Here is a 69,357-nt window from a genome sequence, read left to right as displayed (position 1 = left end):
AATCTGTGATGTCAGTGTTGTCTTTCATATTGCAGTAAGCTGGATATTATATGATTTGACTGATTGGCTTAGTTTAAAAGAGGGTATCGTCTAATGAAAGCCATTTTTTTTATGTTGGGATTGTATTGTGTTATTAGCTACCTATTCTGATGTCTGATACAATGATTAACACAGACAAGACAAGGGATTTTCCCCTCCTGTTATTGATTTAAATGGTTGATTTGTCTGTCTTAGATTAAGCTTGCCATCCATTGTTTTTTATTCAGATTTGGGATGTCTGCCTGTCTGGCATATACCACTTTGTTAGGTGGGGAATATAATACAACTTTTTAAGCTCCTTGTGTTCCCTTGATCTTCTGCATAACTTTAGAGTTTAGAATGATTCTTGATGGAAGGATCCATGCTGTACACCACAATCAGCTAGAGCTTTTTGTACCACTATTGCATTTATTTCAGCAAGAAAAATCTATAAGCATGAACTTTTTGCATCACCTAAACCCATGATGGCCAAACTGTCTTTGAGGATCCTTCTTCCACCCAATTATCTTCGTCAACGTCATTTTTTATCCACGTTTGCATGATACCATTTTTCCTTGTGCCACTAGAAGAAAACAGGTTTATGTGTTACGCACTAAGGAAGAGTAACGGAACAACAGCACTAGTACTTTAAAGTCCTTTTTTGGTTTGGTGGTATCCTGTTGGAGGGTAGTTCCAGAAAGCAATTTGAAATTAAATGAAATTTTTTAAGGTGCATGGAAAGTACAACAGTAAATTGAATCAAAAGTGAATCTTCTAGTTTAGCAAGGGCATTAGTGCATTTTCTATCTTTTTTCTCAGTTAATAAAGCATAATGTATTGAATGAGGCCACCGTCCGAAACATCCATTTAGAGCTATTTCTATCTTTTTCTCAGTTTAATAGCTACTCATAACTTTAGATGACACTACTCCCCTAAGAGTAAGTTCCAGTTGCATGCCCTACAACTTCCTGATTCTGTACATTAGTATATCATCTCTTCATTAGTTTTTTTTTTCATTAAGGAAGCCCACACTCCTCAGCCACAGAGATGCTGAACAGCGCCTCTCTTCATTAGTTACTTCAAGATCTTTTCCCATCCAATAATGTCCGTCCACGTCACTGTTTATTGTATAATATTTACCTTTTGTCATGCTAGTATGCCACAATAGAAGAAAATGAGGTTGATGTGTTACGCACGGAGGGGCAACAGAACAGTAGTGTTAAGATTTTGAAGTCCTTTTCGTTTAGTGGTGTCTTGTTGGATGGCAATTCCAGAAAGCACTTCAAGTTAATGTAAAAGTACATTAAAGTGGTCGCGAGACATGCTTGAACACTAGGATTCATACAGGTGTAGGCTGCATGGAGAGGACAACAGCAAATTGATTCAAGAGTGATGTGCCCTGTTTTTAGTAAGGGCACTAGTGCAATATCTATCCTTTCTTCAATTGATAAAGCATAACGCACCCAATAAAACCACCACCTGGAATAGTCATTAAGTATGTGGCTTTGTTAAATAGTCATATTCATAATTCATAACTTTGGATGGCACTATTCCTTTATAGTAGTTTCCAGTTTCATACCCCCACCATTTCCTGTTTCTATATCCTAGTTTATCATCTCTTCATTAGTTATTACAAACATATCAAGATCTGCTTCAGCAGTTTCTATTTGTACTTCGTAATAACATGTAAAAACACCACTTATAGATTCTTGTGTTCGTCATGGATGACTGAATATATACCTGTATATTTCTCTCAGGCTGGTTTTGGGATGGCAACAGTTGGTTACATGTGCATAATGTTCTCAGTGACAACACCGCTGGGAATACTTCTTGGAATGGCAGTCTTCCATATGACTGGTTATGACGATAGCAGTCCAAATGCCTTAATAATGGAAGGGATTCTTGGTTCACTTTCTGCCGGAGTCCTTATTTATATGGCTCTTGTTGATCTCATTTCTCTTGATTTTTTCCATAACAAGATGATGGCAGCATCCCTAAAACTGAAGAAGGCATCGTACATTGCATTGGTGCTTGGATCTGCTTCTATGTCAATATTAGCTCTCTGGGCATAGGTCATAATCAAGTTAGTAGATGAACCGTATGTATGCTCTTCGGAGAAATGCGATCTTCGTAGAAACGTGATGTTGCTCCTCTTATATCATGTGTAGGAAGGAATGGATACTTGGGTCTTATAAATTAGCCCTTTGAGCAATCCTAAATAAATGTGAGATTATAAATTATTTTAGAAGTACTTAAGAAATTAACAATATCTATATATATATATTGAAAACTTGTTTCTTAATATTAATTCCTTACTCACCGGAAGGAGTTGCCTTATTGAAGACAAAACGAGGCTCATAAAGCCACATCGTCAACAAAATTTAAATCATAAATCGCTTGATCCTCTTGCTTATAAATGCGACCATCAGATGCTGTGGCAGCCAAATCCACGTTCAGTAATTGAATCGGTTGAAAAGACATTGCATGTCTCTTCCCAAGAAAACAAACCTCCCCTACATGTACATAATTGCATGTCTGCACTTTGGATGGCTTTTTTCTAAGGAGATTTGACAAGCCTGAGAAGCTGCTGCCTGATGACTCCGCTATTTAGAGAAGTTGCCTTTTTGGCAACTCTGATTTTTTTAAAATGCAAAACCTTTGATTTTCCCCCCTTAAAAGTTGTTTTCTTGAAAAAAAAACCCTTCAAAATTTTGACTTTTTGCAAAAAAAACCTCTCAAAAATAAAAAAAAAATCAAAAAATAAAAATAATCTAAAAAAACTAGAAATAATTGTAAGACCTTCTGTGATTTTTTTAAAAAATAATATCCTTTGCATCATATTTTATGGAGAGAAAGTTTAGAAAAAAAAGAAAAATGTGCAGCTTATTTATTAACTTATGTTATTTTAACTTTGCTATGTCTACTATTATTTTTTCTACATAAATAATTGTTTAAGTAAACGAAAGTGGTTTCACTAATTTTAGGTGTTCTAGATTAGTTATGAATTAATCTATCTGCAACATATTTACTCAATCCTGCATGTTACAATAACTATTTCAAGATTTCATGTATTTTTAGAAGATATAGGATCATGTAAGAAGACTAAAAAAATTAGTTTCATAATTTTTGGATTAGTAAATAATTAACTATGCATTTAACTCGAATTAATAAATGAGTTGCATGTTTTTTTTTAAACTTTCTCTCCATGAAATATGATGTAAAGGATATTATTTTTTAAAACAAATTTCACAAAAGGTCTTAGAATTGTCTCTAGTTTTTTTTAGATTTTTTAGATTTATTTTATTTATTTTTTGAATTTTAGAGGTGTTTTTTAACAAAATCAAATTTTTGGAGGTTTTTTTTGGCAAAAAAATAACTTTTGGAAGGGAATCAAAATCTAAGTGATTTTTGAGGGGTTTTGCATTTTCCCCCTTATTTTTTGAGATTATCTGTTTTTAGTGTGCAATTACTAGTATGGTTTTGAATCGTATCATGAGTTGTGTGTCCGCTTGAATGAGCGCGGATGGTATCGATTTTATTTTATTTTTTACATTTTTTAAGATAGAAACATTATGGTATTTGTAATTTTTATATAAAAATAAAATACGACAAAAAAAATTGATTGCATTCTCTTCCTCCAAACTAGCAAAACTAATTGCACAATTGATATCACTAAATCTAACAAAATACTGGTCAAGGGTAGTACCAATGATTATGGTTCTAAAGCAGCGACAATAGAATCACGCAATGCATCCATATCAGTTTCATCGTCCGGGCTGAAGAAGAGGCTGGAACGGGCGTTGATTCTTCGCTGGCAGAGCAGATCGCTGTGACTATGGCAAGCAAAGCTCGGTTTCCGCAGCAACAACGGGCCTTCATCTTCGCCGACGGCTCCACCCAAATCAGAAGACGAGCAGGATTCACTGATCACGTCGTCGCGTCCTTCGGAACCTGTTTCGGCGACGATTCAACGACGGGGACGCCAGGGGAGGGGCCGAGGATGGCTTATGAGGCCCTGGAAAGGACCTCTTCCAAGAACCCAGCCTCCTGTCGTGGTGGCCTTCGGCGATTTTCTTCCAGGCGCCATACGTGCACCGGCTGAAGCGGCTCAGGAACCGAAGGTTGTGACGCAAGTGATGTCGCCTCTGGCGAGCGAGCCCTGGCCGAACTTGGAACGCAATACCTCATATGATGGGATCGGGATCCTCTGCAGCCAAATAGGAAAGATCTGCATGAGGCGATGGGCGATCCTTCCACCATGCTCTCTTCTGGTGCCCTAGCGGCCATGGGCGAGGAGCTCGAGCTCCCAACCCCTACGGCGGTGAAGGAGGCAGAGATAACGTCGCTGTTGCAGCAGATATTCGGCGAGCTGCGCGCCAGTGAGCGCTGCCTCCACCTCCAGCAAGCTTGCAATGGCTTCCTCGACAGCGTCCTCTGCTTCGTCGACCTCTACTCCATCTCGGGAGGCAGCTTTCGACATCCCCATCGGCACCACCGAGCACGCCCCAGCTACGCACGCAAGGTGTTCGATGGTTTGCTCCGACGTCAACACCGGCGCCGACCACGCTGCGACCGCGTCTCCGCCCGTGATGGGTGTTCCAAGGATGTTCCAGCATGTGTGGAGTCTAGGAGAGTCCTCTCGCCAAGGCTGTTGGCCGACGTGAAGCTCGACACACTTGTGCCCACCAACTGTTCGACGATATGCTTGAGTGTTGGCTTCGTTTACTCTGACACTGCAACCTCGTCGCCTGCAGATGTCATCACCATCTTTGACCTTGGCGTGGCTACAGCTGCTCCGAGGTCTTTCGCCATCCCAATTACCCCCGCCAAACACCTGCTAGCGACGTACACAAGGTGTTTGACGTTTGGTTGTGACCTGGATGCCGTGTTTAGATGTCTGCGACCACTCCCTGGACATTGCTAATGGTTCTATCGCGATCCATGTGGAGCCACCCATGGATAAGAGCTGCACATTCATCTTCTACCCTGGTGTCATATTCCTGCCCGTTGACACCATAGACACCATGTACTTGCAAGGTACTGAGCTTCAGCTCCCTTGTTACCAACGTGTACCCAGTTGCTTTTTTTGTTCACCAAGTGATGGCGAAGGGTTTGACAAATGGTCAGTCAAGGGTATGCCAGTGCTATGGTGGTCACTTTGGCTGTTATCTAGGTGACTGGTTCCTAAAGGCAATGAGCATGAGTTGAGGTCACTTCCTTAGCCATCCTTCATATATGAGCAAGTTGGATTGCTGTTGCAACAAACACTACATGCCAGTATAGTGGTGATTGAAGGTCAGTATCCATGTTCTTTACAGCAAGTCAAACTAAAGAATTGGCGGCCACTTGCAGTACATGTTGTAGAAAGGGTTCTTGAAATTATATTGCCAATGCCAGGAGATTGTTGCTTGAAACTATGTTGGCAATGTCAGGGAGATTGCTTGGGCTAAAACCTTGGGCTAATTAGCAGGGGTATTTGAGCAGCACAAGCAAGGTAGGATTTGTACTTGGTGTGGCTAATCAAGTTAAGCTGAACACTTCGCAATATTTAGTGCGGACATGTACAATTGCACTGGTTTTCATGACTATACACTAGTGAAGCCGATTGCGCTGATTCCATGGCCACCACCCCAAAAGGTACTCATATTTTGGTTGTTGTTTAATTGGTTGCTATTCATGAGCTCTGGAACACCAAGGGAAATTTATAGAGAGCTCCCTGAATTAGTCAGGCAGAAATATATTATGCAGCAAAAGAATGTATGCTTCAGTTCCTCTTTGGACTGTAGTTCATACACATTCAAGTCAAATATGAGCAGCTTAGGTGCATGGATTTTGTTTCAACCATGGCCACTACCAAATGAACCAGGTTACACCATATTTTTGTATTTCAGTGTCTTCTTTGAATGGTTAATGGTGGTGGCAGATTATTGGGATAATATGTTTACATTATTGGTGCTTGCATTTAACCAATTTATAGAACTTGCCTGGTTACTATGCTGGGAGTATGGAGCCTTCTTGAGTTTTTGTTCAGTGTCACTGAGAGTTCTTACGCACAATCGAAGTGTTCATGTGGTGTTGCTATGTGATAGAAAAATCTGTCATCAATTATTCTTTACACCGGCACAATGCAAATCAATGGTCATAACTCCTGCTCAAGTTTATATGGAGGTGTGGAAGCCATTTGTAGCGTTCTGGAACTACTTGGTACATGTATGGTTGCTTAATACTCTAATCATTGGAGCTGCTGATAACAAGAAATAATCAATGAGTTGGAAACTTGCAGGTTGCTCTCCCAAACTTTGTGCAGAATTGTTCGATCTTGTACAGCGATGCATCTGCTTGGGTCTTTCTACAGTGGCAGAACTCTTTGCTCTTAATGGTGTTGTTATACGGTGCAATCACGAGCTGTGCTGGAAATTGAGGTCAGCTAGAACCTTCGTATCACCAACTATTTCTCTGAATGAGTGCATCTTTAGTGCTTCTGGGCTATGTGCAAAACATTCAGTAGTTCTCAGGATCTAGACATTCATCGCAATGTGCAAGTGAGGGACATCTGCAGCATTAAAAAAAATTGGTTGTTCGTTTAATTATCGAACTGAAGGATTGCAAGTGCCATGGGATTCTGATGCATTCAAATCCGCAATGATGGTGGCTCAAGCTTTCTCTGTTCCCAACTGCCTTGAGGGCAAGCCAATTCTAAGCATCGTTCATACTCTTTCTATTACAGAAGATGCTCATGCTTTCTCGGTATTCTCTGAACATAAAGAAACTAATGCACGATGGGAAAGGCTTCATCAGTTAATATATTCATCCGAGCCATATTATTGCTTCATTGCACTACTTGTGGAAAGGGCTCACTATAAGCATTCTCCTATATCTCGATGGCTTCGAGGATCAGTTTGTGGTTTACCGGGGGCTGCTGCTATGCTATATGCTCCACCTGAAAGTACTGCTTATCAATTTCAGAACTCTAAAACTCGATCCTCTTGCGGACCTACTTGGGGATGCTGATCATGGGAGAATTGATTCTAGCATGCAAGAGTTGGCGATAGAGATTAACTGGAAGGTGCCATGGACTTATGCTTAGCGGTTTTGCTTCATCGGCTTGGGGGCAAACCGAATTTGAAGAGGGGAGGAATGTCACGAACATGAGCTACCTGAGAGTTAGGCCGCAGGACCATGGTGTGGTTCCCTGAGCTGGGCCTTGGCGATCCAAGTCTGCAGCAATACAAAGGAGGGCACAAATGATGGAAGGGGAAGGGACAGAACCGAACCATCTCCTACCTCAGGCTCTTCTCCTCCCTGGACCTCCATACTCCTGCTATTCTACCCCAGACTCTATGCTTTCCCGATTTAAACTGACTCTCCCTTCTAATTGTATCAGCAACTTGTATCCTGGTGTGATGGCAATGCAATCCTGTTGGAATTTCGTGCTGATTTGGGTGTTGATCGGGTAGGATGGTAACAGGTGATTTCGGTCCAATAGAATGGCAATTTTTCGACCAAAGGAAGAGATTGGAAAGACATATTCGGAGGAATCTGGGAAAGGCATGCTATCAATCGGACTTGCAATCTTTCCTTGTAAGGCACCGGGTTTTTTTCTTCCTCTCAGCGCCAAGATCAGAGTATCTCGCTGCCACTTTCTCTCAACCGTTCCTTCGCACAGGTAGCCATGGCCGGCCATGGAGATGGCTCTGCCTCATGCCATTTGGGCGACGCTACCAAGGGCACGCAACAGGGCCAATCAAGCAACGCAGGGCCGTTCTTTCATGGCACTGGGCGGGCACCTGCTCAACAGCCACCGGCACTGGCGGACGAGCCACCGGCTCAGTGGCAAAACTCCAGGGGCTCGAGCCCCCCGTCTCGCATATTTTCCTCGTAGAAGCCTTCAAAGAAGGCTGGATATTAGGGGACTATTCTAAAAAAACAGGCACCAGCGCTGATGTTCCACTCATTGTCCTCTGCAAATGTTGCCAGCGTCCTCGGCTCTGCTCCTGGTGGCACCTTCATTTTCGGTGCGTCGAGTCGGGCACCCGTCGGTGGGTTTCAACACAAGATACGTCCGGCCGGACAGGGCATGGTCGAAAGCCGCCGCACACTCCCTTTATGTCGTCTTCGAGCAATGCAACATGGGTGGCCACAACTGTGGTTCCGCCGTCATCATTGCCGGCCAACGAAGCCACTGATGGCATAGCCAAAGTCAAAACGTCGTATTATTTCCGGTGCAAGAGCAAGGTTCACACTTCAGAGCATTGCGAGGCCTTTCTATACTGTGAGATTTGCATCAAGAAAGATCATTTACCCTCTAGATGCCCACTCATCCGACTACCCAAACCAAGTGCGATGCTGTTTAGGTTTGGTGGCGATAAGCTGGGCTTCTTTCAAATCACCAAATCATGTCATAAAGGTGTCGAGCCTCAGTCGACTCTAAGCGTTGTTGTCTCTGTCTCAGGAGGTCTCGTTTCAACTTAGATAATTCAAAATGAATTGAGAGAATTAATTCGCTCAGACTAGAACTGGGAGGCAATCCCTAAAGGGACAAACACCATTCTTGTGGCTTTCCCTTCTCTGGAGGAGCTTCACAAGATGGTCAAATTCGAATTGCGTCTCAAATCTTGTGGGGTAACTCTCTCCTTTGGAGAAGGCTGCCATCTCACATCCCATCTCCCCACTGTGATCTTGACAATGTCGGGGTGCATGTCTATGGAATACCACCTACGTACCGTCAGCACTGCGCTTGGCTCTTCGTAGGAAATTAACACGAAATACCTTTGGAGGTGTGGTATAGTTCTATGCAAGTGACTATGAGGAATACAAGAACGTTGCTGATCAAAACGGACATTCTATGCAAGTTTGAGGTCACGTTCTCCCAGAAGATCCGAGTTTTGTCGTGGATGACAGCCCAAGTCAATTCCCAATGCAAGGGGATTTTAACGAGGACGATGATGACCTACTCGATGACGATGACATTAACAATGGGCAAGACAATCAGTCCAAAACGATGAAAAAAACGATTTGGCAAACCCTGATGGTAAAAAACTGAATTTAGATCTTATGCAGGTGGACAAGACCTCACGGACGTGCTCGTGCCTGCATCCCCAGGCTCCTGTGATTCCTTTGGCAAGTCTGGTGGGATGTGGGGAACCGCCTGCACTGCCTCTTTTGCCATCGTGAGACACGCTGGGCAGAATTGCCGTCACCCCTTTCAATCCAAGATGGTGCTATTCTTCTGCCGCGCCCCACAGCGGCGCGAGTTGATCAACCGAGCATGTCGCCGTCTCCAAGCAGGCTGCGCAGGCCTGCACTTCGCTTTCTGCCGGGCGGCTACCTGGTGAGTTGGGAGCTCAAATCAAGGTCTATTCGCGCAGGGCTTCAGCATAGGAATCGCTGGCTGCTACTAAAGATCTTTAATTTTTGACAGTGTCTCGGTTTTCATTGGAATCCATATAAAGACCCACTTTAAAGCAAGACCGGTAAAGATGTGAGAGCTAAGGATAGAACCCGTTCCCCTTGAACTTACCAACCGAGCATTTGCTCGTTCGCAGGCTGCTACTAAAGATCTAGCCGGTTTCACGGCTAAAGCTGATTTGCTTGCATCGTCCGCTTCTGTGACTGGATCTCCCAGTTCTGGCCGGTTCAAGGGAGCCATACCAGTGACGATGCAGTCTGCAGAAAAAGACGCGGCGACGGGGCCTCACGAGGGGGCTGTTGCTACCGGAGAGCCAGGTTCTGACGAACAGGACACCCGGTGTCCCAGTCCGCCTAAGATCTCTCCTGATCACCGGCTCGACTTCCTTAAAAAAAAATAACACGTGTAATATCATGAGTTTGAATAAAGTGCAACAAATAATATACTAAAAGTATAAGATATACGAATCAATGCAATACTAAACATTCTAAACGAAATCCAGAAAATAACAGTCATCCGGAGTATCCGGACTGGTTCGGAGTATCCGGGCTTGGACCCTTCGGGAGAGGCGCTCTGTTACTGCCTTTTATTTATTTGACTGATCCGGAGTATCCGGGTGAATTCGGAGTATCCGGGTCATCCTCCGGGAAAGACTTTCGGTTAGCATTATTTTAATTTGACTCGGAACCTCCTGGTTGGTCCGGACTATTCGGGATATACCGGACACTCCGAGTGAGGCTCCGAGCGGAGCTCTCGGCTACGCGATCACATAACTACCCGGAGTCTCCAGGCTTGTCCGGATAATCTGAGCTATATAAATTTGATTTTTTTCACAATTTTTTCACTTGGGTGTTTTGACTCATTTTACAAATTTGTGCTACACAAATATGTACATGCCCTATCCAAAAGATCCTAAACTAAACTCACACCCTAAACCCTAACCAATTTTGAACACAATTCATAGGACAAAATCTGTTGAACCCGGAGTATCCGAGTTATACAGAAAAGATGTTCTCGAGTGGATTTTTGGTCGATTCGAGTTGCGATCTTTTTCAAGCCTAAAGGGAACATGTTAGGGATAGTCTAAGGATACTAGAACTTGTTCATCAACTAACAACACGACTCTAGAACTCAGGTTCGACCAAAACTCCATTTTTGCTCCAAAAAGCTCAAGAATGCCAAGAACTTCAAGAATTACTCGATTCCTTCATGAAAACGAAAATGGTTTGGATGGATGAGTAGCTTATGATCTAGAGAATGCAATGGTACCGCATGCATACCTTGAATCCTCCATTTGAGCTCAGATTTTAGAGGAAAAGAGAGAGTGAGTGCTTGAGCTTGAGTGAGAGGGGGAGAGAGGAGGAGCTGCTGCAGCAGCAGCTGGGGGAAAACGTGGGGAGTGAGTAGAGGAGAGAGAGAGAGAGCAGGTGGGCTGCTGCCCACTTGAGAGAGGGAGTGGGTGAGGAGTGGGGCCTACATGTTAAAGAGAATAGGTATTTTCAATGCATTTTCTATTATTTTCTCCCTCAATCTTCTTCTTATCCAAATGATTATTAATGAAGTGCATCAGTGCTCCGGATTACCATTATGCAACACAATGCTTAAGAAGCATAGTTTTGCTTAAATGCGTTATTAAGAAATTAGGACGTGACAAAATCGGAGCTTCTTCGGAGTGGATTGATCCGCGAGGAAGCTCCCCTATACTAAGGTGAGGCATCCCCGACCGATTCTCCGTCATTCTCAAGCTCGAGTTGATCCCCGTGTCGTTTAGACCCAAGTTTAACCCTAGACTAGAACCAATCCAAGGAGTTTTTCAAGTTTGGCTCGGTTAATGTTGTCCAAACTATCCTAGAAACACCCCCCCTAATCCCCTAGAGTGTTTTGATGCCCTTCATAGTTGAAGGCCTCGCTGAAGCCTTCGCCGGCGACCCCTCCAAGTTGTTGTCGGTATCATATGCACACTTTTCTATCGTTTGATTATTTATGCAATGCATTTTTGATTCATTTAGATAGAGTTACACCGACGGTATGTGTTGCACTGGTAGGAGCATCGTGTGCTGGTTACTATGGCGACAACATGTTTATAGCAAGTGTCTCGAGAGCTTTTTAGCCGGTTTGGATGGCAGTCTAAGATATGCATTGAAGCTAATCTCAATAATCATGTCTAAGAGTTTCATAAAGCTAATCTCAATAATCATGTCTAAGAGTTTTCATTGTAGCTTGTTGGTTTCTTTTTTGGCTTTGCCACTTTGTTTTTATGTATTTAGCTATGTACATCTTAGCTATGCAGAGACCAAGAGAACACTCTTGTGTTGTATCACCTCGATGTAACATTAAGAGTTAATAAAGATTCCCCTTTAAAAAAACATGTTCATCTTGGTAATATATGATTTAAGCCTGAAATGGGCTAGACATTAATATTTGTATGATCAAGGCATGGGTTATGAATGTGAGTTCGCAAGTATTTTATATTTTAATGGCATCCATTACTTAATAGAGTAATACAAACATTAGTATTAATAAATGATATATCTTTCTAATGCACAATTAAAACCGAAACAACGTGCGGGAACTAGTCAACCCAAAGTGAGCTGATTTATGCCGAACTGTTCTGTTGTTTTGATTTTGGGCATATTTTTGGTGGATTTGGATTGTGGGAATTAACGAACTGAGCAATCTAGGGTTGTTTGCCATTTTGTTTCAGGCAGGTGTAGTTTCTTCATGTGGTTGGACTACTTGACTTCGATTGGGATGCTTGGTGTCGAGTGTCGACAGCAGCAGCCCTGGATATGATTCCGGGTCCCCCTGATGGCACTTCTGAGCTGAAGAAATGATTTGATAACACGCATGAAACAGCAAATTGAAGGCATGAAGAATGGATTTGGTGCTTTGAAAGATGTGGAAGTCAAGATCACAAAGATGATCAAGATGGCCAGTGCTTGGTATCGTAAAATTGCGCGATTATTGTGCTCGTTTTCCTGCGTGTGTAGTTGTTATGCTATTCAAATAGTGTTGCACAAGATTAAGTTGGACCGGGTGGAATGCGCACTTCGCCGAAACATGCATTGATGGAGGCGCATCCAGCTCGAGCCTTAGGCGGGTGGAGACATTTTTCTTTTCTGTTTTTTTGGTAAAATTAGGTAAATACTATTGTAAAAGTGCTTATATAGAAAAAATATCATGAGCTGTGAGATAATATATGAGTTCATAACCTATATGTCATCCTCACACCGATAGTATTTTTTAATTTTTATGATAGTATCTAGCAAATTGCACTTTTTTTAACAACTGACAATCCGAGTGAAGACATTAGGCGTGTGGAGCAGCTAGTTCTCTATAACAAATGATTTATGCGCCCTTAAAATGTTGTTATCTTAGCATTCTGTTAATCAGACCATATCAACAAAATAATACATGGATAACAAACATTTCAGCCATCCATTCAACCATTTTTTACCATGTACTCAAAAGTCTCAAATGCCGCTGTTCTGGGCTGTAGCTCTCCAGGGGCCACGTCGGCAGCCGTTCTGCAGATGGGGCATGTCAAGCTCAACCCCAAGCCACGTGTCCATCGCTCGATGTGGAACACGTGGCGGCACGAGGGGAGCAGGACACCCTCCTCCTCCTCCTCCCAACTGAGCACATGCCGAGGCTGATGATCTCGAGCTTGTAGCCGTTCGACGAGCGTGCATTGATGCCGAGAGAAGTTTTGGCACAGTGTTGACTGTTGAGCAGCATGCCACTATGCGATCAAGGTAGGTTTCTGGAGCAAGAAAACTACTGGTGCGTACCTTGTGTCCTCACATTCAAAAGTTTGGCAGGTCATGTGTACAAGTCTCACCAAACAGGTCTCAACAAACAGGTCCTCACATCAGCCACAGGAGCACAAGGAACAACTGAACAAGCCTGGGAGTTGTTACTTTCAGGTATGTCTGTATTCCTTATTAGCACTTAGCAGCACTAATAACCATGCTACTTATACAGTTCCTTTTCAATAATATGTTTCTTTTACAGTGATCAATATGTATTTTTAGTGCTCAGTAGAAGTTTTACACCGTCAGGCGAAAGATGGAAGTGGGTAACTATACTGAAGCGATTGTGTAGCAATATCACTGTACTGAGCCTGTGGAACAAATGGCAGTTGGACACCATTTTGCAAGATAAAGATGACCACTGGAAACTGACACTGGAATTAACATTCCTTTTCTGTTGCTCTTATTCCCACATCATCAGAATAGACAAGGTGGATGTCTATTTTGTTTGTTGTAGCTTCATCTGTAAGGGGAAAAATCAGAGACGCGATTTCGCCAATGCAGCAGGTTTGAAGCTCGCAATCCCAGTGATCTCTCTGCCAGTCACCAGGCTGTTAATGTCGTAGGTGCCTTCGTACGAGAAAATCGGCTCCAAATCACAAAATGCCTGCAAAGATAAGGATTGTTATGCAGACATTCTTCAAAACAGTTATAAATTGAATTGCATGTTCATAAAGTGTTATGACAAGCAAGCAGCTTTCAGGAAATCTTATAGATAATCTTATATTCTTTTTCTAATTATTTTGTCATGTTTCGATGATCCAAGGAAGAAATGAGTAAATGCTGGGTCCCTGTTACCTTCGCAACCAGGAAATCAGCCAAAATACCATTGCCGCCCAATAGCTCTCGGCCAAGAGAAACTACCTCCCTAGCCTTCTTGGAGGTCCACGCCTGCATTCAACTCTTATCCATAGAATGCATAAGAAGCTACCGATGATTATGAAGAGACCGTGGCTAACAATATTACAATTTACGAACCTTGCCTAAACTGGCATGGCCTAGTGTCATTTTGCCTGATTCATACAGCTTGCATAGGCGCCAGCCAACGAGAAGCATGGCCTGAATGTTGCCGAGCATCCGAACAAGCTTTTCTTGGTTGAGCTGAAAAGCTGCCAGTGGAGCTCCAAATTGCTTCCGTTCCTTCAAATACCTATTCAATGACACATAGTGGAAATCAAATACGTATTGAGCAGAATACACTAAAAATCGATGTGGTAAGGTGATTCACACCGATGGCACATGTCAAATACTCCCATAGATATGCCGATTGGCTGCCACGCTACCATAACGCGGGAAATGGCAAGTACCTGTATCAGCAGTTAAAAGTTTGAGTAAATCAAAATCAGATTACCCCACAAAACAGGGATGAGAGGAGGTAGTAAGAGATGTATCCAGTACCTTGTTTACATCCTGAAATGAATTGATGCCTATTAATCTGTCTTCCTCAGAGACAAATACTTTATTTAGAACTATATCACCATTTTGAACCATTCTGAGTCCAATTTTGTTTTCAATTTTTGTGGCTTTCAGACCAGGAGCTCCTTTCTTCACAATAAATCTAGAGAAGTGTATCAGATTAAGTATCAGAGAACAGGGCAATTATTGCATTGATCGGCCTAGATATAACTTCATATTGACGTATGGGCAAGGGCGGACCCAGCCCAAAAACTAAGCGGGGGCATGCTAGTGACTGGGCCTTTGCAGCTTCACGAAAAAAGCCCTAGTCCACTGAAAACAAGAATTTGAGTGGACATTTACTGGGTCCGCCCCTACACATAGGGGAACAATAAAAACAATGCTAGAAACACTAGTTCCACAAAAAAGAAAAAAAGAGGATTACCCATTAAGTTGGTTTGTATCTGCATTCCTAGCTAAAATGATGAGCACATCTGCAAAAGTGCTGTTACCTATCCAGCGTTTTTGGCCATCTAAATGCCAACCACCAGGTACCTTCCAAAATATAAACCAACATGATAAGGTAGTGTGGAAAGGTCGAATTATTCATCGTCACTTAAACTTACAATGATAATCATGCTTCCAAATTAATTAAACCTTGGTTGCTGAAGTCCTTAAGGAGCTTGCATCACTTCCATGATCTGGCTCTGTCAATGCCTGCAAAAGCAGACAACGCTCTCAGGAATGCAAATATCAAATAGCATGTTCAATACTGAAGTGGTGACCGCATAACCACAAAGGACTAAAAATAAAAATTGGATAATATAACTCACCCAGCAACCAACAGTTTTTAACTGAGCAAGAGATGGTAAGTACTTCTGCTTTTGAGCCTCTGATCCACAAAGGGCTACTCTTCACAAAATATCCAAAAGTAAAGAGCTGAGTACAACTTCTTGGCCAAGATCCAATGGAACATAAAGTATAACATGTTCTGGAAAAATGCCAGCTTTACCAATCGTGGACATTGCCAAACAGGAGTGCACTAGAATAAATGTGGAGCAGCTCGCATCAACCCGTGCAACTTCTGCTATCGAAATAGCACTACCAGTAAGCGAGAGTCCTGGGCACCCATATCCCTGAATTTTCAAAATACCAATTTGAAAAAAAGAAAAATCAAATTTCAATGAAATGTTGTGCACGAGGGTGAGACCTGAAATTCCATATTAGAGCACAAATAGAAGTTGTGTAGTTCGTACCTTTATTGTACCTCCAGCTAAGAGAAGAGTTGAAAGTTTGGGAATTGCGTGAAAGGGGAATTCTGCCTTCTCCCAATACTGCAGAAGCAAAATGACACAATGTAAGCCTATGACAAGATGAGGCGGTATATAGATTTGTAGCACATCAGCAAGTCAGTCCAAGGGAGAATAAACAACCAAACGTCACAATAGAAAATATCTACTAGACTACTACAAGATTTCAGCACAAAAGACATGTTTCACTGAAAAGCTACTCCATAATACATGTTTTGTGAGAAAATCAGAAAGATTGGCGAATGCCTTTAGCAATAACATACTTCAGTCATAATGGGCGCGATTTCTTTTTCCATAATACCTCGGACCTTCCTCCGTAGTGCCTTCTCTTCATCAGTCAGCAAATCATCAAACTGGTAGTAGTCCGATACTGCAAGCAAAAATCAACGGGCACACAAGTTGATAAGAGGCTGAAATAGCAATCATAATTCACATGATGTAGATTATGATGCAGAAATCCACGCTCCTAAGGAATACAATACAGTGTTGACTAATATAACTGCCAGCAGAAATTAAATTAGACAGTAAGCCTAAGCAAGAGTTTGCGAAACAAGACTCAAGTACTCTCCGACAACAACATAAGAAACAAGTACGCATCAGTTGCCCCCACAAACTGCCCAATAATTATCCAACCAGAGATACTCATTGCCACGACGAAAAGAAAAACAAGGCAAATGAATATAATTATTGCAAGCAACCCATCCAACCACCCATCGGTTCAATATGTCATTTTGAAATCACAAAGGAGCATTAAAGGACTGCTTTTAGTTCTCATACAAGGTCACCAAAAGTCAGATCTTTCAAAATAATTCATTTTCTTTCATACTTAATTCCGAAGCCAATCAAACCCCACTATGTTTAACCATACGGGGAAAAAATAAAAAAATACACTCCACCAAAACTAAACTAAACCCAAATCCAAAACACAGTTCCAGCCTCCGATGCCGAACGAAACACTCATATTCTCTCTCTAACAGCTCTAGGAGACTAGGACACACCCATGCGCAGCCAATTTGTACCCAACCAAGGAACCGAAGACTACAGATAACTAGAAAAAGATGAATAGAAACTACACCCTCCTCTCCAAACGAGATCATGAGCAAGAAATTGCACCCAATTCCTCTCTCCAACGGAAAACAAGAAGTATTTGCAGCTTAAAGACTCGTAATTAAGTAAATCAAACTATGTTGACCTTTCAGGTTTCAGTGAAAAGAATAGTAACTGCGGGAGGAACGGAGCGAGCCAGCGAGGGGTCTCACCGGCGGGAGGGAAGAGGGACGCCGGCGTAGCCTGCGGGAACGCGAGCGCCACGTCCAGCGGCGGCAGCCCGACCTTGTCGTCGGCCCCGCCACCGCCACCTGCACGAGCGCAACGGACCAATCACTAACCATCCACCTCGAAATTAAACCAACCGCGCGAGGCGGCACCGGATAGATCCCGCCGCTCGAGAGCTCGGTCCGCCACCCACCTCCCAAGCTCCTCATTGCCGCGCCGCGCTGCGCTCGACTGCTCCCTGCTGATTCGGCGAGCTCCCGATCGAGGTGGAGGAGGAGGAGACCGGCACGCAATGCCTTTACGTGCGTGCGGGAAATCATTGTCGGCACGGTTCAGGTGTGCGGGCCCACGTGTCATTGGAGGTGAGCCACGGGGTGGCGTAGCAGGAGGTGAGCCACGAGAGGGTCTTCCGCAGTCACTGACAGGACGGGACGCTCCTCGCGCCGAAATGTTTTATCCCACCTATCAGTGATGTACCGTCACGTGGTACGGCGGTGGGTCCCAAGTGGCAGTGGGTAGGATGGGTCGAAGCAATAGGGCGGGTGGGCTGTCGAGCTGCGATGCATATCCGATCCGTTGACACGTCACGTACAGTTTGGATGGATTGTTTTAAATAATAATATTAATGGAAATTTGCAAAAATAAGTATTGTTTTTAAACTTTGCCCACAAATTACTTTTTTATATATTAAGTTTGGATAGTTAAAAATATACGGATAGATTTATCGCAAAAATATTTTTATAATAATATATTTTTGTTATGTTTTATCAACATATTACAACAAAAAGTAATAGTCAAAATTGTATTTTGGATACCGTGTTAATGTCTAAAATGATGTTTATTTTGGACTGAGAGGAGTAGTATTCTACTAGATTCAGATGATTTTCCTAGAAATTTTGGCTTCAGTTCAGAATTTGTTTTCGGTTTTATCCAAATAGGTGTACCTGGGGAATGTTCAAAGGAGTCAAAAAAAATTATTTCTTTGTTTGGGGAATGGCAAAATCTCACATTCCTGTCATCACAGTGTCAATTGGGAACAATTTACCATTCCAACGAAATAACAATTGTCACTTTCTGCTATTTTCTTGAATCCAAGTTACAGAGATGGCTCAGTTTTGCATGATACTGTCATCTCATCCACGTCATAAAAAATCTTATGTGCTCTTACGAGCCTAAAGAAAGCTATTACTAAGAAGTATAAAGGGAACGAATCCAGAGTTCAAAATTTGAATGTCAATTTTCTCCGGATCAACTCGAGGATGCGATCTATAATTGGCAATTGTCATTTGTCATTGAGATATTTAGCCACCGGATTCACGTCCCATGTAAGCTTTTCGATCTTCCATAGGGTGCACCAACCTTAGCTGGGCTAGAGATGGAAGAATGGGGACATAGATTTCTTGCAACAGCGACTTTATAATCCTATTATATTTCTAGCTTCTGCTACTCTTTTTTTTTAAGGCCTTACTTTCCTTAGAGCACGTATGTTCGATGCATTGCCACAATCACCACAATCTTGTTATCACTGTGCTGCATAGACCGCCATACCCTGTTTGATGTACCTAAGAGAATTCTACAAGAAAAAAGTCTCATAATTTTAGTTGAAAGGTTACAAACCTCACCTTTCGCCATGTCTTCATACGAAAAACTAAATATTCTGCCTCCTTATTGTCGGTCCGCTGGTCGGATTGCTACCATGCAGTTCTTTAAATGGCAATACAAGTTTAGATGCATGAAACTGAAGCGAAGAGAGGCAGTCCAACGCAGGGTTATCTCTTCCTGATCAAGCTATCTGTAGTAAATCCTTCTTTACAGACTTTGTTACATTCGGTTTTAAAACCAAACCGAATGTAGCTATGTGTATATCAGGATCAAATTACATACATATAGTGACGTCATAAGTGAATAACAAAAATAATATCATTTACTTAAACATACATTCATTCTTACAGAAAGGGATCAACGATGCAGCGGAGCTAAACATAGTTTTCAATCTTCAGAGCGACACCATAGACAATCGGCGGATAACACACCCTAGAATGTGCCATTTTCTGCGAGGTCTTCAAAATCTTCTCCGACTGAGCAACATTGTTTGGATATAGCAAGTATAAGTACATGAAATACTAAGCAAGTGTGAGAAAGTATGACATAGGGCCAATATCACGAATGGCTTAACTCATAGGTTTATTTGCATAAATATCATTTTAGTAGTAAAATAATTATAAAAGCAACATATTTATTATGTGAAAAATCTTTTAAAACTTGATCCAAGGTTCCAACCACCTTGCTCCTCAACTAAGGTTCCATCCACCCCTATCCAAAACTTGAATCACAATTCCCATAACTGTGATCTACTAGATCCAACCCAAAACTAACCCAAGAACATCCGACTAATCATGTGAGCAGTCAATGCCGCTCATGAATGTGAGCACGGCTGATATATCAGCTTTCACTCTACAGATGTTGTACACTTTATCCACAATTCATAATTTCCATTATGCCCGTGTTGATCAAATACTTACACACTTCCGAGGCATGCGGCCATGAAACTACTACAAAGTCTTTACAATACATCTCTCAGCACGTGTCTATCCGTTGAGGTTTCACCGTCGTATATAAGTGGAGTACACCCTCTACCCCAGAAGTCCCCTCTTGCATCTTACGCTTTCAAGAAGTACATCATTCCTTTCCCGCACCACCAAATGATCTACATCATGCTAAGAGGATAGCGAATTACTCGGTTAGGCCCGTCCAATATCAGGCTTGTGGTTGTACTATTTTCATGGGTGGTCGCTCTACGAATCGATTCGTAACATGGTTTGGGAAAGACCGTCATCATTCATCATATGGTAATAACAAAATGTCCGACAAAGCCAACAATCTTGCCTGGAACACATCCACATGCCAACCAACATGCCAAGCTTGTCTAGACCCTACTTTTCATGTCTTGGCATTTTTACCAAACATCATCATTATTAATCAAAACACACTTTGCCTAAGCTATCCATAAGTAAGCACATTCTACTCATAATATGATAACTGAAACTACGGTTACAAGAAATATTAGAGAAATGCTAGTAAACCTTAACCGTAGAATATCATATTTGACCAGCATGCAATTTGTAAAATAAAACTTTATAAAAATAAGTGCAATATATTTAAGTACACTTGCCTTCTCTAAAGTGTTGCTCGAAATCACTGAAGTCTTATTCTTAGATGTCGTCGAACGTTCCCAGGACAAACTTCTCTCTTCTTACGCTCGAACAAAACAAGCAACATTAAGAACAAGCATTAAACAAAGCTAACACAATAAACAAACACTAAGACTGGCTAGAGCACGATTTTAAGAAGATTTAGGCACAAGAACTGCCCAATTCAGAGCAACCGCACAAAACCTATGACTAAACAAATTTTAAACTTGTATTTTTTTTTTTAAATAGTAAAGATTTTTCTATCACTGTTGGATCCTACCATCCAGGCAAATCACCATATTTGTTCAGCTAACCATCTCTTTCATTGACGATCATCTTTGTAAAATCTCCCAACACTTACTCTACAAATGATAAAATAAGACAATTGATTGTCTATTTGTCGATGACCTACCGAGAGGGAATATGTGGAGCCGATAAATAATTTTCACACCCTCCGTAAATATAAAAAATAAGTGGTGTTTTGGGTACATGCAATCAACCTTAAAAATAGGAGTGTAAGCATTATACCAACTGTAGCACAGATACTCCCTAGAGCATGAAGCAACTTGCAACCTAATGGATACAAGCCCCTGTCACATTTTAGCCCACGTCAAGCCAATGGTTGAAGATTATTGTGTCAAGATTGCTATCATATCTAGCTCTTCTCATCCTATATCTTCTATTTAATTTTTTGAAATGAACTGGCAGAATAGTTGCCTATTGTATTAGTTAAGAAGAAAGATCGCTAGGTTAAAATGCTCGGTTAATTAAGGAAAAACTAAGCAAAAACTACTAGACACAATAGACAAACTACCTAACTAAACTAGACCTAGAGCACCGCAGAGACAACCCCGACTCTTACCATCTACCTAGCTAGACTAGGCCTGAGATGGTCGACAACGCTCCAAAACAAAAGGAAAGTTGAACTGGCGAGGAGGGTTTATCCTAAATGACACCTCTAAGAAGAGCACAATGCTAAAGATGTTGTCGTCGACCAATCTAAAACATCATAAATGGGTTTTTACCTAGAGACCCTCTCGGCATCAGCAAGGAATACCACAACACCGCCTCCAAGAAGATAATGATGCCCAAGGGCATCACTGACTCTGGCATCGGTAGGACACTAAACTAGGCTTTCGTCTGGTGTTCCTAAACCCGTATTGCTGCCAAACTAAGGAATGCCAGTCCTTAACCCAAGGCTCACTCACACATTAGGTCTGGAGATGGCCTAGACATTGCGATGGATCACCATCACATGAAGCTTAAGAGAGAAGAATCTAGCATAGGCATGATGAACCAGAAGTTGCCTGCGGTCGAGACTAACCATGGTGAGTAGGCAATGGTAGGATTTCTGACCATCGACAACAAAACGCCAAGACGAGAAGAGGCAACCCCTTAGCTTGGTAGCAAGATGGGTGACTCGAGAGCAACAGGGCATTGTCCTCGACTCAACACGCAAGGGGCTATTGCGCTGATGTCGTCCAAGATGGAGCTCACCAACAAGGCTCATGGAGATGAAGCATGACACCAACAGCCACCCAAGCACGTAGACGCTCAGATCCAAAGAAAATAGGTGGCGGCACACAGATCTAGCTGCCACATTGCCACGCTATCGCGCCCCATGTCTCCAGGTTGCTGCGACGTAGGACGCGCTACTGGAGGCGAACGGCCGCCGCCCACCTGGAAAGCGCAGGATCTTGTGGATATGGGCCGCCACATGTGCACCAATGCAGCAGCTCGCACGTGCACGTGCTTGAGCACGAGATTAGGGGATGGTGGAAGAAAGCCCTATTAAGAGTTGAGAAACAACTCAGGAAGGAGTTTGATGGAACTGCGATCTATTTTTGGTGGAATATTTGAGAAGAGTGAAATAGGAGGCTTCTAAGGAGATCAATCAAATATTTGGGAAGAGCGAATAGGAGTCTTCCAAGGAGGTCAATCAAACACAATGCAAGTGGCAGCAAGGATAAAGGAGGATATCGGTCAAAGAAGAAGGGCCTTTACCCAGGCATGAACTCAGCAACTTTTACTCTATTTTGTCTCATTATTAGCATAGTTAGCCGTTGCGGCATTTAAACTATAAAATGTGTTGATCCCTCGGTCGTTTCGCTATAGCCATGACCCTCTAGTCGCTCTCGATGGGGCAGGTTTCCTAAAGATAGTCGCGTTAGTCGCCACTTTACCTTCCTATACTTAAAGTTTTGTTTTTTCTTTACCCTACTAATATAAAATCATCTATCCTCATGCTGTCTTTTCAAGAGAAAAAATTGTTGCCGCGCTATACTCATATCTGTCTATTTTTCCTCAGCTTGGACACACCATGGCATGACAAGAAGCCACCGCATTGTTGTAATATATGTAGCAACTGTTGGTTCGGTAGTTTTGGTCAGTTAGTATCATCGGAATGCTTCTTTGGTGGCGGCATAGGCGTAATCAACGACATATCCTTTTTAATGTAAAGGGTATACATTTTATCATATTAACCAACACATGGTCCTTTTTAATCAATGTTGTTGTAATATGTCTCCTAGCTACATAAACAACATGCACGGATAAATGGTCAATAAACAACATGCACGGATAATTGGTTAAGATCATTACCTTTGATACTCCTTTTTAGCCTTGCTGTTAACATGAGATGTCTTTCTTTTACCTTTCTAGAATTTGCCTACTGATTGTTTATGACGCACCGAAGGGATGCAGGCCAACCATAGCAAGACTACAAGCTTCATATAAATGTTGTTTATATGATGGATGTATTCTGGTTATTGCTATTTTTTTTAACAAACGTCGTGAGATTGTGCCTATGACATTGATAAAGAAGAGTTTTTACATCGCACAGTTCTGGAGACTACACGAAGGTTAAAAGGGAAAAAATACACCGAAAAAGCTACTCTCCTCCCAAAATTTGCGCCAAACTTCGCAGTCCTGCAAGAGGGTTATTGCTATATGCAATGTAATAAGGATTTCAAAGAGGATCGAGTAGGACAGATGTTGTAGCTCTTCAGCATCGTCCTGGGAGGTACGCACTGTTTCAGTTTTTTTTCTTCTTCTCTTGGTCCTTAGTTGAACTAATTGTAGTGAACAGCTTGAGCTTGTTTTCGATAATGGAAATAGGAGGGGTTTTCTCTTCCATCTGTTGAGAAAACGTGTTCTTGTAGGCAAAATGTACAATGTGTTAATAGTAGGTTGGTCTTTGCAGATCCACTTGCATCCCTAGAAACAGTAGATGCGATAGGTGGGGTCATGGGAATGATGCAACGCTATTGGGGTGATACTCAGTGACAGAGATTGGATTAAAAATCAGAGGTGGTCAATTTAAAAGTCTAACTAGTGAATTAACCTAAATACTAGTACTTTACTAGGTAATTATACCAATATTAGGGGGCCAATGCTCCCTGCGCCCTAATGAAGCTCTGATACTGCTCTTAGAAAGGGAGCTTGAAATGTGTCTCAGAGGTGATCTTTTGAAATGTTTCTTGTGAGAATAATAATTTTGAATTACTTAATAACTTTTGATGCAACTTGAGATTTCATCATCCGATAAAGCAGTGCGAGTTTATTCTGGCTAAAAAAGAGCCGGATTCCCATAGTATGTCGTACTTTTCAAGTTTTGGGAAGAATAATGTTCTGGTTTCTTGTGATATTTTTGCATCCACGATTTGCATCAATATGTGTTATTCCCTTCAAGTGGCATGAAAAGTGACCGATCTCCGATCTACTAGAAACCTTTTTCTTTTTTTCTCTCTACCACTTGTATTCTATATTCTAGGATAAAGAATCAATTCATAAGCTTTCACCATCAGCCCTTGTAAAATACCAGAACCTATTGGACATGTCACCAAAACTAATTCCGAAAGTAATTTTTTTTTAAAAATGTCTTTCTTCAAAAAATCTTTTTGAAATCCTACTTTTGTTTCCCTTATAAGAGGGAGAGCGGTTACTTTTATTTAATTTTCCCTTAAAAATTATGCTTCTTGTGTAACAAATAGAACATTCTTCTCCTCAGTCATTTCATTTGTTTCATTTTGGGTAACAATTTTGGGAAAGTGACTTTCGATATGGTTAAGAATAATACGTTGTTTTTTGTCTTCATGAATCCTGGAGCTTTTGCTTATATTGTATGACTTGGTTCTCGTATCGGAACCAATTCAAGACGGTTCATCTTATCTCACTTTCTCTGGAATCAGAGACATTTATAGATGGATAAGCTTTTCAATTACATGGTTGATGCTAAAAAACCTGTACATTACTCCACCAGTCTCTTTTGAGGCGTATACTGACTTAACATAGGTATTAAGTAGATTATAGGATTACGAGAAATGTGGAGGAAAATGAGCATAACATCATGTGTGGAGATTTACTCACAAATGCAAGAGAGACATGAAAGAATCGTGAAACAAGGCTGAAAAATTATGCGCCTTTTGAGATAAGCAAAGTATTTTCTTATAGGAGCAATAACAAAGCTCCGCAATCACTTTAAGCCTGCTATGAAAGGCAGTAAGGCACGATTCAAATCCATTGGAAATCATTTTTTTTACTTTGGATCCAATAGATCTCGTACGGGTTCTGAAAAAAACACACACTAGAATTCAGAAAATTTCACAACAAGTGTTGTGATCGGGGTTCAAAATGCATCGGTAATCGCTTGATTGTCGTTTATGGCCTACAGAGTAACATGTAGAATTGGTCAGTAACCACATGATATTCGCGGTTACTTACCAATTCATTGCGGTTCGCATTCAGAAATCGATCGATTTTCGGTTGAGTTTAAATTCAAAAGTAAAAAAAAATTAAAAATTTGACGAAATTTTCCTGGTGTATATCGAATTACACCTACTATACGGTTACATTGAATTTCAAAAATATCGCTGGAGGTGGTTTTTGGATGTGAAACGAATTTGTAAACCCTGTCTATGGCCAAACATAGCAGAGAGAGTTGAAAAACAAAACAGAGAGAGTTGAAAAACAAAACAGAGAGAGTTGGGAAAAAAACAGAGCATAGAGCATGGCCAGGCCTGGTGCATGGGTGGCGGAGGAGCCGCCGACGCACAGACGCCGAGGCCCCGTCGCTGATAGGTGGGGCCCGCACTTTATCTCCGAACTCCGAGGCGGCGAGGCCTCCAACTCCACAGCACCACTCCCATCGCTCTCCCGATCCCACTGGCCCCAATCCAAACCGCCTCCCTCCATTAAAGCCTCCACCCCCAGCCCACCACCGCCTCAATTCCACACACACACACACACACACACAGGCTCACTCACTTGTGCAAGTAGTGCCGCTAGCCATGGGGACGTCGGGCTCGAAGGGCATCGACGGCGTCGGCGGCGTTGTGGGCGGCGGCGCGGCGGCGGGGGCTGGCGGCGGGGACGGGGACGGGGGCGCGGGGGAGGCGTGGCACGGCGGGGCGCAGCTGTACGTGTCGCTCAAGATGGAGAACGCGCGGATCAGCGGCGACCTCGTCCCGCACGTCTGCGGCTCCGAGCCCATCATCGGCTCCTGGGACCCCTCCCGCGCCGTGCGTCTCCCAGATGCTTGGCTTCGCTGCTCGTTGCTTTCCCTCCTGGTTCGTGTTGCGGCTCAGTGACATGACTTCGGTTTTGTTTTTTTTTTTTTGGCTTTGCAGCTTGCGATGGAGAGGGAGCTGGCGTCCATGTGGGAGCTCAGCTTCGTCGTGCCGCCGGACCATGGTACGTGCCTCGTGGCTATTCTCCTGTTCTGTGTTAGTACTGAGTTGTCATGGATTTCACTTGGGTATCGATGTCCCTTTCATAGTTTTTCTCCCCCTTCTTGTTTGACCCTTTTTTTGAGTTCCTGCTGGATTTTTCTTGTCTTGGGTTTTGGTAAAGAATTGGGTTTTATCACCTTTTCTTCCCCAGACTGACGTACCGAATGCCATTAGTTCTTTCAGTGGAATAGAATTGCTTGACTCAATTGAAGTTTAGAACAGGAAGTGTCAAAATCGATCATTAAAAACTCTGAAGCAAATTGCTGGATGCATTGTTTGAATAATTTTTTGACACGTGGATTTTGCTCCAGAAACACTGGACTTCAAATTCTTGCTGAAGCCCAAAGACGCAGCGACCCTGTGCATCATCGAGGAAGGGCCGACGCGGCTTCTCACGGGTGGCATGCTTGAGGGTGATGTGAGGGTTGCACTGTTCAAGCTCAATGGAGACGATGAGGTGCTCGAGTTCAGGGTGTTCAACAAGGCGGACATCGTGTCTCCTCTTGATCTTGCCGCGAGCTGGAGGGTGTACAAGGAGAACTTTCAGCCTTCCAGAGTCCGGGGCATCCCTGATATCAGTATCAATGTCACACCCACTCATGCGATAGAGGTGAGAGCATTTAAGTTTGATACCTTTGTGCTTCCCTGTGATGGATGCATTTGGTTGCAAAGTTCTGTGTGATCTTTCTATGACATGCATAACTGCTTTATCAATATCTTAGGTTCTCTAAAGTCAAAAAAATCAGGCAAGTAAAAAAACATTACTGCTTTAGATGTTCTCTCACCTACAAAAGGAATATTTCCCAATCACTTTCTTATCCTTTTCTACTAGCCATTCAAACACTTGCATGATTGTTGTTGTAACACCCTGGGGACCGCCACAATCCCGGAGCGCTACTAACCTACCTATGGGCTCGTCGAACAAGAAAATTTCGGCAGCACCTCCCATGTAAACGGATATAACGGAAGCAAACAAACACAAACGATTATATATAGATATTACCTACACACTAACATAATCAAACATCCTAGCAAATGAGGAACATTCCTCGAACATGCATCCACATCACGACAAGACCATCATACAGCGAAACAGCTAAGAGTCACTAATTAGTACCACAACAAGACTAAACATAAATTGGAGCTGATTGTGCAAACAACGTGCTGCTACCCATCCCGTATGCTATAATAAAGGCAAAAATCCAAAATTAGACAGCATACGCGACCGTATTTGCCGAAATAGACAACATGTCAGCGTATTTACAATTTTAGCATCTGTATTCGGCACATCGTGTGCCGAATATACACGGGCCCTGCCATATTCGGCACATGGTGTGCCGAATATGGCCTGTAGCGTAGTACGTGGGTCCGCGCCAGGGACGATGGCGCGGACGTTGGACGTGTCCGCACCATCATGACTGCCGCGGATGTTAGACGTGTCCGCGCCATCATGACTGGCGTAGACACGGCCTACATCCGAGCCATTGTTGCGCTGCTTTCAGCGCGTCACCTGCCGTCTGCTACAAAATGAGGAGCGAGCAGCAGAGCGCAAGGCAAGGAGCAAAGCGCGAGGCGAGGAGGAGCAGCAGCGCGAGAATTATGAAATGTACATTTAATTACCAAGGGAGAATTATGAAATGTACATTTACATTAGCAAATAATTTCAAATTTTGTTCAAAGTTGGCAATTACATGAAATGACAACACGCCGGTATCAAATGACAGTTAAATTAGCAAATAATTTCAAATTTTGTTAAAAGTTGGTAATTACATGAAATGAAAATACGTCGGCATCAAATGGCAATTAAATTAGCAAATAATTTTAAATTTTGATGAAAGTTGGTAATTAAATGAAATGACAACACAGCATCAAACGACATAACTGATCTCGCTCTGCTGCTCCTCCTCACCTCGCGCTCTGCTCCTTGCCTTGCGCTCTGCTGCTCGCTCCTCATTTTGTAGCAGGTGGCAGGCGACGCGCTGAAAGCATCGCAATAATGGCTCGGATGTAGGCCGTGTCCGCGCCAGTCATGATGGCGAGGACACGTCTGCGCCATCATCCCTGGCGCGGACCCACGTACGACGCTACAGCCCATATTCGGCACACCGTGTGCCGAATACGGATACTAAAATTGTAAATACACTGACATGTTGTCTATTTCGGCAAATACGGTCACGTATGTTGTCTAATTTTGGATTTTTGCCTTTATCATAGCAGTACCATCCAAAACGGTATTAAAGACTTCCTCGCGATATAAGAACGACATCGATGCAATTAAAGTAAAGACATCCACGTGCATGCATATGACATGCTCTTCCTCATAACTGCATGCTGATAGCCAAGCTAATTTGTATTATGGTTTCTCACAGGTTTATGTTTCATGTCTTTCTACAGGATGGATCTGCGGCTAGTTTGGAACTTGACTTGGAGCATTATGTTGTTCCAGCGCCAACTGCACCACCAGTTGAATATGCAGCAAACCTTGCTGCGACTCCAGCATCCTTGATTCAAACTGGAGCATTGTGGACAAATGATATGCTTCTTAGTGATGGGATTCAGAGTCCAAGTAGTGTTTCTGCAGATTTTGAAGATCATAGTAACCACAAGAAGGTAGGATGTAATCTGGAAAAGTTGGTGTTAAATATTGGTTCCACCAAAGAATTCTATTGGTTTTTTTATAAGAGGACATATATTTCGGTCTGATACATCAATTACTGAGGGCATACATTTTTCTTGAAATTCTCTTTTGCCATTCTCTTACTTATCTGGCCAATTTTCAAGTTCTATACCTGAAATTTATCCTCCTACCAACTCGGAAGTCAGAACTAATCTGCTCTTGGTTATTATTTCATGCAATGAATTATAATTTGTTCTGACTTGCATATATTTGACACCGGTATGGCTGTATCACATGCTTTTGTGAATCAAGTAGTTATTTCTTTCTTTGAATCAGCATTGTTGAACTGAATACAGGTTTTATTAAAGTCAATCATATTCGGGTTTTTTAAAATCATAATCTGTATTGAAAATTAATTTGTTTCTTTTGTAGAATATTGAGACCTTAGTAGCAGATTCTTCTAAGAAAATACAATCTTCTGGACTCATAGAGTCAAAATCAGTTGGTACCTTTACACCACTGCAAAAGCAAGACGGACAAAAGGGAGTTTTCGTTGACAGGGGTGTTGGCTCTCCAAAGCTTCCGAAATCAGCCAGTGCATGTTCCCTGGCATCTGGGCTTAGTTTTGGATCAGCAAAGGTCAGAATTGTTTCTCTCCTTAACTAGTATTAGTAGTAGGTAAAAACGGATAGATAATAGGCATGAATCTGCATAAGCTTAATGATATTGAATTAATAGACATAATATTTAGATATAAATCCACATAACTCTCTGCTAGAACTAACTAAATGAGTATTGATGTGGTTTGAGAAATGTTCCATAGAATGTAGTTTGTAGTTTTCTTCTTGACTATTGTTGTGCAGACCATGCCAGAAGCAGCAGGAGCTGTTGCAGCTGGAGCTGTTGCTGATCGGTTACATGGGTCAAAGGAGGACCGGAAACTGGCTATTGTTTTGGTAAACTATTGGAGATGTATGATAATTTAAGACTTGCAGTGTTTAATGTTTATTTGTGATCCTTTGATCAACAAGACAAGCTAAGATATCCTTCATAGTGTTTAAATGAATTTAAACAGAGGGGTTTCTCTATGGAAATCTAAATTTTACATATCTTGAGCAGTACTGCTAGTGGTGTTGTAGTGGTTTAGTAAGTGGTGGCAAACCAGACCATCAATACACTTTAAAATTTGTGTTTTTCAGTGTTAGGTAGAGGATTGAAGCATTGCCCTTTTAAACATATAAGTGAACAAATAATTAAGTGGTCTTACATGATGTAGTACATTTTTAAAAAATATATAACTGAGTATTCGGGGAAGTAAGAATCTGCATCTCCTCTAATTTCAACCCCAAAATACCATTAAAAAAAACTCAACCACGGAGAGAAGACATCCCCTGACTTTGTCTTAAGAGAGGGGAGTACCAAACCCTTTAGGGAGATAATCATATGACCTGCGAGCACCCAGGTTCGAGCTCGGGTAGGTGGCCTCTCAACTAGAGGCTCTACCAACCAAGCTATTGCTGCTGCTGAGCATAATTGTCATATTGTGTTAAAATTCACTTTTTTGCTTGGACATGTTCCTAAATTTTTATTCAGTGCTTGTTTCGGAAGGTTGGATCTCCTACTGAATATATCTACGCACAATTTAGGTTGGCCTACCAGCTCGTGGTAAAACCTTCACTGCAGTTAAGCTTACAAGGTACCTTCGTTGGTTAGGTCATGAAACCAGACATTTCAATGTTGGAAAGGTAATTATATTCTTACTCTGATTAACTGTCTCAGCACAGTGAGTGTACATACTTTTATTGCTTGACAAATTAACTGACCTTTTCTTTTTCTTGAAAATATATATGCAGTATCGCCGTCTGAAGCATGGAGCAAATCAGGTACTAAGATCTGTGGTTTGTTGCAATTCTGTTATTGGAGTAGATGCCATATATGTTTTGTTAAGTATTATCATGGGAGAATTTCATTCCAAATTTCCTGTATTCTTTTGTTTTTAGCAACATCACTAGATATTTTTGTGTATAAAGACTGATCATATCACGGTTATCTTATGTTCACTTTATTTCATGATTCACAATATACTCGGTGTGCATTCTAAAGGAGTAACTTTAGCACACCTTCAGCATGAGGCTGGGATGTCTATAGGGTTGGAGGTCACCATGTTGATACTAACTGTCAACCAAATTAATGTTGTTTTCATATTGGTTCACCCAGTCAGTGCATAGACTTCTGATTTTATGTATTTTTAAGGGTATGCCACTCCCCTTAGCTGACTTTCTAGATTTGCCACTCCTATATCTTATTGACATGTGGTTCCAAGATCCATGCCATTGGCACATGGAGTGGCATATCCTGACACTCGGTTTAGGGGAGTGGCAAATCCTCAAAGTCCTTCATTTTATTTGTACTTCATTCTATGCTCATTATTGTATATTTGCCTACATCTCTGGCTCTGATTCTTGTCCTCTTGTATATTTCTGATAAGGCTAGTTTGCATACATGTGTTGTACTTGTACATCTTGTTGCATTTTGGAATGCAGTTATTTGGGCCTATGTCAAGAAAACTACATTGCTGTTGTAGAGTGATCTAACAATTTTGTTGTTTTATTGACTCAGTCTGCAGATTTTTTCCGTGATGATAATCCTGAAGGTATTGAGGCACGTAATGAGGTTAGCATGCTTTATTAACTATTGTACATTTTCTTACTAAGTATTTTTAAATCCTACTCCCACATTGTCTAAAACGGACCTTAATAGGGTTACCGTGGTAATTTTGAATTACAAATTGATCCTTATGCTCATTTTAGCTAGCATGTCATTTATTTATCAATGGAGTTGAATTATAATGGCTTACTACTATATAAAAACTTCTTATAGGTACTCAGTACAATATGTCCCCTGCCTCTTTTCTCAACATAATCACATTTTGTTAGGAACTTGGGGTTTGCTTCTAGATTCTTCTCATGAAGGTTCCAACAAGAACATAAAAAATGTCAAATGTGATTTTGTGACAACCAACCCTTAGAAGGCGACTATTAACATTTAAACAGTATCTTTGTTTCAGTATATTACTAGTAACTTGCTACATTATCCTTCTGTCCTACATGTTGCCAGGTGGCTGCTTTAGCAATGGAGGACATGATAGATTGGATGCATGGAGGAGGTCAGGTAAGCTGGTGTTGCACAGCTTGCATGAAATGTAATATTCGTTCTGACCAGGTCCAGTTGTGTTTAGGTTGGTATCTTTGATGCAACAAACAGCACAAGAAAACGAAGACATATGCTAATGAAGATGGCTGAAGGTAACTGTAAGGTAATTGATAAGATTCGTATTTACATTGGATCTGATTCTTTTATCTTTGCTTCAGCATATCTAGCTAAAGATGCTTCATATCTATGAAAGTCAGCCGACAATATTGGTGTACTGCTGAAGTTTGTTGATTAATTAAATTCATGTGCTCTGGTGCATTTGGTACATTTCTATCTTGCATTTGTATTCTTGAACTTCTCTTCCTAATTGAATTCACTTTCTGCAGATTATATTTCTGGAGACAATATGTAATGATCCGAACATAATTGATAGAAATATACGTCTGAAGATACAACAAAGTCCTGACTATGCTGACCAGTGAGAACCCCCCAAATTCGCCCTTTCATAGATAGAGGTAAGTTTGCAGCCTGAATCCTGTGGGAATTTTGCAGGCCAGATTATGAAGCTGGACTGCGGGACTTCAAGGAACGCTTGATGAATTATGAAAAGGTTCAACTATTTGTGTTCTGTTGAAGTGTTGCCTACTAAGTAAAATTCGTAAGTTCTGCTAACTATTTAGTCCTGAATCAAGTAGCATTCCTTATGTAGGTCTACGAGCCAGTGGGGGAAGGTTCTTACATTAAAATGATTGACATGGTAAAAGGGCAGGGTGGTCAGTTACAGGTAAGCTCTTCCGTACCTTTGCACATTCTACAGTACATGAATCTACACTAGGAAGGTTGACATGCCTAGGTGCCAGAAGGATCGATATTCAATGGTATGGGTACATGTTCCATGTAATTGAATACCTTCGGAAATACTTGAGCATGCATCAGTTGTTCTGTAAAATGGGCACATAGTAGGATTAATTATTTACACCAAATGAAATTGAGTTTTTTCATCATATGTTTTCAGTTTTTGAAACTAGACATGCTATGTCTTGTTTAATGCTTCTTTATTGGAAAGTTCTTAACTTTTTTGACCTTGTACCCAGGTAAATAATATCAGCGGTTATCTCCCTGGGCGGATTGTCTTTTTCTTGGTATGTACTTCTAGGTTCACACAATAAATAGTTACTTGCACTTTCTGAATATGAGTAATATCCGCATGGTCTAAGAAATGCACATATTTCTAGTTTGGTTCAAGCTTATTTGCAAGAGTGTACTCACAATCAATTGGTGACACATCTTCTGGCATTATGCAACTGCAGGTGAACTCTCATCTTAAACCGCGGCCTATTTTGCTTACCAGGCATGGTGAGAGTTTACATAATGTTAGAGGAAGAGTTGGTGGTGATAGTGTCCTGAGGTTTGCTTTCTCTAAGTTTTAGTATGATGCCTTCAGATGCTACTTTCTGCACTGATATTGCCATTTTAAGTCCTGCAAGTAAAATGTTAAATTTTATGGATAATTTTCATTTAGAAGTTCAGTTATTGCACTCATCAAGTAAGTACCATGCAAATGTGTTGATCTTATATGTATGATCTTACTGTATTGAGCTAACAAATTCCTCTTTAAACTGCCCGATAATTGTGCACAGTGAAGATGGAGAGCTTTATGCGAAGAAGCTAGCGAACTTTATTGAAAAGCGGCTCAAATCTGAGAAAACTGCAACTGTATGTAATTGTATGGATTTGAAAGATCAATTTAATCATCAGAAAATGAGCAGATAGAGTAAGAGGTTTTTAATTTGTGATTATCCAATTATTTAGATATGGACCAGCACTCTTCAGAGAACAATTTTGACAGCAAGTCCAATTGTTGGATTCCCAAAGGTAATTGGTTAGAGAGTTTAGGAGTCTTCTAATTACAGACCTCTTGCAAGGTAGCCACATTGACATTGCTTGACTCTTGCTGTTGTAGATACAATGGCGCGCACTTGATGAGATCAATTCTGGAGTTTGTGATGGGATGACGTATGAAGAAATAAAGAAAATTATGCCTGAGGAATATGAGTATGTAAAATAATCTTTTCATTGACTACTTGTGCATGGTAGGTCCTTACTAGTACTTCATATGAGATGTCAGATCAATGTATTAATTATCGTTCTATAGATTTATAGTTTTCCGTATTGTACAAATTTAGAAAAAAACGAACTAGCAGCATTATTTTTGAGACTTGTTAGTTGCAAATTTGATAGTATAGTACAGTACATGTACAAGGCACAGAGTACTCGATTATTTCTTTTACTTACAGATTGGCCAGCCCATATTTATTGAATAATGCATCTGAAAACACCACTATGATGTTTTTCTAATGCTTGTTGCAACCAGGTCACGCAAGAAGGACAAGCTTAGATATCGCTACCCTCGTGGAGAATCTTACCTCGATGTGATTCAGAGGTTAAGCAATAATGCATAATCATTCAGACAAAATATGATAGGTTTACTAGACTTTTCTGTACATCAAACTATGACAAATTTGAGTTCTATTATCACTAAAGCTTAACTGCTGATGCCGTAATAACCCACAGGTTGGAACCCGTCATCATCGAGCTAGAACGCCAACGTGCACCGGTGGTCGTCATATCCCACCAGGTAAGTTGCTAATGTTTATGAAATTGTTTATGTTCAGAAAAGCTGATCTTTGAACTATTTGTCCTGTTGATAGGCCGTATTGCGAGCACTGTACGCATATTTCGCCGACAGGCCTTTGAGAGAAGTTCCAGACATAGAGGTGACATATTTGATCTTTTTCTTCTTCCTTAGTGATGTATTAATAATGCACTGAAAACTTGCAAAATGTTGCCAAATCGAACTAATACCACTTGTTCTTATTTAGATGCCACTGCATACCATAATCGAGATACAAATGGGCGTCACTGGTGTTGAAGAGAAGAGGTACAAGCTCATGGACTGAGATACATATAAAGGTTCTCAGTAGAACAGCAGCTTGGCTGTTTCGGATAGTCATACAGCGAATACAGATAACACAAAATACTTGAGTATAGTTACCCATTTTCATCTTTCTCCGGACGGTGTATAACTAACTCCGGGGTAAATCATTGTACGTAAAAGAAACATATTACTAATAAGGAACTGTAAAAAACATACTTACTGCTACTAAATAAGGAATGCAGATATATACCTTCAAAGTAACAATTCCAATGCTTGTTTTGAACTTTTATATGACCAACCAAATTGGTAGGTCCTGTGGCTGATGTCAGAACCAATGAACCATCATTGACTGGCTATATTGGATTTGTACATGACCTGCCAAACTCTGAACTGTCATGTCCTCATGTGCCCATGTGAGGACACAAGACAGGCAGTTTTCTTGCTCCAGGAACTCGGCTCACATAATGGCGTGCCGCTCAACGGTGTGCCAAAACTTCCCCTGATTCCATGCGGCATCTATGGACGCTCTCACTTGGAAGATTTGCAAAAATGCACTTTAGTTGATTGTGTTTTGATAAAATGTTATCCTGGTCTATATATATGTCATGGACACAGTTAGTCCTATATTATACTAGTGAGAGAGGAGTGATATTTCTTCGAAGTACTGATCAACTGGAGTGAATTTTGACAATTTCTCCTCTCACTTTGCCTGTCTGCACACTGCGTGCTTCTCCAACTGCTACCTGCCAAATATATATAGCTCCGTCGTCGATGGTCAGTGGTCATCAGATCGCCGCCGTGTGTGCATGATTGAACGCATCGGCCATGTGGTTTGCTCGTTGCGACGCCAACGTCCTTCTGGCCGCGGTGACCGCGCTGTCGGCGGCGATCGCCTTCGTCGCCGCGCTCCACCTCTACATGCGATGCCTCCTGCAGCGGCGCCGGCGCGGCCCTGCCGCCGTCGCCGTCAACGCCCACGCGCTGCACCGCCCGCCGGACGGCTACGAGCTCGAGATCGTCAGCGTCGCCGCCGGCGTGTGCGGCCAGGACGCCGGGCTGGACGCCAAGGCGCTGCGCGCGCTGCCGGTGTTCACGTGGGAGTCCACGGGGGAGGGTGTCTCCGCGGCGGAGCAGTGCGCGGTGTGCCTCGGGGAGATGGAGCACGGCGAGCTGGGGAGGCTGCTCCCGGCGTGCCGCCACGTGTTCCACGTCGAGTGCATCGACACGTGGCTCGGGGTGAGCTCGACGTGCCCGGTCTGCAGGAAGTCGGCGGCGGTGGCGGCTCCGGCTGCCGACGTGGTACCCGGTGAGCCAGAGCCCAGAGCTCCTGAATGTTACTGTTAAAATGGGTGGTTAGAGCTGCTGAGTGTTGGCCATGGAAAATGGTTAAAATGGGTTGCTGATGAATTTGTTTGGCCCCTATGATTCACTCTAATATATTCTATGTATTGATATGTATAGCTTCTTGTAATTTCTGTTGTTTTTAAGGTAATAAGATGAAGCTTAACACATCGTGACCGGAAATTTTGCGTGATTATGACGAACAGCCTGAGCTCTCTCCTACCACCACACTTACAAATTGAATCACGTGATTTGCATCGCAAGATTGCGCGTGCCGCCACTCGACGGTCTGTCCCTTCTTCGTCGCTCGCCGCCGTCGTGCCGGACGGGACGGAAGCACGGCACGGCGGCAGTCGGGTCGCCCCGGCCTTTCGCTAAGTTTTGGGTTGTCCTAGTTGAGCCTTAAATTTTGCGGGCGAGCATTTGGGCCTTCACCTTTGCCTCTGCGCGTAAGCAAAACAATACGTGCATTTAGAGGTGCAAATTAATTGATTTAGTATATCCACCTATTCTTTTTAATTCAACCAATAACACTATTTTTAATTAAATTTGTTTTAAAAAACTAGTATTATTGATTAAACTAAAGATGACAGTTGGTGCCTTTAGGTTAATTAATTTGTGCCTCAATATACGCCAGTGGCAGTGTGTGCTATAGATGGCCCGCTCATATCAAACCGAATTTTATCGAGCAAATGGCACATTGACATGTTATCTTTCTTTTTTTAGAATAGAGGGTTTTATTGGTTAAGGCATAATGTCATTACATAGGAAATAGAGGGAGTGATAGATTACGATGAGATGATACTCTTTACTATCATACTTACATTCTTAAGTTCTTTTTTTTAATATCGGTTCCCTTTCTCGGAGGCTTCGTTAGAGTCTTTTGACGGGGTGTGCGACGCACGGGGCTTGAACCCTAGCGGGCGCGGCCGAACCGAGTGGCTTTGCTTAGGATAAAATGATTGATTCTGGACAGTAAAATGCATGATATGTAACTATATTGAGTGTGCGTTTGAATCACAGGTTTATGGAGTGGGCGTTTGGATCACAGGTTTTTCAAAAGAATTTTGGAGGAACCAGCAATCCTTTGGTTTGGGCTACTGTAGCAGCGTTTGGAATGGAGGATTCGTCTGTTACTTTTCAGGGGGAAAGTTTTTAGCAGCATGTTACTTTTGCAGGAAAGAAGACATCTATCATGAGCTCTTGTTTTTTTTTCTTTCTTCGTGTAAGACCATCTTCAATAGCTACCTCAAATTTTCATCCTCAAAATACTATTACAGCATCCTTTATCACTATTATAGCATCCCCATCCTTAACACTGTAGCAGTACTGTATCAATGGATACAGACTCTGTTGTAGACGAATTTCCAGTGCTACAGTACACCGCAAAGTACTGTAGCACTGGAATTTTTAGATTTGCAGATCCTGTTGGAGATGGACTAAGCCCGAGAAACAAAGCTGCGGTTGGTAAGTTCATCGTTAGATTCGAGGACATGCTGAGGAGCGTCGCCCGCCCCGTCCGAACCGCCACCATCGCTGCCCAAGGACACATCACTCTCCCGAGCAGCATGCCACCCTCCCGAGCTGCACACTGCACACCTCCTGTCACTTCGCTTGTTGTAGTGCAGAGTCGTGGCGGAGCCAGAATTTTAAATAATGTGTATTCGAAGTTATTAAAAAAATGTGCAATTTTAATGTAAATATTAGTCGATGCATCGCACTATAGCAGGAAAGAATTTTTTTCGTAAATCTTAGGTTTTAGCATGAGAAGCTATTTTGATTCAATCAAGAATAGTACACCATGTGATGGGTGTGCAGTAGCATGAAGGAAATATTTCGTACTCACTGATTGTTCAATACTAAACGCACTAGTTAATACATAAGAAACATTTACAATTTGATCTAATTCATCAGGCTAAGATAATAGTTAGAACATCAAATTCACAGAAATAATTTTCAAAAGTCAACCATAACATTTATATTATCGTTCTACACCATCAGAAATAACATCAAAATAAGTGAGATTGGAAATTATTTGCTTTCAAAAAAAGGAAATAGAGAATTGTAAAATTAAGAACTTATCGTGCTGGTGTAGATTTGGGGAATGGCAGAATGGACATGAGGGATGAGGCGGTGCTGGATTTTCGGTGTTCGATGGCGAGATGCTGTTGCATCACGGGCATGAGGCTCTAGCACTGGCATGGGCAATGGGGTGCGCCTGTGCATGATCGCTGGGGTGGTCGACGGTGCCTCTCACCAAGAAAGTTGCTATGTTGGCTGCTTGCTGGGTTGTAGAGGCTTGGCATGTTAGCGACTACTTGCTCTCAAATTTGATCTCTTCAGTTTGACTAATGGGCTGAAAAAGTGAAAAAATGGAAAATAGGGCTAGGAATGGAGTGCTCTGAGTTAGGCATAGGGTGAGCACTTCCCGTATGGGAGGGTTTTTTTTATCTGTTAAAAATCAGAAAAATAGAAAAAATAAAGAAAAAAAAATCAGTTTTTTAAAATAAAAAATAATAGAAAAATAAAAACAATTAAAATAATTAAAAATCATAAAAATTAGGACACATGAATACATTTAACACGTCCTATCCTATAACACATTTTACTTTTAGAAAGAAATTAGAATAAAAATGACCAATAAGTGAGTCTATTGTTAACAGATAATATAACGTAATATATCACTAGACCACATACAACACGTCTTATATGTTAACAAATAGTCTATTGCTAGAATAGAGAGCGGAAGCGTTGTGGCCAAGGGTGAGAGAGCGACAGGAGCGAGAGTGGGAGCAAGAGAGCCGGCGCGTGATTGTGTCGAGCTATTTTTGTCAGACAGACAAATTACTGACGTAACACTGAATGGTATGGTAGGTAATTTTAACAAAATTGTCACAATTACTAAAATACCGAATTACGTGGATCGATGGATTAAGTTTATATTACCTCTCACCTCTATATGGTATGAATCACCTTAAAAGAGCTCTATTTTCTTCACTCATCTCTTCTTTATGTGTAACCAGTGGTCACAGTTAACAGATTACTTTCTCATTCTTGTTATGTTTAGAGTAAAATAGACTCATTCGTTGCATGTGGTCTAGTGACATACTACACTATACTATATGTTAGTAATAGACTCACTCGTCGGTCCTTCTTATTCTAATTTCTTTCTAAAAGTAAAATGTTTTATATAATAGGACGTGTTGCATGTGGTCTAGCGACATATTCATGCGTCCTATTTTTTTTTCTAATTTTCTAATTTTAATTATTTTCTAGTTTTTCTATTATTTTTATTTTAAAAACTCTAATTTTTTTCTTGATTTTTCCTATTTTTCTATTTTAGTTTTTCATAGTTTTCCTATTTTTTCTCTATTTTTCTATTTTTTACTGTTTTTGCCATGCAATCACCATATGGCATGCCACGTCAACCACCTTTGCCATACAGGCATCACGTGGCATGTCACGTCAACGTTAAAATCCCCTCGGAGCCAGTATAGACCTGATTGACATAATTTGACAATACTAATTATCTAGAAATACATTTTCAAAAATTATGAACCTAAATAACATCTCAGAACAAATTCAAAAACCGCCAGTGTATTTACATCTTTTAAAAACACAACTATATCCCAATGCCTTTTCTCTGCTTCCCTCTCTTCCTCCGTTTTCCACGCCTGCCCTAAAATTCTAAATCGTACCACCACAAGGAAAATACACCCACGTGCCACGGATCAGTGGGCCCGTCGTCCTCCGCCACACCCAATCCCGCACCTGCGACCTATAAATTGCCCCGCCTCCCTTGCCCTTTCCCCCGAGAAGAAGCCACCGCAACAGGAGCAATTCCTTTGCAACTAGAGGGCGGGGCGGGGCGGGGCGGGGCGGTTGCGTGCTCGCGAGAAGAAGCCCAGGCCCTCTTACTTCGCCGGGAGGAGGCGAGCGACGCCGCGACGATTCGAGCCGCAGATCGGCCGCCCGCCAAGGTAAACCTCGCCGATTCGGCCCCCAACCCTGCTTAATTCCCGTCGAACTCATATGCGTCCGATTCGGTCTTTGAGTTGGGTTGTTTGATCGGGTTTCTTTTTTTTTTGGGCTGGGAAGTCGATTTCTGGGGGTTGATTGGTAGGCTGTGGAGGTGCAATCCTCGTGGGTGGATGGGTGCCGATGGACTCCGGATGGATTAGCGGTTCGGTTGGGGGTTCGCGGCCAAATTAATGGGGGATTTGGGGCTGGGGTTGCTTGTCGTCGTCTTAATCAGCGCGGATGGGTGTGATTCTGAGCGGCACGGTTTGGCGATTCTGCGCAGCGATCGGGCTGAGCTTGGTTTAGGCTGGGAATCGCGGTCTCTATAGATTAGAAGTGCCCTTAATCCCGTAATCGGTGGTAACTTCAGTTCGTTTGTTTGTCATTCTATGGTCGTGGCGCCGTATCTCGCTGAGTAAGATGGTTCCAACCAGCAGCATGCTGCTATCATCTTTGATTGCTTGATGGCCGTTTTGCATTCTCATGCCTCCTCGGCATCATCTATTTGTACTGTTGCGTCTCTAATGCCCTTTCAGTGAAATGATTGTTATTCAGCTATCCAGTCCATTCTTATGCTTCAGCATTCAGCTTCTTTCGACAGGTCGCTGGTGCGATTTTGAGTGCTACAGTTTGTCTTAGATTGGACCGAGATCTTAAGATACTGTGATTTAGACTGGGAAGCGAAGTCTCTGTAAATGAGAAATGTTCCTAATCCAATCTCTGTACCGAAGCTTGTTTTGTCTTATGGTCGTGGCCTACTGGCCCATTGATTGCCTAGCGACCAATCTGCATAATTGCAATTTGGCCATCTCCTAGTTTTCATCTGTTTCAACCATTGCATATTTTATACCCTTTCAGTAAATTGACAATTCTCCCTGTGCAACACTATGATTCAGCTTCTACTTATAGGTTTCTTCCTGGCAGATGCTTCTGACTGTATGGATGACTATTTGTGGTCTGTCTGTTTGAAGAATCAGTTTTCCCTGTCACAGTTTACTTCTTATCCTTTAGTTCAGGAACTCCGTACATATTTGACCTACCAGTGAAAACACTTGGAGATTTTCTTTTTAACCATCTTGAAGCATATCACAGATGATACTTTTGAGCTCCAGAGCTTATAGTCCGGGGACTATTCTGTGCATCTTCCTGTTCCGTCTATTAGCAAGGTATCTTTGGTAACAGGAACAGATAATTATGTTCCATATTAATGTAAATCTTAAAAGCATGTGTCTGTGCACTCGTTAATTTGAGCTATGTGAGGTTCTGCTATTTTGACTGAACTCTTGTGTGATATACCTCGAACATCTTGGTCAGCTTTTGTTGTATGTGTAAGTATACAACAACAACAACAAAGCCTTTGTCCCAAGCAAGTTGGGGTAGGCTAGAGATGAAACTCACAAGATACAACTAAAAAGATGATGAGAAAATAATAATGATAATAATGGTACTAGCAATAGTAAAAAATAAAGTAATAATGGTACAAGGAGATCAAAGTATAAGTTATGGTTTTGACACATGGATTACTAACTTCCAAGACCAAAGTATAAGTTATGGTTCTGACACATGGATTACTAACTTTCACGCATTTCTATTTGTGGATAGTTCTTTGGGATATTCTATTCCTTCAAGTCTCTCTTTACAAACTCCTTCCATGTTATATTTGGTCGATCACTGTCTCTTTTCACATTATCAGCATGCCTCAGTATTCCGCTATGCACAGGTGACTCTGGAGGCTTCTGTTGGATATGTCCAAACCATTTCAACCGATGTTGGATAAGTTTTTCTTTAATTGACGCTACCCTTACCCTATCATGTATATCATCATTTCGGATTTGATCCTTTCTTATATGACCACAGATCCATCGCAACATATGCCACACTTAACTGTTAGATATGTCGTCTTTTAGTTGGCCAACATTCAGCGCCATACAACATCACATGTCGAATTATCGTCATGTAGAACTTACCTTTCAACTTTTGTAGCACCCTCTTATCACGGAGGATGCCAGAAGCTTGGCGTCATTTCATCCATCCGGCTTTGATTCTATGACTAACATCTTCATCGATATCATCATCCCTCTGTAACATCGATCTCAAATATTGAAAGGTATCCTTCTTGGGAACCACCTCTCCACCGAGACTAGCACATTTTCCCTCATGCCTCGTATCACCGAAATCACACTTCATATGCACGGTTTTGGCCCTACTAAGTCTGAAACCTTTCAATTCTAAAGTATATCTCCACAACTCTAATTTCCTATTAACTCCCATCATACTCTCGTCAACTAGCACCACATCGTCAGCAAAGAGCATAAAACAAGGGATATCTCTCTGAATGTCCCTTCTGACCGCATCCATCACCAAAACAAATTAATAAGGGCTCAAAGTTGACCTTTGATGCAGTCCTATTTTAAGTGGGAAGTTATCAGTGACACATTCACTTGTCCGAGCACTTGTCCACGTTATTGTACATATTTTTGATGAGGGTAATGTACTTTGTTGGGACTTTGTGTTTCTCCAAGACCCACCACATGACATTTCTTGTTATTTTGTCGTAAGCTTTCTCCACATCAATGAATACCATGTGCATATCCTTTTGTTCCCTATATCTATCTATAAGTTGCCTTATCAAGAAAATCGCTTCCGTGGCCGACCTCCCAGGCATGAAACCCAATTAGTTTTTGGTAATGCATGTCATTCTTCTTAGACGATGCTCAATAACTCTCTCCCATAACTTCATTGTATGGCTCATCAATTTAATTCCACGGTAATTAGTACAGCTTTGAATATCTCCCTTATTCTTGAAGATTGATACTAATATATAAATTAGGTTGAAGAGCTTAGTTAGCCATGCTATCGCTATGTCTCTAAGACATCACGTCTCAATGGGGATACTATCAGGGCCTATCGTCTTGCTTCCTTTCATCCTTTTTAAAGCTTCCTTGACATCAGCTTCATGAATCCTTCGTACAAATCTCTTGTTGCTATCATCAAAAGATTCATCCAGCTCATTGGTAGAGCTCTCGCTCTCCCTGTTGAACAGTTCGTCGAAATACTCTCGCCATCTAGTCTTGATCTCATCGTCTCTCACCAGAAGTCGATCAGTCTCATCCTTGATGCATATGACTTGGTTGATGTCCCTCGTCTTCCTTTCACGGATCTTGGCCATCTTGTAGATGTCCTTTTCTCCTCCCTTTGCGCAGAACCACTGGTAAAGTTTCTCATAAGCCTGACCCCTTGCTTCGCTCACAGCTCGCTTTGTGGTCTTGTTTGCCACTTTATACTTTTTTATGTTTTCCGTACTCCTATCAAGGTGTAATCATCTGAAACATTCTTTCTCCTTGATAGCCTTCTGAACATCCTCGGTCCACCACCAAGTGTCTTTAGCTTCGCACCTGCTTTTTTTGGTCACCCAAACACCTATGAAGCCACCTTCCTAATACAAGCTGCCATTTTGATCCACATGTTGTTTGCATTCTCTCCTTCCTTCCAAGAGCCCTCATTGATAACCCTCTCCTTAATGTTCTGTACCACCTCTCCTTTGAGCTTCCGCTACTTTGTTCTTGCGATTTTTGCACCCTTGTCCTGTCGAACACGTATGTGGAAGCGAAAGTCGGCCACCACAAGCTTATGTTGAGGGACAACACACTTTCCAGGTGTCACCTTACAATCTAAGCAAGCATGTTTATCCTCTCTTCTTGCAAGGACAAAATCAATCTGGCTAGAGTGGTGGCCACTACTAAAGGTCACTAAATGGGATTTTCTCTTTCCAAAGAAAGTGTTAGCTATTATTAGGTCGTAGGCCACAACAAAGTTCAAGACATCCTCTCCCTCTTGGTTCCTACCGCCAAACCCAAAGCCCCCGTGCACCCCCTCAAACCCTACATTAGATGTACCTATGAAGAACTTCTCGCTAATAGGCACACTACTAACCATGTCATCAAAGTCTTCCCAGAATTGCTTCTTGATGCTCTCATTGTGATCTACATGAGGGGCATACACACTAATAACGTTCAAAACCAAATCCCCAATAACCAGCTTAACAAGGATAATCCTATCTCCGTGCCTTCTAACGTCCATCACTCCGTTCTTGAGACTCTTGTCGATCAAGATGCCAACTCCATTTCTACTCGCGGTCCCCGTGTACCATAGCTTGAAGCTAGTATTCTCCACCTCCTTCACCTTATGTCCTTTTCATTTAGTTTTCTGAACACATAGAATATTTACATGTCTCCTAACCGCTTTATCAACTAATTCTTGCAAGTTACTTGTTAGGGACCCCATGTTTCAGCTACCTAAATGGATCCTACTTGGCTCGGCTAGCTTCCTTGACCTTCACACATATCGAGACAAATGCGAAGACCCTTGCTCATTTTTCACTACACCCGGGCGCCGATGTAGCGCGCCACTAAGGATGCGACGACCCAATCCTTGTCCACTTATTACCATATCCAGATCAAGGTACAGCGCATCACCAAGGGGGTGACGGTTCGGCTCTTGCCCATTTAACACCACACTTGGGTTCAGATATGGCGCATCGCTAAGAGGGTTACACCCTAACAGTTTTCTTTTGGGTTTCATCTCCATAATAGTGACTGGGTTTTTTACGTTGGCTTACCAAGCCTATCACAACCCTTCTCCTTAACCCGGGCTTGGGAGCAGCTATGTTGTATGTGTAAGCATAAACAACAGGAATACTAACAATCTAAAAATTATACACTGGAAACATAGTTCATGCTATCTCTTACATCTAAGTAATCGCTAGACAAAATCATATAATGTGTATGACTCGTGCTATGTCTCAGACTTCAAGTGTACCTTCAGACTCGCTTCTACCACCATTAGATCATGGAAGGTACCCCTTGATGCTTTGATCCATGTTGGTTCTCTATAAGTTCCATCGGACAAAGTGTATATAAGTTCTACAATCTCGGTTTTTTCTTAGAAGCAGAAGTGTTCAATATGTTAAGATACCATACCATTGTCCTTCAGTTTCATGGTAATGCATGGAATTCGAAGTTACTTGCACCAACATGTCTTCTTCATCTTCAGGTATTTTTTGTTGATATTTAAAGACTATATATATAGTATTCTATTTTGTCAGAAATGGCACAGAAACCGATATGTCTTATGGGAATGCAGGTTAGTGAGATCTGGCTTCCACAATAATACACTTTCTTGAAAGCAGAGATGTAAGACTTATTAGAGTTGGAGTTCAATCTTTGGGGGCACAATTCTATTCTGTTGTTTGTTTGACTTCAAACTGGGGCAAATTTGGGCATTAGGTTGGGTGAGGAATTGCTGTTTCATCGAACTATCTGATGGTCAGGTACTCAGGTTAGTGAGTAGTTTCAGATATATTTTATTTAAATATATATGCTGGTGAGTATGATGGAAACTCTCAATTCATGGTGAGAATATTAATTCTTTGGGCATCATTCTCGCCCTTTTGTTAGAGAGATTGCACATTTATATTTTTCTCCCTTGCCTCAAGATTCCATGGCCTAATGTGGGCATTTTCTTTTCTCTAGCTCCTCCAGTTTGTTGCTCTTCCATGTTCTAACATCCAACTAAATCCTGAAACAAGGGAAATGTGTTTCTTCTGGAGAATTATCTAGCTTTCAGTCTTTTCTGATATTTGTAGTATATTAATACTTTGATCATTTGAACTGTTCTACTGATGACATTGCAGGTACATGTTGATGATTGCACCGTAAAGAGAGTTTCTTTTCTTGTTTGACATCGTGATTTACCAAAATCAAGCTTAAATTAAGGTCAAACAAATGGGCAAATTTGGGCTCCTCGATTTCTTTTTTCAGTGTTTAGTGATGAATGGCACAGCAGCAAATGGGAGAGCTAATCCAGTTGATCTATCCCATCTGAGGACCTATACTTTGTTCTCACTAAGAGCATATGTTCAACATCACTGTTGTAGTTGTGTTGCTCTTAGAGTGAGAGATGGTGATTCCTCTTGCAAAATTGTAACATCTTCTTAACTGCTGAAGAGAGGCCCTCTCTAAGTGTGATTTTGGAAGAGCCAATTGCTGCTAACTTTATATTCTTCTGAGGACCGGAAAAGGTGCACCTTACCGCTGCCACAGTGCCACGCTTAGCAACTACCACCTGGTACTTAGCCCATTGGTGGTCTGTACAGTGAAACACGCTGATAAAGTATGGAGGTGAGAAGCGTAGTCTCATGGCCCACTGTTATCCTGTAGAGTGGGATATTGAGATCCATTGAAGTATTGGCTGGAGCAGCATGATCACCCACTTAATACAAGAAATATCAAATTGCTAGTCCTGATTTGTGGATGATAGAGTTACGGATTGGTGGGTGTAAAATCTGGAAAAGAAACTTAAGGGAGAATGTTTCCTACGAAATTAATTGATCTGAAGGTCTTTTTCTAAGTAAAAATCAGCTTAGCATGTAAAACCGGCTGAGGCGGGTAGCTGGCCCTTTGTAACAACTCCCTTCTGATCGCTGTGAAAATGTCATTTGCTGATAGCCATTTGATGGCATTGAAAGGAAAGAGAGGCTAGTTGAAAATAGGTGAATTCATGATGGTGGAAACAAGATGTATTTATTCATAAGCAGAACAAAAAGACACCAATTTCATGGAGGAACCAGTAGCAATGTTGTCTATCTGGCATTTATTTACATGGGCATGTTTCCACCTGACATGCTATGACTACCTGCCTTGATATTCCCTGAGGCAGTGGGGCTTCTGGAGCTGATAGTTAGCACTATATTTTCTGCCTTACATAGCCAATTCTTTTTTTTTTAATTCACAGTGCTATGTACAATTTCTCTCCCCATGACATAGCTTATTTTGATGGGCTTTTTTCATGCCATGTAAAGATCAAAGATTCAGGAAGATCTTTTTATACTTGCTAGAATGTAAATAGTAACTGTATTGTTGGAGAAGTGCTGCCATATAAATTAGTTGTACATAGTTTCAACTCCTTTGACTACTGGCTGTATTATTGTTGGTACAGATGCTTGCAGTAGGTTTCTGCCATTTAAGGTAGTGTTTGGTTGGAGAGCGAGGTGGGATGGAATAATTCTATTCATATATTTGAGGATGGGATGATTCTATTAATATATAGGTGTTTGTTTAGTGGGTGAGATGGAACGAGTCTATTTTAGTACCTCGGGCTCACCGTCAGTGTCACGTACGAAGTGGGATGGTTGCGTTCCACTGTTTTCTTGGAACGGCTCCGTCCTGAATCTTTAAAAATATTCCCTGATTTTGAACCATTCCATCCCGTTGTTCTTCATCCAAACAGCTCAAAAACGGGATGGATCCGCTCTATCCCGTCCCATGAACCATACACTACATAAGATTGGTACTTTCACCTGGTGGTGTTCATAGTCCCTGGAGTATATATGTACTACTTTGTTAAACAAATATTTTAATGCTAGTTTTTATAGTTCACACTCAGCTATTGCAAGTTCATCTGTATTATGATCCTAATACCTACATCATATAGCTACTGATCTCATGTTTGTCTATTACTTGGACAAAAGACTGCAGTCTTGATATGCTCCTTTCTAAGTATCTTGTCTGAAACCTGTATAAGTTTGTAATATAATCAGATATGGAGGTGGAGAGTGGGAGTATATCTATCAAGTAATCGTAAATCGACCAGTCTTGATTTTTTTTTTTTTTTGCCTGAAATGAAAAGGTCTTCACCGTAATTTTTTAATAATATTCATGAATAACCATAGTAGAAACAAAGTATTAGTCACTGCTTTAACTAAGTGTGCTGCATTTCATACCAGCTTGTAATTTGCTCCATCTTCCATTATTTGAATGCAAACAAAATTTTATAGAAAGGTAAAATTTGTGGATACAACTTCAGCTGAGGTGTACATTTTAGGTACTTAAACAGTTAAGATGGATAATGACATGATGTATACGCAGAGTTTCTGTTCAAACTGCATTTACATTATCAGCATCACATAGGATCCTTTAATCAGTTCTGGAACTTGTTGATCTGAAAGTTCAGATATTACTATTTTGTGTTTTTCAAGAGGTGGAATTTTGAACTATTCATTTGACAAATCATACGGTCTATCATTACCTGCCAGGCCCAGTTACTGCCACTACCAGAGCAATTTGCTACTTGTATCGATATCAAGGAGTAAAATTGGGTTTTCACCATATAAAGTATATGCTGTAGCAGATTGTTATGCAAGTAAAATGATATTGCCTTCTCTAGTTTAAATCTGTAAAAAACATTTCTATTTTGGCTTCTTAATTATCTCAGTACAATGTTCACATAATTTTCTTGGATATGATCAGAACTTCGGATGTTTTGTATGTGTTACGCTAATGTTAAATAAGACACTGGATATGATGGAATTATTGGGCTTTGGGCATCTTGATCTGTGTGACTCTAATCTCGCACCTTGCAGTTCTAAGGTTTGAATTGCCCTTAATTTGTTCTGAAAGTCTAAGCATTTTTTTCTTTGTATATTTTCTTCTTGTAAGCGCTACATGTCCATATGCAGCTGCAATTTGTTTTACTGCCTGGAATACTAATTGTCCATGTGCAGCTGCAATTTGTTTAACTGCCTGGAATACTAATTCTGAGCCTCTAATATTCCAGGTTTGGCAAAATCTGACCACACTATTCATGTGTTATGGCGGGACATCATCATAACAATTCCCAGATGTCCAGGATGGATCATGTGAACCGGCTGCAGAATGAACCACCACCTTTTGGTATATGGACTTAACCGACATAACACCTTATTAATTATTATCATCTCAATTATGGTGAACTCATTCAATTGTACCCTGCTATCTCAGGTCAAAAATCATTTATGCATCCTAGAAGTGATGCACCAAATGGAGCTCTATCGTCAGGTTATGGGAGTGCAACAATAAGATCAAATGACCTTCCATCATCAAGTTATACTAGGCAATCTCATACTCAGCAGATTGTAGCCCCTGGAACCTTGCATGCTTCTTATGCTGGGAGCTCTAGTAGCATCTATGCACCACATAATGCCCAACATATGCCTGCTTTGAGCTACCCACATAGATCTGAGGATAATTTCATTCCGAATTCCCATATGGATGACAGAAGGGTTGCACAGAAGCGGAGAAATCCCATTATTCATCCAATGGATGGAGCCAGTGTTGGTAGTTATTATGCTGCCAGTTCTTCCAATTCTCAGTTCCCTCATTACATGCCTCCAAATCCAATTCGAGCTCCAGAGTCCTGCCCTCCTGGAATGCCCTCAAACTTGGGTTCAAGCCACTGGAGTGATCATCACTTCAGTAATCATGGAGGATCTCAGAGGAATGTGAGAGGGCGCCATGATCAAAACTCTATCCATTTGGGACATAGTCCAGCTGTAGCTTGCTCATCAAGCAGCATTCATAGGCCACTGCACCATGCAAATGCAATTGCTCCTCCTCTAAGTACAGCAATGCGACAAGATAGAGCTCCTTTTTCTGTACCTCCAAGAGTTATTCCCCCAGGTTAGTTTCAGTCACTTCCCCTCTAGCTTAGCTTTGTTTGATCTGACATGATTCACTTTAGGTAGTCAGGTAAATAATTTTGTCTTAAATGGCTGTTCAATGGAACTTTATAAGCTGGTATTATATTCAGGTCTTATACCTATTAGTTGCAGCATGTCATCCCCCCCCCCCCCCCACTCAATTACAATCTAATAATGTCCTAAATGAATTTCTGGGTGTCCCATTTCATTTAATCTTGATGTTATTTAATATTTCTATTTGTGAAGATTCTTAGATCTTTTCTGTTGTTTTTCAGGGACTGATGGAAGCTCTAGCATAACATTCAGAGAGAGGCCATACTATCCTGCTCCGCAGAGGGCCAACATAGGTGCTCCTGTGCCAACAACTCCTGGTTCGTCTGACAGTGCTCGATTTGCCCATGGTGGATATGCCCCCAGAGTAGCTCCACATAACACCATCCGCACTTACCCCTCGCCAGCTTTTGCAAACTCCTCCAACTCAGGGGTGGTCTCTCATGAGCCTGCCATCCCTAGCTATCCACCTGCTGCCCCTAGCTACCTGCCTGCTACCTCTGCATCATCATCAAGCATCCATCCATTTCATGATGAAGCTGCTGCATCTTTGAGACATCTAGGGCATTTAGCTTTAGGGCCCGGAGGTAATGCCAGGAGTAGAAGGATGAGGGATTCCTACCATGGTTTTCATCCATTGATGGAGGAAAATAACTTGGGAAGATCAGCTGCTGAGGTAGATAATGGTTACTTTGTTCTGATTCTGATACTGACACGATATAGATTTTAAACTTAACTAATTTAGTTGGCTCTCTGTGAAGCGGTTTATGATGCTGGACCAGTTAGTTATCCATGAATCAAGAGAAGAGGTTGATCCTCACTGGGACATGAGACTGGACATTGATGACATGAGTTACGAGGTAGGAAGTAATCTAGCTTCTCATTGTCACAAACAGCGGCATCTAAATGTTTCTTAAACAAATGTGACTTTCTGTGTGTCATATCCAGGAACTGCTGGCATTGGAAGAGCGAATTGGCACTGTCAACACTGGCCTGAGTGACGAAAAAATTTCAGGCTGTGTGGTGGAGGTAGCCTGTTCCAGCTCTGGTCATACGCTGAATAATCAAGAGAATGCAAGCTGCATAATTTGCCTGGTAAGATGATGATACCGGTGTAGAACGGCTGTTTTCTTATGACAGTCAAATCTTGGTGTCTATAAGTTCGATGATCCTTGATCGCTCCTTGTTGCAGGAGGAATACAAGCCCAAGGACCCCCTCGGGAGGCTGATATGCGGTCACGACTTCCACACGGATTGCATCAAGAAGTGGCTGCGGGTGAAGAACGTCTGCCCGGTTTGCAAAGCCGCTGCAGCAGCAGATGATAGCGGAGCGACTGAATGATGTGTCCCCCGTGTATCCTACGCTCAGGAAAAGTTAACTGTTCATTCTGCTTCGGCTGTGTAAATAAGTGGTCTCAAAAACGGAATTATTTGTGGGCTGAATGTGAACTCGAAAACCTCTGCAATGTAAATGTTAACCTTCAAGTTAGTTATTGATGGACGAAAGCATTGAATTGTTCGATGATTTACATGTCGATATCATTTCTGGAGGTTTTGATGTTGCACCTGCAGCCATCTTGTGCCGATGGAGGGGGCCGGCCGTTAGGAAGCAGTTCTCTTGCCAGCTCCACCTCTGCTCCACGGATGGTTACATGCGATCTCGTAATTTGCTTGCCTCGAATCGTCCCATGCTGGATGGACAATTTTATTTGCTGTCGATGGATGCACCACCCTCCTGATCCAGATGGAAGGGTCAGACGTAACCATCTGCAGGTTGCTGGACAGTAACTATAGCAGTTCTGAAGAATCTGCGCATGTAAAAGAGATTAATTTATTTTGTTTAATGTTCGGAAAGACTAGTTTGGATCAAGTATTTAGGATAACAAGTCATAAATTCTTATCTTCAGCAATCCCCATCCAAAGACTCCCCCAGCCTTGACTATTAGCCCCCAGGTTTTTTTCTTTCTTTCTGAATGGCTGGAGCAGTCTCCCTGTTCGATCCTCCGGGACTGGATCCCACTACGGAAAGATGCCTTTGTTGCTGTCAAGAATCGTCCGATCGTGATCGAGATGATGATCGGACGGCTATTACTGGTCATCCTCACGTGAGGTACATGCAGTGACAGAAAACCTTCTTGTAGGCACCATTGCTAATTTGCTATAGCCATTATATTTTTCTCTGGACAGAGATCTATTCTAGCCGCATCATGAATTAGTTGTTAAATCTCCAGCCGATGAATGTCCCAATTAAGTTGAGCTGTCTTTACGATGTCCATCGTCACCTAAATCGCACTTGTCAGATAAGATCCCAACCCTTAATAAGCCCCCCACACCACTTGCTTAATTGCTGCTCCGTGAAGCAAATTAAACCCCACCTGCTAATCAACCAGCTCACCGTGAGCCCATGCATGGCATGGCTGATGGCACCCCGGCCGCCATCTCTCTTCCACCTCACTCCTCGGCCTCCTTATAACCCGGCCCTCGCCTCCTCCATTGCACTACGCACCAAGAACTGAACCGGCGGCACAAGCTAGCTAGCTAGGTAGCAACAATGCAGATGCTGCTAATACCCATGGCGCCGCAAGTCGCAGCCTTCGCCGTTGCCGCCCTCCTCCTGTCCGCCGCACCGTTGGCGCACGGCCAGGCTGCGTCAGCGCCGGCCCCGGCTCCGGCGGCCCCGAAGACCATCACGGCGGTGCTGACCAAGGCCGGGCAGTTCACCAAGTTCCTCCAGCTGCTGCAGTCCACGCAGGAGGCGGACCAGATCACCAACCAGCTCAAGGGCAAGAAGTCCAACGGCGGGCTCACCGTCTTCGCGCCGCCGGACAACGCCTTCTCCGCGCTCCCCGCCGGCACGCTCAACGCGCTCTCCGACCAGCAGAAGACGTCGCTGGTGCAGTTCCACGTCGTCGCGCAGCTGCTGCCCATGGCGCAGCTCGACACCGTCAGCAACCCGCTGCGCACGCAGGCCGGCGACACCGGCCGGGGCAAGTACCCACTGAACATCACGTCGGACGGGGCGCAGCAGGTCAACATTTCCACCGGGGTGGTCAACGCCACGGTGGACAGCACGCTCTACTCCGGGGACAGGCTGGTCGTGTACCAGGTCAATAAGGTGCTGCTGCCGTGGGCGCTCTACGGGCCGCCCGTGCCCGCGCCGGCGCCGTCCCCGGCGGACCGCAAGAAGAAGAAGGCCGGGGTGGCGGCGGAGGCGGACGCGCCAGTGGCTGAGACTGCGGCGGGGACGACGGCGTCGGAGGCCGGAGAGGGGATGCGGGCCGGAGGGGCCCTCGTGGCGGCCGTCGTCGTGGCAGCTATGTGCTGGGGCATGTGACAACAATAAGAATGCTCGTGAGGATCGACGGGGTGTGATTTCTTCTATTTGGGATGTATTCTAATTCTTTTCTTGTTTTTCCATTAATTTCCTTTGTTGATTCTTATTTTGTATGTGGGTGAATTTTGTAGCGTTTTGTAACGTTTTCTGTTGTAATTTCAATTTGTACATGATACGAGTGCATATGTGTTGTTTCACTGTTATCAGTGTTATTTATTTAACCCACCGCTGTGCTAGTTTAAACAAGGCATGTGTAATTGTCTTTTATATATAGTCATCCTTAATGTCTTATGCCTCAGCGATTTAAAAAGTCACATAATTAAATTCGAGAAAACACATAATTTAATAAATCCATCTAACATGTCAGTGGCTCTCAAACCATTAAAGATTGTAGTAAGGCATTATACTAATCTCCACTAGTGGATGATTTTTGTGTTCTTTACTAATAAAGTTTAGTCGTGCAACTCTCTCGTATTTTTTTTCCTAAAAGAAAACCTCTACTTGTTAGATTCCTACTATCTTGGGCATTGGATTGTCTGGTAGTTTTTTGACATTAAAGATGATCAGGGTATCTTATTGTGATAAAGCAATCTCGTCAAATTTGAGGCGGCTTATCAATTGGCTGGTTAGATTTTCAAAGGTATTGAGTGAAATATCCTTGCATCAAATATCTAAGTTGGTAATTTGAACTTTTAGACCATCCAGAGTGAATCGACAAAATCATATAAACCACAGTGGTTATACTTAGCTTAGGAACAACCACAAAATTAGTTTCCAGCACCTCCCTAATTTCTGGCATGCTGAAAATCACCATTCTACTTGACATAAATTTATCTTACAATATAGACTATGGAGTCAATATAAAAAGTTGATCCTCGCAAAAAAAAAGAGGGCCCATAAATATTTAGTTGATGGTTGTGCTTGCACAAAATGCTTCACAAGGAGCAAGATTCACTAAAACCTACACACTATATTCGACTTGTGCGTGTATGGTGCCAACACCACCATGTGGAAAAGAAATAAGGAAATCTATATATTTGACCGCATAATTCCTATTTGTGTTACTATTTGTGTTACCCTAACTTAATTCCAATGAAATTGAACGTCTCCAATAAAATCTGTGTGTTGAATTTGCGTGATCTTATATACTCCCTCCAATAATAAATACATACCATTTTAAATAAAACACTTTCTTCAATACATATCTTTGACCACTATTTTTTATTATAATATATTTATAAAATCCATTAAATTTATGATGTTATGAAAGTATTTTTTAAAATAAATCTACACATATGATTTTAAGATTTTAAAACTAAATATTTTAAAAACTATTATTAGTTAAAGTATTAAAAATTGACCGAAACTTTTTCAAAATGGCATGTACTTATAATATAACTGGAGGGAGTATATTTACAACTAGACAAGGTCCGCTCTTACAAAACCTCACATTTCCGGGGACCCACACGCAAAAGCGCAGGATCTTACACATCTCCCCCTTTTCACTCGTCCTTGTGTACTACTCGTCGCTCGGGAGGCTCCCGGCCGCATCGCGATCACACCTCCTCTCCTCCTCAGCCTCGCCGGAGATCAGACGAGGCGCCGCCGCGATGGACGCCTCCTACCGCCGCGCCGGCGCCGGGGGCGGGTCCACGCCCCGCTCCGTCGAGGACATCTTCAAGGACTTCCGCGCCCGCCGCTCCGCCATCCTCCGCGCCCTCACCCACGGTACGCACCCGCCGGTCCTGCTTCCCGCCTCCACGGCCGCCCCTGAGCCCCGAATCATAAACCTAACCCATCCTCTCGCTTCGCAGACGTCGAGGAGTTCTACGCGCAGTGCGATCCAGGTGGGCCCCCCTCCCTTCCCCGCGCGATCTCTCCACGCTGTGGCCTTCGATTCGATTCGGGTACGAGTTGATGCGGTTTTGGGATTGGTTTTGGGTAGAGAAGGAGAACCTGTGCCTGTACGGGTACTCGAACGAGGCGTGGGAGGTGGCGCTGCCGGCGGAGGAGGTGCCCACGGAGCTGCCGGAGCCGGCGCTCGGGATCAACTTCGCGCGCGACGGGATGAACCGCCGCGACTGGCTCGCGCTCGTCGCCGTCCACTCCGACTCGTGGCTCGTCTCCGTCGCATTCTACTACGCCGCGCGGCTCAACCGCAACGACCGGTACGATCTCCCCCATTTCGCCCCAGTCCGATGCTAGTGTTGCGGTTGCGGTTACTTGTTCTTTGTTAGTGTGCTGTCTATGTTAGTATGTTGATTGAGACATACATGTGCCAGGGCTCTCCCGGGAGCATTCTGTGAGGTGAAGTGGATGTCGGAAGATGCGCATGATATGTTGTGTCCTCTGCATGCATGTGATGTGTGCGTATGTTTGGATTCAACATGTGCATAATTAGTCAATTTCCGATGAAGAAAGCAATCAAGTTTGTTCCCATAACAATAGTTTAAGGTATATTGGTTGTTTGCATTAGAATTGTGTTTGGGTAGCTCCGAAGGTGCATATTTTTGGTCTCCAGCAGTGAATAACTGTTCTTGTTTGTTGCGTAGGTGAATGGATAAAGAGATTAAGGATACAAACTCATCGGTAATAGCTTGATTAAAAAGTGGGAACTTTGATTTGCTTCAATGTAATTGTGGCATAGAATTGCAATCATGGCTAGTGTTTACAGGTGTTCAATTTTTTTCTGCCAAAAGTAGCAATCTAAGGAGTTATACTTGCTTACCTGTGTTCTTCAATTTATTATTTACTATAGCCAAGCGGAGTAAGTTACAGTAATACTCATAAAGTGACATTTTGGTGCAAAGGAGCGTGCATCTGTGTTTATATGTGCTGTAGTTAGCATGATGTGAACTTCTAGAGCTGCATGCGTGTATTAAAGTTTTATTCTTCCCAAAGCTGGTAATATTATCCTAATGAAGAATATTATTGTTTGTTCCTGTGGAAAGCTGAGTGGTGACCCTTCATTGTCATCAGAATATTCATATGTTGCTGAATTACATATGCCTCCTTTTTCAAAGAAACAGATGCTTAAAACATGCTCTGAGTTTTTAAAGTTGATATTATTTTTTAAAATGAATTTATTTCATCGATGTATATAATTTATTGCAGCATAAAGATACGAAATCACCTTGTGAGAAATTTCCAGTTTTTATGATCCTTGAGAGACTTCTTACTCCGATCTCGATCTCAAGATTTTAAGGGATTGAAACTTTTCTTTGATGGTTATGCTTACAAACTTTTTAGATGGGAAAGGCGTGCAAGTGTGTGAATATATGATTTCTTCCGGTTAAGTTTCTTTATATTTACATACCCACCCTCACAACATTTAAGCTCATCATGCCTCCTGCTTTCGTCAATCAGACAGTGTTCACTAAGTAGCTAAGTTCACTCAGGCCTGCAGTACCTTCCATGCATGACTGTCGTTATTGTTGATTTGTTAGGATCAGTTGTTGCCTTGTTGGTCTTCATCGGTGAAGAAAAAGAGCTATGCTGAATAGAAGGAGGGTTTTTCTTTTTGTTTTAAGTGTGTGAAATCTAACTAATATATGCATTTTCCCATACTCAGTAATTACTTCTGCTTTACATTAGTACATTTTTCTCAAATAGGAGTACTGAAGCAAACCCTCCTGATTATTTGTTGCAATGGTACATAATATTTACTAAAAAGAGTTGCATTTGGTAGTTACCTGACACTGTAGTGTAATACTTCTTAGAGTGAACTCATGTAATCCCTACCTTTGTATAAAATCTGATTCCATAGTCTATTTTTTGTAAAGGACATGGATATAGCATGGAATTTGTTTAGACCTTGCGTAGGATAATACAACCTCATGTAGGTTGTTGCAAATAAGTTCGATGTTTTTTATATGTCTCTAAATTTGTTGTGCCATAAATTTCTAAAATAATTAGGTTCTTATACTGTATTTTAGCAGTTTATTGCACAGCTGATTATTTATTCAAATCTGAAAAAGCGATGGTATCTTATATTAGCTATGAGTTGATAACTGTATGAAGTTCATATAGACGAAGCAGCTCATCCTTAGTTCTAGGTTCACTACTTCTATTTTGGTCTTGTATGTGGTGTTAATATTTCTTATATTTGTTTGAAGCAAAATTTCTGCGAGTTATATTTAGTTAACCATTTTCATCATGTACGCGAGCTAGTTTCAGTGAATCTATCTGCCTGATACATTTTACAGCTTTTGGGACAAAGCGGTACTGCAGTACTATCATTAGTAGTATATAGCTCAACTCTGGCGCAACTTCTCCAAATTAAATATATGTTTCAGCTCAACATCAGGATTTTATTTTTTTTATTTTTTGAGCGAGTAGAGTATATTTGGACACTTGCATCGCTTGATTTTATTCTTTTTCGACGATACATGCCTCACTTGAGTAAACTCTGTTCTACATCAAGGATTTTTAACACAGCCAGTAGCTAAGTGAATTTGTATTTCCTTCATACGATTGTGGAGGATGTCATGTGTGAGTATTGAAATTTTGGTCATCAAATAAATCCACTTCTAGTTGTAGGCGGTAGGCCACTGAAAGCGTCCTTGGTATCTGTCAATTGCATTTTTTCTATCCTATAGTTCTTGTTTTGTAACAATAAGTGTGCCATTTTCTTCATAAATATTCCTACAGTTAACTTTGGCTAGTCAATAATACTAACTCCTAAGCTATTAAGCAGCCTTGACTTGAGTAAAAGTGGAGTTGAGCGTTTCATATTCCACTCTAGTCGATTTTAATTGGTTGTAGGAGCAGTAATTGAGTAACCCATGGCTCAAGTATAACTGAAGTTACTGTAGTCTAAGTATCATTGTTAACTAAATAGAGAGAAATACTTGGTCCATTGCCATTAGAGCAGTTGATTTTTTTTTTCTTTTTGCAGCAATGGCTTTGTGTTCCCTCTAATTGCTTTTGCTCTCATCCAACAGGAAGCATTTGTTTGGCATGATGAATGATCTGCCAACCGTTTTTGAAGTTGTCTCTGGCGGTGCGAAACAATCTAGGGAGAGGGACAGATCCGGAACCGATAACAGTGGTAGGAACAAGCTGTCAGTGAAGGTAATAAGAAATCTAAACTATTTTTTACCGCCTCTTCTTTCTTATGTTAAAACAGTTATGTCTCCCCAGCAAACAAGCGAGGCACGTGCAGAAAATAACATCAGGGAGGCCGATGAAGGCTACGACGAAGATGATGACGACCACAGTGAAACCTTATGCGGGACATGTGGCGGAATATATAGCGCGGATGAGTTCTGGATCGGGTGCGATGTGTGCGAGAAGTGGTACCACGGCAAGTGCGTGAAGATAACCCCTGCGAAGGCGGATAGCATAAAGCAGTACAAGTGCCCCAGCTGCAGCTCCAAGAGACCTAGGCAGTAGTAGCACCGGAGGACCGTGCCGGTGCCATGGATGAACAATCTGAAGCAGCGGGAGTTGAGACTCCTTGTGCAAGGTTCAATACCATCTTGCGATGCTTACTGTATCTTTCGATTTTAGCTTACCTATATGACAATGATGATGCTAATGTGAGGAAATATCACACATATTCATAGCGTTTTGGTTTCTCCATGCCCTGAACAGAGTTAAGGTAGCCTGTATGTTCCCGGGGAAAAGTATCACGGGCAATGTGGGAGCCCTTGTAATGTTGCCAGGTGAATTGAGCAGCTTATGCGACAATAATCCGAGAGGTTTATGTTAATATTTTAGTCAAGTCTGATGTTCTGTGGCATGAGTCATGAGATTGAGATTACAGTGACCTGCCTCCTAGTATGTCATCGGCCAATCGAGAGCATGCTTCAAAAACAAAACATACAGGTACACCCTTCAAAAAGAAACACATGTAGGATTTTGCCAGCAATTTGCTGGATGTTTTGTGCCCAGAATTTAGAGGGATGTTGAACCGTCAGTTGGCATCTCTCCGTTTCGCAATGCAACCTTTAGGTTCTATCACCAAACAAAGCTTAGGGTTGGCCACACAAGTTTCGGAGATACTGTGCTCGAGGGAGATTATTGGGTAGGGCACGAACTATGCAGCAACCCTGAATACACCTACCTGATCCTCAACCCAAGCCAGCTGGGTTGCAAAACTGGGAATATCCAAGCGTCTGTTTGGAACGCAGGACCTTTATATGACCTAATCGATTCAATTCCTCTAGTTTTCCTTCGGAATTTCTTTGTTTCGACTCTTAGACCGCAACACAATCCTGAATCTACTCCACGTTAGCCGCCGAACCCACCACCAGAACCGAAAACACCATAGCTAGGTTGTTAGTACCGGGATCCTAGGTAGGATCGTTTTTTCGCTTGATAGGATTCGATAGTAGAATTGGATCGTAGAATCATAATTTTATCGTATTTTGGAAAATACATATATTTAATATAAGAATTAAAATATGTTATAAGAAAATGATATCGATAGTGTTAATTTTGACAAATTTAATTAATTTTTGTAAATTTGAGTACACTTGTTCACATCAATTTCAATACTTATTTTTTAAAAACATTATTTAACCATAATTAAATCATTTAACCAATAAGCACAAGTGTTCCCTAGTTTTAGACGTTGACAACAAGATTGTCAACATCAGGATCCCACGCTTGATCCTCCTGATCCTACGTCATCCCTACACGACTCTACTTGGTGATATGAATAGGATCGTGATACTCCAAAATAAAAATCCACAAACCAATACGGATATTCAAGGATTGTAAGATTCTAAGGTACGAATCAGGATCCTAACAACTTTGCACCAGAGTAACAAAAAGCACTTGGTATACGGCATCAACTGGAGCTCCCACCAGACAAGAGACGAAATGCACAGTACATGACACAAGGCACCAATAATATCTTTACTTTGCAAGCATATTTTGCTACAATCTTTCGCTTCTGTATTCGAATAAGGGGCAGTTGAATTGAGCGTGTTAGCTGCGTCAACTAGGTTACAAGACCAAAACTGCAACCATGATGAATAGGGGTTCGTATGAAAACTGATGTCGAAAATGTAAATCAAACACGGGGAGATCACAGCTTGTAAATTGGCGTTATCCCGAGCAGCTGGAAGCACTGTCGCATGACAACAGCAGTCGCTTGGCAAAGCAGCAGCCGGCTGGTCTCCTCCGGTGACCCGACCACCTGTTGGGTTCAGTGTAAAGTGAGACGGTGGTTAAAAAACATCAGATTTTCAGTGGAGTATTACTATAACTGTATGAAAATAAATGAGATTTTTTTTAATGTGAGAGCTGTTGCCAATCTAAAATACGAGAGAAACAACGTAAGACTCATTTAGAAGGGGGAAGCAACTGGAAAGAAATATACCTGACAGTTGGTATAGAATTTTGTGAACATTTCGGATAGATTGTACAAGTATTCACACAGAACATTTGGAAGGAGATTGGTGCACGCTTCTTCAACAACCTGCGACAGACAGATTACAGTGTGATCAATACAGGAAGGGGCGGGGGAAGGGGCGGAGGGGAATGAGGTTATTTGTTCCACCAACGTGTGAATCATTGCTGCATTCATGAGTCATGACATCTGCAGAAACATCTAGACAAAACCAAGATTCTACAGTGCATGACTAGAATCTTTTGCAATTTGTTAAGAAAACTCTGTACATTTTATTAGCAGGTTTTCTAGACATTTCAGTTAAGTTGGATTCCACCTAAAACTGAATGGAAAAACATTCTTAAGAGTATCCACCTTTGTTGTGGACAAGGAAAAAATACAGCTATAGATCCTAGCAAACCCAAAATGCATTCTAATTACCATGCCCGCTCTCTGATCAAAACTAGAAGTGTCAAAGCCATAACTGATAGCTCATCACTAATGTTGGGTTCTTGACTACCTGAACCTTATGAACTAAAATTTACTAATAGTGAGGAAAAATACCTCCGCAAACCGGATAAGATACAGTCCCAATACACGCTCATCTGGATGGTCAAGAGAAATGGCCCCACTCTGGGAAGAAAACAGTAAGACAGAAATTTTCAGCTCATTACTGAGCCAAGAGAACTGATCTTAAACCTTCACCAGCAGATTCAGCACACAAGTAAAACACAAGGCTTACCATTTTCAGTTCTTCCACATCCTTGTTGGATTTTCGGATGATAGAACAAATGCGAGCATGAGCATACTGAAGGTACACAGCAGTATTTCCCTGTTCATGAAGACAATGAATATGTTGTGACAAACTGACAGTTAGCACAAAGATGAATTGAGTTCAAAAGATGCACAAAGCAAAGATTAAATGAAACACAAAGAAGACTTCAAAAAATGTTTGAGTATAATATGTTTTCACACAAAAGAATGGTCATACCAAATAGTAAAATATTATGTGTGTGTGTGTGTACAGTGAAGACTAGATAAAACATCAAGGTACCAAGACTAAAATATACATTGCCCAGCATATGGATACTGGAGTCCGATTATACCTTATCACTTAGCATCTGTTCAAAACTAAATGTGTAATTTGTCAGCCGATTGTTCTTCAAATCCGCATACCTGTAGTGAAGTTGTCGAAAAACATGAGAAAACTAGTTGGATTAGCATTAAAAAACTAAGTTATTCATATTTCAATTAAACCCGTGTATCTAGCTGAAAGTGGAAATTTTGGTACATACTTCACAGCGCCATATCCAACTGCCTCTGAAGTTTTCTCTAGTTCCTCGTCAGTCCACTCAACAATTTTACCTGAATAAAATCATGATCATATTTACCTGAAGGATAATTAAAGAAGGCAAAGTTCCAAAATATTTACAATTTACCATTTTCGGTAAGGCGCTGAAGTAGTTCAGATTTACTCCGAGATTTAGCCTCATCAAGTAGCTCTACCAATCGAACAACTTCAGTACTGCGAGTGCGGAAGCGCTTGCCATCTGACCCAAGAACAAGACCAAATCCAACATGACTCGTTTTTGGAAACTTCTTGTCTTTTGGATCTGGAAGCCAGCCAGCCATCCTAGCAGCCTATGATAGAGAACAAAGGATCCAGTAAAAGCACTGCAAGGGGAACACCTCATTAAGTGCTTAGATTACAGTATCATGTTACTCTGCACTTACACTGAAAAACATGTCAAAGTGTTGCTGCTGACCAACATCTGTGACATAGATAATCCACTCAGCCTTTTCAACATTGAGCCGATACCTCCATAAAAGCACAGACAAAAAAAGATTCAAAAAAATCTATCGCTGTTAAAAATATAGAACGTGTCAACTGTACGAAAATACTTCAGTTTGCTCCTTAGAAAACAGCTTAACGTGCCCTCAGAAAGTGAAAGGTATAATGTAGTAACTACCAAAGAGCAGCTAAGTCTGTTGAGGCATAGTTGAAGCCGCCATCTCTTTTAACCACTATCAAAGGGATTTGATGACCTTCAATGAATATAACTCGAGCACCCTCACTCTCCTTGATCAAGCCTTTGTTATTCAATTCCTCCAAAACTTGTGGAATATAAGGATTATAGAAACTCTCCCCCTGAAAGCTGACCATTGATTAGCATACTTCTCAACATGTCAAAACATAAATCAATGGATTCGTCGGCTGCTCCAGGGAGGAGGCAGACAACATGAACATAAGCATATAACAATACCAGTAAACCAAAATTTGATTGGACACAAGGAGATACATATGCTTTGGTTAATATGCAAATGGACATGTATGTGCTAGTGGATCAATTCAACAAACTAGAAATTAATGCAACAAATATTGCGGACATTTTAATTTCAGGAGGTGCATATGGCAAGCAAGGGATGTTGAGGACAATGATAGAAACCGAAATGTTGATGTTCACCTAAAGCCCAATGAATTCATACAGAGATTTCAGCTTGCAACTAAATTTCATTGATGAGCAACCTTTTGAAATAGGGATAAAAAGTCGAAATATAGAAAGAACTACCTTTTCTTCAAGCTCCACATTTAGGCGCTTGTAGACCAAGTCAAATTCACTTCGGCTGACTTCACAAATCTTTTTCCATGCATCTCTGTATTTCTCCTCCCCGCCCTACAGTTCATATACTGCTTGGATGAGATATTGCCTCGATCTTCCCAGACTTGGCATCTAAAAGATCCACCACTCACCTGTAGCCGAACGACTGCTTGTTGAGCCCTATCTTTAAAGTTTGGATCATTATCGAATTTATGCTTGGATGCTTTATAGAAAATCTGCAGCCCATAAAGAAATAGAACATGATCAAACAAACAAATTAAGTCGAGCACACTACTTTGCAGCTTTGGCGAGATAGGCAAATCAAAAAAATTAAGTTCAAATGGCAGCAACAACAAGAACCATTGACATATGGCAAAAGCGCAAATGCATGTGTGCACACCTTTATGGTTATTTCCTCCTACATATTAGCCAAACGATACCAAAATCCATATTTTTCTTCTGAGCAAACCTTTCAAGGGCTACACTAAATTAAAATTCGGATTTGTACTTTCATGGACTATGAAGAAGGTAAACGGGCAACCACCGAATTGGGAACAAGAAAGTACCAACTAAAAGCAAAATCCAATCTGCATGACCTCACGAACGATACCCAAGCTAAAGAGATGAAAGGCAATGAAATGGATTTTAGCATGCTGAGACCATAACATCCCATGCTTCGCTAATTTATCCAAATGTTATTGAACTTGGATAAGGCATAAACAACTAGAGTGGTAATACTGTGCACAGATCAAGCAGTTAAAGATACTGGATAAATGATACAACTGCTCCTATGAGTGCTACCACAAACAATATAAATAATTCAATGACAACTGTTTTACCACAAAAATCACCATGAAACTCATACTCACTCCAGATAAAATGAAAAGGTGACACCCTAGAATGCATGCAGTCAAACCATATAAACTTTGATGAATATTCCATGAAAAGATACTTTCATCATATTAATTGTAACCCTTTACTCATATATGATAATAAAAAAAATAGTGGCCAAATCGGCATCATATTTGACTTTGAAAGGTCAGATATTTTTTCCTTTTTCCTTGACTGGAAGTAGCATTTCAGTATTATCCCAAGCATATAGATTTTTACATTGACATCTAATACCAAATATTTTCATGGTAATATGCTTGGTTGAGCATGTCATACTTGTACCCACGGGTTTGCATGCTTTTTAAGCCAAAGGGCTAGGTGACATATACTAGGATGATTGCATCAAACAATAACTTACCTGAAGGTCGCCAATGGCCTGGCTACCTATTTCCTGCCAATTTGGAAACTTCTCAAACAGATATTCTATGAGCATCCCAAACTGCATAAACAAACAGTACAATGGTTTAGTTTCTGTGCACAGCAGTAGATGGACTCAATTTTAAAGGCCCACATAAGATGATAAGATCAGAAATTCTTTTAGTTAGTACAATATAAGCAGTGGATATTTATGCTAATATACGATACTAAGGCACAAATTTCTCCAGCACTGCAAAAAAAATCATTTGATTTAGTGTGACTTCACTTCTTACTAGAAAAAAATTTATAGAAAGGAAAGCCTATATATCAGAAGTACAAAATAACAATTACAAGAATATAAAAAGGCAGTCAAAAAGCTACAGAAAAACACAATGACTTGCATGGGAAAATCGAATAAAATTGAAAGGTGGAAACAAGCTCCGGCGTACCAGAGCACCAAAAACAGTGCATACTGCAGCAAACGATGAAGAGAATCAAAAGGTACATAACTTATATAAAATAACACCAGCAGAACCAGTTAGATATTGGGGACACAATGAACAGCAGCAACCAAACATTTTGGGACATAAGACATACGAAAATTGAAGGTTACGAAAGCGGGCATACAAAGGGTAACCCCGCAGAGAGAGAGAGAGAGAGAGAGAGAGAGAGAGAGAGAGAGAGAGAGAGAATGTTAATTGGTATGCAAAACCACATATTCTAAGAACAAAACAGAATCAACAAATTCAAGCATTGTAGGTTGTTACAACATTTTTCACCAAAAGCAAGTACTATAGTAGTAGTTAAAGGCAACAGAATCAACCGTATGTACATAATAGTATTTTCTCCCCGAAAGCAGATATTAAAGCAGTTAAAGTTCATAGTACAAGACCTGTTACCTGTGTACCCCAATCTCCCACATGATTTCGTCGAAGAACATCAATATTTGAGAACTCAAACATGCGTGCTAAGGTATCTCCAATAATTGTTGACCTCAAATGTCCAACATGCATTTCCTTTGCGATATTGGGCGAAGAAAAATCAAGCACTGCCCTCTTTACTGGAAGAATTGGTGCCCAAGTGTTGATGCCGTTCACAAGCATGTCTTGTATTCTCTGCAGTGATGTAGTTGATTGACACTTGGCAGGAATAAATTGTAGCACTGGTAATGCGAGCATAGTTTACATATAGAACCTCTCAATCAGACCTTTGCAACCCAGCGGTTCGATAAGACAATATTCACAAAGCCAGGTCCAGCAACAGAAGTGGACTCAATAATATCAGAGGACGGCAAATTCTTGGCAATGGCCTGGAAAAATGCCAAGAGAACAGTATGTTATGGGTGTAAGAGAGCTTGAGCATGCATCAAAAAGTGAAGTGAATGAGCAAGTCCTATGGAAGAGTTCTTCTACTATAATTCTGCAAAGAGCAAAGCCATTTCGAAAGAAACAAAAAAAAGGATGGACAAACAAACACATACCTGTCCAACTGCATTCGGGTTTTTGAAACTTGTCCCAGATCCTTTAATCCTCGACCATAATCCCATAGCATTGTTGCTGCACATGGTTTAGGAAGAATCACTAGATGAGCGCATGGAAGGAACTCAATAAAAGGAGTGACAGACACTCAGATTGTCAATGAAATGCATGCAGCGGGCAAGGCAACAGGCCAACAAGGTACCACTGGTAGTCGCCAAACTTTGCTGTGCATACTTCAACCATCGGTTCTACATCCACTTCAGACACTGTCGTGCGGAGGGACGAAATGACCAACTTGGAGAGCTGTTGCTTGACACTGCCAGCACCCTGCGCGTCCAAGCAACACGTTTGCAGCCGTTTCCATCTCAATCAAGTAGGAAAAGCAGAAAATGCACGCAGCGTAATCATCCCCGGAACCAGCAACCAGACACTCACCACCGTAGCTTCCTGCGACTGGGAGGGAACCGATGTCGAGGTCTCGTCTCCCATGGTGGTCGCACTGCAGGCGCTCCTCAGTAGCCTCGCGGAAGAAGCCGCTCTACAGTGACCTAGCTAGGTGGATAGCAGCATAATGAGAAAACTAGTCCAAATTAAACAACAAAAGACACGTTTCGGATTTAATTTAAAGGCGTGAGGAGCGCAAAGTTCCTGATGGAGAGCCCCAACTCCACAGCTCTAGTCTAAACCTAGCATGCTCCATTAATCTACAAGCAACATGGGTGGTCATAAACCCCCACTTTTTTGAACAGAAAATTTCACAAATATTCTCAAGCCACGCCCAACTCCAAGCTGAAGCGAACGGACTAGAGCGCGAGCCCCAATTCACCGAGACTAAAGCATGCAAACATTCAGGCCCAGAGCCTGCCTAGAAATCCGCTGCAAACCCAGGGTTCGTCCCAAATCCCACCCAACATTAGCTGGCCCTAACCCAAAACCGCGGCACACCAAAACAAACCCTAAAATCCCCCGTTTCCCCGCGGTAAAAGTGGGCGGAGAAAAAAAAACCGAGGGCTCACCGGAGCGCGGGGCAAGCGGGAGCCGGAGACGGAGGCGCGCGGGGATAGGCGCCGCCACTGCAGTTGCTGCTGCCGCGAGAGCTCGCATCCTCGCGGTCGCCTCGGCCCGTCAGTTAAATACTCTCACGCGTGCGAGGCGAGGCGAGGATTTTTGCCTTGCTTTTTTCCTTATTGGATTGGGCCGGGCTCCGCTCGACCGTCGATTCCAACCGCATCGTGCGGCCGTGGATTGAGCCGCTGGGTTAGGTGGGCCCAAGTTGACAAACTGCGTTCGGATGGGAAATTAGCGCCCAAGTTTTCTGAAATGGGCTTAATTAGCGCCCAAGATTGCATCTCCAAGCTCTCGAGGCCACGCCACCGCACGCCAAACACGTGCGCCATTTGCGCCCACACGCACACGCGCGTCAAATCCCACCATTAGACCATTCCAACTATACTTTCTTTCACAAGTCTAGTTTTCTTCCCGAAGATTTTAGTTGAGTATTGTTTACGGTTTTTTTAGAAGAGATTCCGTCTTTCTTCTCTTAATAAATTCTTTTAAAAAATATTAAATTAAGAGAAAATAAAAAATATATGAATAAGAAAGAAAACCAGAAAGAAAGAATATGATTAGACATGAGTCACCACATAAGTCAAGATTATCTCCCGACCCGGATCCCAACCGTCCAAACGCAATGGGCCCAGTTGGCCGTCGTATAAACCCCGATGCGCGGCGGCGTACGTCTCCCTCTCCCATTGTCCGTCGCATCATCGCTGGCTAGGGTTCCCTTGACCCCGCCGCTCGCGCTTGTAGGGTTCCTGTGTTGACCCTTGGTTGGTCGGTTCTCCCGCCGCTCGATTCTTCGCGCCTAGTAACCCTTCACGGGGAGCCGAGTCACCGCGTGGGTTCTTCTTGCTTTTCCATTTTCCGCTTGTTGCCCGTTCATTGGGTCGTTCTCGTAATCCTTGTGGTCCTAGTGGGCGCGTTAGAATTCGCGGTTTTCCTTGGCTTGATTTTGCTCGTGATCCTTATGCTGCATTTCTTTTCTTTGTTTTTCCTGTCCCAAAATCATGGTAGGATCGACGCAAATTTGTTCCTGTAAGGAGCCAAGAATGCGTAACATGGGACCGTCCTAATTTGTGTTTTGATTGCATTAGAGTTTTTGTGCTGAATTTGGCGAAGGCGTGATCTTTGTCTCACTAATCACTAGTTCTAGCTCGTGCGTGGCTTACGTTTGCACAGCCTTTGTTGTTTGGGGGATCATCACAAATGGCAAGAGTTCAAGAGTTCGCTTGGTGCTGTAATAGAAAATTTGATGTTTGAATTACCTGCTGTCGCAAATCCATTTTAACTTTTTAATTTATTTTGCGCGGTCCCATGTATTTCAACACTTTGCTGTAGTACCGGTAGAATGGTGTGTAAAACAGAACAAGTTTATTTCTATCTAATTTTACTCCACTGCGTTATGCATGGAGCTTCCATAAGAGTGGTATTGTTAGGGGAAGGTAGGACAATTGATTGAGGTGATAATCTTGCATCAGGTCGTTATACAATGTTCTTTGTGCATGTTTTTTATCCTGAATGTTTGTTGTCTTGCGGCGCAAAATGCCTCAATACGACGACCACTATGATCACTACAATTGGTATGATAGTTAGGGCCCCTTTGTTTCGGACGGTGGATTATGGATTTTGCTTCACAATCCAATTGTGCAAACAAACGGACCGATTCGAAAATGGATTGTCGCAATCCAAGCCCTGGATTGTGGCCGAATCCACAATCCAGCTCGACGGAGCTTCTGTGGATTATGTGGAGAGCGAAAACGAGACTAGTCCTCAAGTTGCTCAGTATTTACCCGCCTGTGCCATCGGCAAGTGATCCGATCGTATCGTTTTTCTCCATCTTATGGATCGCTCGGTCTCTCTCCCCGACTCCTCTGGCTGGCGCTCTCCCGACTCGCTCTCTCTCTCTCTCTCTCTCTCTCTCTCTTGTGAAACCCTAGCGCCGCCACCCCAAGATGGAGGGCCTCCCCGGCGCGAGCAAATGGGATCCGGTGGAGGAGGTCGACTCGGTGGCGCATAGCCCCGGTCCCGGCGCTCATCAACTCTTCCCTGCCTTGACTCGTGCCAGCTCGTCCTACCCAAGCGCGGCCGCCCTCGCCTTCATGGACGTCATCGTTGGTGTCGGAGGATGAACTTCTCAAGTGGGCATCCGGAGGGACCCCCTTTGAGATTAGGCCGGGGGGATGATTCTGAATCTACCTCGTACGTGAATTAATGAGAGTAAATGAGATGCAGGCGGGACGGATGATCGGATGCTAGAGGGAATAAATGCTCAGGGGATTTTAAATAGGTTCGGGCCGCACGGAGCGTAATACCCTACCCATGTATGTATGCTATAAATGCTCTGGGAATGCCTCTCTGTGGATCTCTTGCGTTACAAGGATTTTTGTCTAAGTCTAGAGTTTCGTGTATCCGGTATTCGTTAGCTTGTCTGCGTATGTTGAACTTCTTGAGCTTGTCTCGGTCTGAGTCTTGTAAAGCTTGTAAAAACTTCCTCTTTGTCGTCGGTGTGCACCCCCTCCTTTTATA

The 69,357-nt window shown here is 42.0% G+C and overlaps 8 protein-coding genes and 1 pseudogene across 11 annotated transcripts in view; 6 read left to right on the top strand and 3 right to left on the bottom strand.

Moving 5' to 3' along the window:
* Positions 1–2,258, top strand: part of LOC133885157 (zinc transporter 6-like) — a 3,660-nt gene extending 1,402 nt beyond the window's left edge. The window contains exon 2 of the mRNA XM_062324817.1: positions 1,776–2,258. Coding sequence (XP_062180801.1) covers positions 1,776–2,090 — 315 coding nt within the window. The 3' untranslated portion in view covers positions 2,091–2,258. The remainder of the gene's footprint in view (positions 1–1,775) is intronic.
* An 11,066-nt stretch (positions 2,259–13,324) lies between these two features.
* LOC133885206 (acyl-coenzyme A oxidase 4, peroxisomal-like) lies at positions 13,325–17,557 on the bottom strand. Its single transcript, XM_062324878.1, has 13 exons — positions 17,413–17,557; positions 17,204–17,302; positions 16,208–16,314; positions 15,891–15,968; positions 15,647–15,770; positions 15,468–15,541; positions 15,292–15,351; positions 15,080–15,189; positions 14,638–14,797; positions 14,470–14,546; positions 14,218–14,389; positions 14,038–14,130; positions 13,325–13,846 (listed from the first exon to the last, which is right to left on the bottom strand). Exons 1-13 carry the CDS (start codon positions 17,537–17,539, stop codon positions 13,718–13,720), a joined length of 1,410 nt encoding a protein of 469 aa, XP_062180862.1. The 5' UTR covers positions 17,540–17,557; the 3' UTR covers positions 13,325–13,717.
* Positions 17,558–25,641: 8,084 nt separating this feature from the next.
* LOC133884222 (6-phosphofructo-2-kinase/fructose-2,6-bisphosphatase-like) lies at positions 25,642–35,111 on the top strand. Of its 2 annotated transcripts, XM_062323569.1 has the most exons (23): positions 25,645–25,929; positions 26,038–26,101; positions 26,451–26,749; positions 28,534–28,749; positions 29,189–29,395; positions 29,620–29,712; positions 30,403–30,501; positions 30,610–30,639; positions 31,376–31,429; positions 31,874–31,927; positions 31,995–32,072; positions 32,296–32,387; positions 32,462–32,519; positions 32,619–32,693; positions 33,004–33,051; positions 33,220–33,317; positions 33,550–33,625; positions 33,722–33,784; positions 33,873–33,964; positions 34,284–34,352; positions 34,484–34,547; positions 34,621–34,686; positions 34,792–35,111. In XM_062323569.1, exons 1-23 carry the CDS (start codon positions 25,699–25,701, stop codon positions 34,867–34,869), a joined length of 2,304 nt encoding a protein of 767 aa, XP_062179553.1. In that variant the 5' UTR covers positions 25,645–25,698; the 3' UTR covers positions 34,870–35,111. The 2 variants fall into 2 exon arrangements, 1 of the variants encoding a protein (XP_062179553.1); XR_009903042.1 differs by lacking the exon at positions 34,792–35,111 and having other exon boundaries at positions 25,642–25,929; positions 34,284–34,393; positions 34,621–34,685.
* Positions 35,112–35,259: 148 nt separating this feature from the next.
* On the top strand, positions 35,260–36,305 carry LOC133884223 (E3 ubiquitin-protein ligase ATL41-like). The gene has a single exon (XM_062323572.1). The coding sequence runs from the start codon at positions 35,673–35,675 to the stop codon at positions 36,189–36,191; it is 519 nt and encodes a 172-aa protein (XP_062179556.1). The 5' UTR covers positions 35,260–35,672; the 3' UTR covers positions 36,192–36,305.
* A 3,701-nt stretch (positions 36,306–40,006) lies between these two features.
* On the top strand, positions 40,007–51,298 carry LOC133884507 (probable E3 ubiquitin-protein ligase HIP1). Its single transcript, XM_062323947.1, has 7 exons — positions 40,007–40,168; positions 48,822–48,937; positions 49,025–49,702; positions 49,998–50,449; positions 50,535–50,633; positions 50,722–50,868; positions 50,966–51,298. The coding sequence occupies exons 2-7, from the start codon at positions 48,856–48,858 to the stop codon at positions 51,113–51,115; spliced, it is 1,608 nt and encodes a 535-aa protein (XP_062179931.1). The 5' UTR covers positions 40,007–40,168; positions 48,822–48,855; the 3' UTR covers positions 51,116–51,298.
* LOC133885085 (uncharacterized) lies at positions 43,761–44,795 on the bottom strand (annotated as a pseudogene).
* A 491-nt stretch (positions 51,299–51,789) lies between the features above and the next one.
* Positions 51,790–53,304, top strand: LOC133884508 (fasciclin-like arabinogalactan protein 11). Its single transcript, XM_062323948.1, has one exon. The coding sequence runs from the start codon at positions 52,325–52,327 to the stop codon at positions 53,105–53,107; it is 783 nt and encodes a 260-aa protein (XP_062179932.1). The 5' UTR covers positions 51,790–52,324; the 3' UTR covers positions 53,108–53,304.
* Positions 53,305–54,572: 1,268 nt separating this feature from the next.
* Positions 54,573–58,832, top strand: LOC133884901 (PHD finger protein ALFIN-LIKE 1). 2 transcript variants are annotated; one of them, XM_062324493.1, is made up of 5 exons: positions 54,580–54,835; positions 54,922–54,954; positions 55,053–55,275; positions 58,051–58,180; positions 58,250–58,832. In XM_062324493.1, the coding sequence occupies exons 1-5, from the start codon at positions 54,718–54,720 to the stop codon at positions 58,499–58,501; spliced, it is 756 nt and encodes a 251-aa protein (XP_062180477.1). In that variant the 5' UTR covers positions 54,580–54,717; the 3' UTR covers positions 58,502–58,832. The 2 variants fall into 2 exon arrangements, with proteins under 2 accessions (XP_062180476.1, XP_062180477.1); XM_062324492.1 differs by having other exon boundaries at positions 54,573–54,835; positions 58,051–58,832.
* Positions 58,833–59,947: 1,115 nt separating this feature from the next.
* LOC133884467 (arginine--tRNA ligase, chloroplastic/mitochondrial-like) lies at positions 59,948–66,943 on the bottom strand. Of its 2 annotated transcripts, none has more exons than XM_062323893.1 (18): positions 66,789–66,943; positions 66,208–66,320; positions 65,975–66,099; positions 65,775–65,850; positions 65,502–65,603; positions 65,194–65,409; positions 64,296–64,376; positions 63,199–63,282; positions 63,017–63,121; positions 62,417–62,595; positions 62,181–62,265; positions 61,886–62,087; positions 61,742–61,811; positions 61,553–61,622; positions 61,189–61,278; positions 61,011–61,079; positions 60,438–60,536; positions 59,948–60,254 (listed from the first exon to the last, which is right to left on the bottom strand). In XM_062323893.1, the coding sequence occupies exons 1-18, from the start codon at positions 66,874–66,876 to the stop codon at positions 60,144–60,146; spliced, it is 1,965 nt and encodes a 654-aa protein (XP_062179877.1). In that variant the 5' UTR covers positions 66,877–66,943; the 3' UTR covers positions 59,948–60,143. The 2 variants fall into 2 exon arrangements, with proteins under 2 accessions (XP_062179877.1, XP_062179878.1); XM_062323894.1 differs by having other exon boundaries at positions 66,208–66,324; positions 66,789–66,920.
* Between the last annotated feature and the right edge of the window lie 2,414 nt (positions 66,944–69,357).

Source organism: Phragmites australis, chromosome 11, assembly GCF_958298935.1.
Source record: "Phragmites australis chromosome 11, lpPhrAust1.1, whole genome shotgun sequence".
NCBI classification, from domain to species: domain Eukaryota; kingdom Viridiplantae; phylum Streptophyta; class Magnoliopsida; order Poales; family Poaceae; genus Phragmites; species Phragmites australis.
This window is presented reverse-complemented; position numbering and strand designations above follow the sequence as displayed.

Coding starts and splice junctions, on each gene's coding strand:
- LOC133885206 (XM_062324878.1), bottom strand. CDS start 17,539: ATGATTTCCCGCACGCACGTAAAGGCATTGCGTGCCGGTCTCCTCCTC. Junction 15,190..15,291: donor TAAGGACTTCAGCAACCAAG/GTTTAATTAATT, acceptor ATATTTTGGAAG/GTACCTGGTGGTTGGCATTT. Junction 13,847..14,037: donor CTGATTTCCTGGTTGCGAAG/GTAACAGGGACC, acceptor TTATCTTTGCAG/GCATTTTGTGATTTGGAGCC.
- LOC133884222 (XM_062323569.1), top strand. CDS start 25,699: ATGGGGACGTCGGGCTCGAAGGGCATCGACGGCGTCGGCGGCGTTGTG. Junction 26,750..28,533: donor CACCCACTCATGCGATAGAG/GTGAGAGCATTT, acceptor GTCTTTCTACAG/GATGGATCTGCGGCTAGTTT. Junction 34,687..34,791: donor GAGAAGTTCCAGACATAGAG/GTGACATATTTG, acceptor GTTCTTATTTAG/ATGCCACTGCATACCATAAT.
- LOC133884223 (XM_062323572.1), top strand. CDS start 35,673: ATGTGGTTTGCTCGTTGCGACGCCAACGTCCTTCTGGCCGCGGTGACC.
- LOC133884507 (XM_062323947.1), top strand. CDS start 48,856: ATGGCGGGACATCATCATAACAATTCCCAGATGTCCAGGATGGATCAT. Junction 49,703..49,997: donor TCCAAGAGTTATTCCCCCAG/GTTAGTTTCAGT, acceptor GTTGTTTTTCAG/GGACTGATGGAAGCTCTAGC. Junction 50,869..50,965: donor CAAGCTGCATAATTTGCCTG/GTAAGATGATGA, acceptor TCCTTGTTGCAG/GAGGAATACAAGCCCAAGGA.
- LOC133884508 (XM_062323948.1), top strand. CDS start 52,325: ATGCAGATGCTGCTAATACCCATGGCGCCGCAAGTCGCAGCCTTCGCC.
- LOC133884901 (XM_062324492.1), top strand. CDS start 54,718: ATGGACGCCTCCTACCGCCGCGCCGGCGCCGGGGGCGGGTCCACGCCC. Junction 54,955..55,052: donor CTACGCGCAGTGCGATCCAG/GTGGGCCCCCCT, acceptor GGTTTTGGGTAG/AGAAGGAGAACCTGTGCCTG. Junction 55,276..58,050: donor CGGCTCAACCGCAACGACCG/GTACGATCTCCC, acceptor CTCATCCAACAG/GAAGCATTTGTTTGGCATGA.
- LOC133884467 (XM_062323893.1), bottom strand. CDS start 66,876: ATGCGAGCTCTCGCGGCAGCAGCAACTGCAGTGGCGGCGCCTATCCCC. Junction 64,377..65,193: donor TGGGAGATTGGGGTACACAG/GTAACAGGTCTT, acceptor TTGTTTATGCAG/TTTGGGATGCTCATAGAATA. Junction 61,279..61,552: donor AACAGATGCTAAGTGATAAG/GTATAATCGGAC, acceptor CTTCATGAACAG/GGAAATACTGCTGTGTACCT.